The 72089-nt window shown below is 41.3% G+C and overlaps 1 long non-coding RNA gene across 2 annotated transcripts; it reads left to right on the plus strand.

Moving 5' to 3' along the window:
* Positions 1–3844: 3844 nt before the first annotated feature.
* Positions 3845–33095, plus strand: LOC140725917 (uncharacterized). 2 transcript variants are annotated; one of them, XR_012098515.1, is made up of 4 exons: positions 3845–4097; positions 15306–15413; positions 29474–29718; positions 32449–33095. It is a non-coding gene; the product is annotated as an uncharacterized lncRNA (long non-coding RNA). The 2 variants fall into 2 exon arrangements; XR_012098516.1 differs by having other exon boundaries at positions 3845–3964.
* Positions 33096–72089: the final 38994 nt, after the last annotated feature.

Below are 72089 nucleotides of genomic sequence, written 5' to 3' on the forward strand. Positions count from 1 at the left end.
CTACAGCACAATATAGGCCCTTCGGCCCACAATGCTGTGCCGAAAATGTACTTTAGAAATTACCTAGGGTTACCCATAGCCTTCTAATTTTCTAAGCTCCATGTACCTATCCAGGAGTCTCTTAAAAGACCCTATCATATCCACCTCCACCACCGTTGATAGCAGCCCATTCCATGCACTCACTATCCTCTGCATTAAAAAAAACTTACCCCTGACATCACCTCTGTACCTATTTCCAAGCACCTTAAAACTGTGCCCTCTAGTGTTAACCATTTCAGTCCTGGGAAAAAGCCTCTGACTATCCACACAATCAAAGCCTCTCATCATTTTATGCACCTCTATCAGGTCACACCTCATCCTCTGCCACTCCAAGGAGAAAAGCCAAGTTCACTCAACCTATTCTCATAAGGCGTGCTCCCCAATCCAGGCAACATCCTTGTAAAGCTCGTCTGCACCTTTTCTATAGTTTCCACATCCTTCCTGTAGTGAGGTGACCAGTGCTCCAGGTGGGGTCTGACCAGGGTCCTATATAGCTGCAACATTACCTTAGCTCTTAAACCCAATCCCACAGTTGATGAAGGCCAATGCACTTCATGCCTTCTTAAATACAGAGCCAACCTACGCAGCAGGTTTGAGTGTCTGATGGACTTGGACCACAAGATCCCCATGATCCTCCACTCTCCCAAGAGTCTTACCATTAATACTGTATTTTGCTATCATATTTGACCTACCAAAATGAACGACTTCACCCTTATCTGGATTGAACTTTGTCTGCCACTTTTTAGCCCAGTTTTGTATCCTATCGATGTCCCACTGTAACCTCTGACAGCCCTCCACACTATCCACAACATCCCTAAACTTTGTGCATTCAGGAAATTCTTTATCCCACCCCACCACTTCCTCATCCAGGTCATTCATAAAAATCACAAAGAGACAGGGTCCCAGAACAGATCCCTGAGGCACACCACTGGTTACCAAACTCCATGTAGAATATGGCCTAACTACAACCACACTATGCCTTCTGTGGGCAAGCCAGCTCTGGATCCATAAAGCAATATCCTCTTGGATCCCATGCCTCCTTAATTTCTCAATAAACCTTGCATGGGGTTCCTTATCAAATGCCTTGCTGAAATCCATATACACTACATCTACTGCTCAACCTTCATGAATGTTACATCAAAAAATTCAATCAGGCTTGTAAGGCATGACCTCCCTTTGTCAAAGCCATGCTGACTATTCCTAATCATATTATGCCTCTCCAAATGTTCATAAATTCTGCCTCTCGGGATCTTCTCCATCAACTGAAGTAAGACTCACTTTTCTACAGTTCCCTGGGCTAACTGTACTGTTTCTTGAATAAGGGAACAACATCTGCAAACCTCCAATCCTCCAAAACTTCTCCAGTCACCATTGATGATACAAAGTTCATTGCCAGAGGCTCAGCAATCTCCTCCCTCACCAGATCAAGTACAGCCTCTCCTTTTGTAGGCTTATCTACATATTCTGGCTGTAACCCTTCCTGAACACACCTAACAAACATTTAAACCCCTTGCTCTTGGGAGATGCCAATCAGTATTTGGGAAATTAAAATCTCCCACCACAACAACCCTGTTATTATTACACCTTTCTAAAATCTGTCTCCCTATCTGCTTCTTGATGCCCCTGTTACTATTGGGTAGTCTATAAAAAACAGCTAGTAGAGTTATTGACCCCTTTCTGTTTCTAACTTCCACTCAGAGACTTAGTAAACAATCCCTCCATGACTTCCTCCTTTTCTGCAGCTGTGACACTATCTCTAATCAGCAGTGCCATTCTCCCACCTCATTTGTCATTTCTGAAACATCCAAAGCCTGGCACTCTAAGTAACCATTCCTGCCCCTGAGCCATGCCGGTCTCTGTGATGGCTACAACATCATAGCTCCAAGTACTCATCCATGCTTTTTGCTCATCTGCTTTGTTCACGATGCTTCTTGAATTAAAATAGACACATCTCAAACCATCGGTCTGAGTGTATCCCTTCTCTATCATCTGCTCATCCTCCCTCTTGCACTGTCTCCAAGCTTTTTCTATTTGTTCGGTTCCCACTCCCCAGCAGTTCTAGTTTAAACTCTCCCCAATAGTCTTAGCAATCCTCCCTGCTAGGATATTGGCCCCCTCCGATTCAAGTGCAACCTGTCCTTTTTGTACAGGTCACGCTTGTCCCTAAAGAGGTCCCAATGATCCAGAAATCTGAATTCCCTGCCACTTGCTCTAATCCCTCAGCCACACATTTATCCTCCACCTCAGTCTATTCCTGTACTCACTGTCACGTGGCACAGGCAGTAATCCTGAGATTACTACTTTTGAGGTCCTGCTTCTCAACTTCCTTCCAAACTCCCTGTAGTCTGTTTTCAGGACCTCCTCCCTTTTCCTACCCATGTCGTTGGTACCAATATGTACCACAACCTCCGACTGTTCACCTGCCCACTTCAGGATGTTGTGGATGCCATCATAAACTTCTCTGACCCTGGCACCTGGGAGGCAAAATATCATCGGTGTTTCTCTTCTGCGTCCACTAGAAACACCTGTCTGATCCCTTAAGTATGCAGTCCCCTACTACTGCTGCTTTCTTCCTTTCCCTACCCTTCTGAGCCACAGGGCCAGACTGTGTGTTAGAGGCACGGCCACTGTTGCTTTCTCCAGGTAAGCTGGACCCCCCCCCCCCCCCACCGCAACAGTCCTCAAACAGGAGTACTTAGTATTAAGGGGGACAGCCACAGGGTACTCTCTAGTATCTGACTCTTGCCCTTCCCTCTCCTAACTGTTACCTACTCATCTGTCTCCCGAGGCCCCGGTGTGACTACTTGCCTATAGCTCCTCTCTATTACCTCCTCACTTTCCCTGACCAGGCGAAGGTCATTGAGCTGCATCTCCAGTTCCCTCACGTGGTCCCTAAGGAGCTGCAGCTTGACACAACTGGTGCAGATGTGGCTGTCTGGGAGGCTGGGAATCTCCCAGACATCCCACATCTGACACCCAGTACAGAACACCAGCGTCACAGACACCCTTCCTGTTTCCTTTCCTCATAGGTAACTTACCTCGCCTCCACCTGTTATCGCCGAAGCCTGAATGAGCCAAAGCCTTACTACTCTGCTTCAGATCACTCTGTCGATGACCTGTCCTTTGATGACCACTCTGCTAGGCAGTGTCTCCCATTTTAAACAGATCTTAGAACCATTGCATATAATGATACTAGGTCTAACATCTGCTTAAGGGACTTGCTCTGAAGTTAGTCAAAAAGGATGCAGAGCATCTACAAGCTTTGGCTTCATCCATATGACCAGCATTGGCATAGGCAATATTACAAAAATGAAGTAAGTTTATTTCTTTTCATTTGCTTGAATATACATAGCGATAGGATGAACATCAATACTGCTCATGCTCCTATGCCAGTACTAAGGCTCTCGCTGTCCCATGTTCAACTCTTTCCACTTGCCCTCATTCCAGCTCTTTCCAAGACCCACTTGAAGCCCAGTATGTTTATATTATATTTCAGTATTGCTTGATAATTATACTGACTAAGGATACCTGATTACTATCCAGATTTTATGTTGCATGACAATGAACTGAATTTTACTAAACATGGGTTGTTCTCTGGCCTACCTCATTGGCAACACTTCACTACAACCAAATGTAATTAGTATAGATGGCAAAAAGACAGCATGGGCATAGTGGGCTGAAGGGCATGTTTCTGTGTTGTACAACTCTATGACTCTATGATATTTGTGTTAAGACTATTGTGCACTAACTCTTTACTCTTTCACAAAATGGCAATCTGGATTGTGACTTTTTTTTCATAGGACATCTGCTCTCTCGCTTGCACAGCCCAATAAGCAGCTCCCTGACAACAAGAACAGCTGAACTCCACAGCCAAGTAAAGGTTGAATATGATGACTTGATTTAACTTGAAAGCTTTAGAAAAATGGTGAGCACCTGAAAGTGCTTTTGGACAATAATTCAGCAACATGTACCAGTAATTACAGATAAGCTATCAAAGCATCAGGACTGTTTTGAAGGATTGAGACTTCTGCAACCTCTGCCAACCCACAGTCAGAGAAGTGAGTGCTCACAATACTGACAAAATTATAACACTAATCACATTATTATGAGGAACAGATTGTATGCTATATGCTGATCTGTTTTGACAAGAGTTGACTTGCACATCATAAACATTCATCATTCCATAAATAAATTTATTTAAAAAGAATCATTCCCCTCTGAAATTTGTTCATCTGTGACATATCTGCCCAGCTTCTTTACCTTGACACTGCAAATGTTGCCCACAAAGTGAGTACCAGCTTTTTCTGCAGAGTGTGATCATTTACTATTTTAAATGTGTGATATCTATTATAAGTATCAGAAACCTGGAGACTACTCTGCCTGATATCTTCTCAAAAGCTTAATGCATTCTAACAAAAACCTTTGCCACATATTTTTAAAATAGCTATTAACCCATTTAAAACAAATGTATTCCTTAATAAGTTAAAGCTAGCTGATGAGGAATTACAGGCATCAAATGTGAGAAATGTAAAGATATATTGAGACTATCTAGGATTAAAGAGCAATATGACAATATGGTCCAAACATGAGAACATAATTCAGATATGATAGAATCTAGAAGGTAAAAAAAGCCAACAGTCATGGTTTGTATATATTCAAGTATGAAAACTGGACTTGTATGACCTTCATTTATACAAAAAGCCAGCTACAGAATATCATGGAAACTCTAGAACAAGATCATGAGTAAAAAAAAATCTAAAAATAAATAATGCAACCTGACTAATTTGAACAAGAATTGAATTAATTCAGCCTTCATCGAATCTGCTGAATTGACTGACAAGAACTTCATAGCTTTAGGTAGCAGTACATTATGGAGAGATTTTCAATAACCCTATGTACTTTGTATAAGATCCTACCTTACCCAAGCAACCATGCACTTTTTATACCCTGTCAATTGTGGATGAGTATTTAGTTTAAATAAATAAATAAATGACATTTTGAAAGGGATTTAAGGACCAAATTTTTGTTTCCCTCTGACACACCTCACTGGCAACACCTCACCTGAGGAAAATAGCATATATATGCAAGAGTTCAGCAAGGGCCGTGGAAACATTCAGAGAAACATGGGACAAACTGGAGCAATTTGGAAGAGTCCAGTCGAAGGGGCAGTTTTCCATGCTGTATCACACTATGATTCAAAAAACTAAAATACTGTAGTTGCTTGAAGTCTGAAATAAAAAAATGATTTAAAAACCTCACAAATGCTACTGCACTCTGGAGAGAGAACACTGTTTCATATCAATGGACATTGTTTCTCTCTCCTCAGGTGTTCCCTGATGTATTAAGAATTCCATTTATTTTCTGGGTTTAGTTTTAATGTGTATTAAATGCCAGCAGCCACTGCAGCATCAGAGATACTTGGGAGATTAAAGTAATGTGGAAGAATAAAAGATATTGCTGAGATTACCCTTATGCCTGTACGGAGAAGCACTGTTGTAGCAGTTCATCGCTCTACAAAAGACGGTTGCTGTGGCATTAGCACCATCAAGACGATAAATGAAGCAAACACTCTGATCTGTGCCCATTGAAGTGATGATGGTTGTAACAAATGCATCATCAGACAATATAGCAAATCTATTATCATGTAGGAGGGTTATAGCATATTGAACATTTCCCAGTTGTCCAATTAATAAAAAGACAATTGCTTGGATTAGCTGAGTGAAACATATGGTATGCAACAGTACCCATTTTTTTCTGTACATATTTTAGTTAATGAGAAGGTAATTCATAATTGATATTGCAAGTTTTATAAAAAGGTATCTTGCTCTAATGGTCTTGTTATTTAATCATGTTACATTCATTTTTCAGACGTAGAACAGATGCCAGTGTTGTGGATATGGTCAATGTTTTTATTATCCCAGATTGAATCAAGCAGTCCTGTCTAGACCCAAGAAATTAGAAACAGTGCTTGGAGAGAGCAGGTATACTTAAGACAAGTTTAAAGATTTTAGTGTCACATCAAACTTAATTGGTATGCTATGTCAACTTTATTTTGTCACAAGCTAGATAGCAGTTTCAGTTCAGCTAACCATGCTGTGAGAGGAAGAAATCACAAGAGCACAAAGGTGTAGCAAAAATCAGCATGAAGATAAAGGGATGTAGTTAAGCTATTTAGTGGAATGTCTTAGTGGACAGAAGACAAGGCTAACAGTGAAAACCTTTGTGAAGTAGTTAATAAAGATCTCAGCAAAGCTGATGACTTAAGAGTGGACATTATTTTTAAACAGAGATGAATAGCTATTGTTTAAAGATGACCAATTGTCGTTAGCCACGTGCACAGGAAAGAATAAGTACAGGTTAGATGGGTGTAAGTGGTGAGGAAATCTAGTGCTGAGAGCCTAAACCTATCAGACAGAATCCAGGATAGTGAGGACCTGCACTTGGAGGCAGGGTTCTGAGTCAGTAAAAAGGTAAAACAGTGCCATGTTGGGATTCATGTTTCTTTTGAGGGCAATCGACTATCATCAGATTACACTACTTCCTGCTAAATTGGTAAATTGATTTATTATTGTCACATGTAATGAGGTACAGTGAAAATCCTAGTTCGCAATCCATCCCTACATAAAATATCATCATATCAGTACATTGAAAACAACAACAGGATGCAGAATAAAATATTATGTTAACAGAGAAGTGCACAGTACAGGTAAACAATAAGGTGCAAGATCGCGATGAGGTAAAGAAGCCTATCTTGGAACATAGAACAGTACAGCACCAGAACAGGCCCTCAGACCACCATATTGAGCCGAACCAAATAAATCAGTATTCAGGTGACCAACTAATTTTTTCAGTTCTGCCTACACATTGTCCACATCCTTCCACTTGCCTCGCATTCTTGTGAATATCCAAATGTCTCTCAAAGTTCTCTAAAGTATCTGCTTCTACCATTACCCCAGGCAGTGCTTTTCTGGCAAAGCCCCATCTTTGTGTCAACAAGATGCCCCTCACAAATCTTTTGAAATTACCCCTGCTGGTATTAGACATTTCAACCCTGGGAAAAAGACTCTGTCTGCTTACTCTATGTATGTTTCTCATATTCCTATAAACATTTATCGGAACTCCCCTCATTCTCCGCTGCTCCAAAGAAAGCAACCCAAGTTTGTCCAAACTCTCATTACAGAACCTGCTCTCTCATCCAAACAGCATCCTGGTAAACCTCTTCTGCTCATTCACCAAAGCCTCAACTCCCTTCTAATAATGGGGCAACCAGAACTGTATGCTCTACCTCAGATGAGGCCTAACTAGAGTTTTATAGAGTGGCAATATAATATCCTGACATTTGAACTCAATGTCTTGACATAAAGGCAAGCATGCCATATGCTTTCTTAACCACCCGATCAAACTATGTAGCCACTTTCAGGCAGCTATGAATTGTCAGTCATCCATGCTATCTACAGCACCAAAATGTTGATATCATCTGCAAACTTACCAATGATTAGGAGAGCAAACAGGTGTTTACAGGAGGCAAAGAAATAGCTACAAGATTGCTTTGAGACTGTGGACTGGTTGTATTCCAGGAATCATCTGTAGATCTGAATGAATATACCACAGACTTTATTTAAACAGCTGTAGATGAGTGTGTCCCCACAAAATGATTTGGAGTCTTCCCCAAATAGAAGCCCTGGATGAACCATGAGATCTGCAGACTCTGAGGGCCAGATCAGAGGCATTCAAGTCTGGCGACCAAGAAAGTTACAAGAGATCCAGTGATGAATTCTGGAAAGCCAACTCATAAGCAAAGTGGCTATTCTGGACTAAACTTGGAAGGAAGCTCAACTGTTGTGACAGGGCTTGAATGCTATCACCTCCTATAAAGTTAAATAAATCTACATAGGTGACAACAGGGCTTTGCTTCCAGAAAAGCTTAAAGCCTTCTGTTTGCTTTGACCATCAAAACATGGAGGAACTATCACAAATTCTCAAAGCCCCTAATGATCCTTTGATTTCGGACTCTGAGGCTGGCATGTGAGCGGCTTTTGGTGGTGGGGAGGGGGGGGGGGGGGGTGAAGCCACAAAAATCATCCGACCCAGCTGGAGTACCTAAATAAGTACAAAAGAGCTCTGCTGGTCAATGGGCTGGACTGTTCACGTAGATCTTTAACCTCTCACGTCGGCAGTCTGAGGAACTCATCTGCTTCACGCAGGCTTCAATTTTAATGTGCCTAAGAAGAACGTAAACATCTGCCTCAATGACTATCACCCTGACACTCATAGTTTTGTGAGGCTGGTGATGAACCCCTGCCTGAGAAGAAACTCAAATTTGCCGACTGGAGCATCAAATCCACAGATGATGCAATCTCATCGGCTTTTCACTCAGCCATGGAACATCAGAATGCCCTTTATCGACTACAACTCATTTCAAAAGCATCAAACCCTCAAAACTAATCAATAAGGTCCACTACCTTATTTGCTGCTGCCATCACCCCCAGCAATGTGTTCCAAGCACTTATCGCTCCCTTTTCTTATCCCACCTATATTTGACTTCAATCACCTTAAAAGTATGTCCTCTCATATTAGCCAATGCTAAAAAAAAGGCTCTGACTGTCCATTTAATATCTTCTATGCCTCTGTAAAGTCAGATATCATCCTCCCTTGCTCCAAAGAGAAACGTTCTAGTTCTTTAATCCAGACAGCATCCTGGTAAATCCCCTCTTCACCCTCTCAAAAGCTTTCAATTCCTTCTAATAATGAGGCAACCAGAAATGAACACATTACTCCAAGTATGGTATAACCAGAGTTTTACAGAGCTACAGCATTACATCAGAGCACTTTAACTCAGTCCCTCGACAAATGAAGGTCAACACACCATGTGCCTTGTTAATCACCCTGTTGACTTGTATGGCAATTTTGAGCCTTCTATGGATGTGGACCACAAGGTCCCTCCATTCCTCCACACTGCAAAAAATCCTACCATTAAACTTGTAGTCTGACTTCAAGTATGACATTCCAAAGTGTATCACTTCACACTTTTCTGGATTGAACTTATTCTACATCTCAGCGCAGCTCTACATCTTATCATTATCCACAACTCCAGCAACTCACATATCATCTGCAAACTTGCTGAGACACACTTCCACAATCTCATCATTGTCATTTATAAAAAATTACAAAGAGTAAGGGTTTCAGAACAGATCCCTGTGGAACATCACTTGCCTCCCTTATCCCATGCCTCATGACCTTCATGAGCCTACCAGGGCTATTGTTGAACAACTTGATAAAATCTATATTCACCAAATCCACCACCCTACTTTCATCAATTTGCATTGTCTATTTTTTTCTCCCTGCCCTGTTGTATATCTCAGTTAAATCTCTCTTCAGTTTTCTTTGATTCAGAGCAAACAAACTCAGCTAGTCATGCATTCTTCAAAACTGTCATTCTACAACCTTGTAACATCTTCATAAATCTGCTCTTCAACATTTCTGCTGCTTTAATTTGTTTGCAGTGTGTGGCATATACTAGAATAGCTGGGGTATAATGAGAGCTTTCATCAGTTTCAGCCTGAGCAAAAACTTCCTTTATTTGTTATCTTGATTGATAAGGCAAAGACTCTTTTTGTCTCTTATTGACTTATCAATGTGTCAATGCATATGTGTGGGTCCATCAAAATATGCTCACAATCTCTCCGTTCCTCTGCTATTCTGATTGTACAGATCTTGGTAAGACTGATGGAGTAGAAAGGTCAGTTGCTTATTTCAGAATAGATGATTTTTGAATTGAGATAAACAACTGATTGTTTAAAGATAACCTATTGTTAATGACCACATGATTCACAGTGAACAGCATATTGATGATGTCTCCTTGTATGGTGACAAAGCTTTTACAACTGAATTGCCAAGATCAGAGAACCACTAAACTCAACCATCAACCTCCCGTGTTACACATTTTCCAGGTTATGTCCATGAGGAACAGTATAACAGAAGGCAAGATCTTAGCAGATATACTCTCAGTGGCCACTTTATTAGGTACACCTGTACACCTGCTCATTAATGCAAATATTTAATTGCACAATCATGTGGTAGCAACTCAGTGTGTAAAGGCACATGGACATAGTCAAGATGTTCAGTTGTTGCTCAGACCAAACATCAGAATATGGCAGAACTGTGACTTTGAACATGGAATGATTGAAGGTGCTGCATGGGGTGGTTTGAGTATCTCAGAAACTGCTGATCTCCTGGGATTTCCATGTTTAACAGTCTCTACTGTTTGCAGAGAATGGTGTGAAAAACTAAAATTGTCCAGTTCTGTAGGTGAAAATGCTTTGTTAATGAAAGTGGTGAAAGGAGAATGGCCAGACTGGTTCAGGATGACAGGGAGACAACAGTAACTCAAATAACCACACATTACAACAGTAGTGTGCTGAAGAGCATCTCTAATGAATGCACAAGCCATTAATCTTTGAAGTGTATGGACTTCAGCAGCAGAAGATCATGAATATACACTCAATGGCCACTTTATTAGGTACAGGAACTACCTAATAAAGTGGCCACTGGGGGTATATGTTACCATTTGTACACATTCCCTTATCATGTTTAATCATTAAGTGGTTAGGTGTATTGTGGGATTGGTTCAATCCAATGTCTGATTCATTCATTAATTTGTGGGGTAAATAAGTAGAAAGTTGAGTTATTTCCAATCTTAGGGCAACCAGCTCCTAGGAGACAGGTTGAGTCACAGAAGTGTGTCATTAGGAGCACCATGTCTATGCCAATCATCATAAGGTTATACTAATTTTATACTAATCAGTATTTATTCCAACCCCAGTTATCAGCACTTAGGATGTATCCTTTAATGCCTCATAAACTCAAGTGCTTATTATAGGTGCATCTTAAATATTGTGAGGTGTTGGAATCAGGAACATAGACCCATTAAGTATTAACTACCTTCCAAATGAGATGGTTTTCACTCCAATCCCTTTTAAACTTCATACTCATTACTTTAAACATCTGCCTTTGACACCTCTGTCATGAGGAAAAGTTTCCTACTATCTAGTTTATCCATGCCTTTCATAATATTGTTCCAAGAGAACAAGAGAACCTCTGCTCCAACAGAAATGAACCCAGCTTATCCAGTTTCTCTTTGTATTTCACACGGGCATGGAAAAGAGGGATACAAACTGTGTAAGCAGCTGAGCGTCATTTAAAGTGGTTTACACTGGCATGGTTGAGTTTCTGGACTGTTCTATGGAGCAATACTGGGATCATATTAAAAGAACTACATAATTATATGCAAACACGAGGAAATCTGCAGATGCTGGAAATTCAAACAACAACACGTACAAAATGCTGGTGGAACACAGCAGGCCAGGCAGCATCTATAGGGAGAAGCGCTGTCGACGTTTTGGGCCGAGACCCTTCATCAGGACGAAGTGTTCTGACGAAGGGTCTTGGCCCGAAACGTCGACAGCGCTTTTCCCTATAGATGCTGCCTGGCCTGCTGTGTTCCACCAGCATTTTGTGTGTGTTGTTGTTTACATAATTATATGAGCTTCTTGTCTTTTTTATTTAATATGTCCTTTAGTAGAGTACAATGTTGGTAAGTGCGAGGTCATCCACTTTGGAAGGACAAATGGAAGAACAGATAATTACTTAAATGATAGAAAAAAAATTGCAGCATGCTGCTGTGCAGAGTGACTTGGGAGTGCTTGTGCATGATTCACAAAAGGTTGGTTTGCAGGTGCAGCAGGCTATCAAGAAGGTAAATGGAATATTGGCCTAAGGGATTGAATTTTAAGAGCAGGGAGGTTGTGCTGTAATTGTATAGGGTACTGATGACACCACACCTGGAGTTACTGCATGCAGTTCTGGTCTCCTTACTTGAGGAAGGATATACTGGCTTTGAAGGCGTTGCAGAGGAGGTTCACCAGGTTGATTCCAGATATGAGGGGGTTAGACTATGACGAGAGATTGAGTCGGATGTGACTGTACTCACTGGATTTCAGAAGAATAAGAGGAGATCTTATAGAAACATATAAAAATATGAAAGGGATCGATAAGATAGAGTTTGTTTCCACTGATAGGTGAGACTAGAACTAGGGGACATAGCCTCAAGATTCGGGGGAGTAGATTTAGGATGGAGATGAATTGGAACAGCTTTTCCTAGAAGGTGGTGAATCTGTGGAATTCTCTGCCCAGTGAAGCAGCAGAGGCTACCTCAGTAAATATATTTAAGACAAGGTTGGATAGATTTTTGCATAGTATGGGAATTAAGGTTTATGGGGAAAAGGTGGGTAGGTGGAGATGACTCTATGGCCAGATTAGCCATGATCTTATTGACTGGCAGTACAGACTCAACAGGCCAGGTGGCCTACTCCTGCTCCTATTTCTTATGTTCTTACATTCTTAATTAAGTTTATGTAGATTAGTATAACAAAAATTGAATAATTGGAATATCAATTTATCCAATTAATCAAAAACACCAATGTACAATATCAAAGTTATTGGCATATTTTGAAAGCAAATTTACAATGAGTTTGCGATGTTCATCGGAACACAATTTCCTTCTATAATTTTACATCTGATATATTTTTCATTGCTCTTACTTTCAGTCAATGACCTTCCTTGACTAACAGTAGCACAGTTAACATCCTCTGTGTATTGCAAAATAATATACTGCATAGCATATAAAGGGCATTTGGAATGCAGTCACTGTGGAACAACTGAAATTTTTGCTTCAGGAGCTTAACTTTCCAAAGGTTTGATGGAATTCTAAGCCCTCTCAACAGTGATAACACTTCTAATATATTTTTCACAGCATTTAGTTGCTGAGCTGCTCATTCAGTGGGGATTCCTTAGTGGTAACATTGCTGATAGCTCTCCTTTACCGGAGACTTTAGGATATATGTTGCTGATCAGAGAGGGCTGGGATCACAGAAATCTTCATCTGTGAAGGGTCTGTACACATTGTGTCCTCAAAGACCTAGACCTCACTGGTAAGTAATGTCTTCAAAGAAGATGTGTGATATTCTTGTGTTGACATCCAGCAAAGCTTGCATGTCTGGATGACTCTAGCTATAAAAGCAAAGATCACAACTCTGTTTTCTACACTTTAGTTCACTCCAGTTGTTTGCATTAACTCTTTCAAGTTTCACATCCTACTGTACACTATTAGAATGAAGAGATCACCCTGGTTCTGGACTCAATGTGGAACAACTTTATATATTTTGGTATTAGCTCAAAGCAGGCGACATCTCAAAATCCATTTAAAGGCAAGGAGTCTCCTCAATAATTCTGGTTTCTTCATTAGAGCAAGTTTGAAGGTAGGCTAACGAACATAAAAGAAAAAGAAGGAATTAATAGATAATTTTTTAGATTGGAAGCCTGTGGGAATTTTACGGATCAGTGTTTGGGTCCCAAATTCTCTGTCAATGATTTATTAGAGGCAATTAGTTCTACTGTTGATATGGCACTCTGTGGTGTTGTGAGATGAGATGAATTTACATGTGAACAGAAACATGTTACTGAAAATTTGATGCAATATAATGAGGAAACATGCGATATCATACATTTAGGTAGTAAAACTTATATAAGTGAAGTATTTTTCAAACGGTGAAAGATTGAGAAGTGCTGGTGTGCAAACAGACCTGCACGTCTTTCTAAATGAGTCACGAAAGTTCAGTGATTAACAAGGCAGACAGTATGTAGGGTATGAATACTAGAACTTGTACTGAAATTATGGTGAGAACGTCACTGGATTATTGTGGATAAGTCTAGACTGCCTAGTTAAGGAAGAATGTGCACATGATTAGTAAAGAACAATTGTTTGCATGGTAGAATCCTAGAATGATGGAGGGAAAAGATTTGCTTTATTTGTCATATGCACATCAAAACATACAGTGATATGCATAATTTTGCATCAATAACCAACACAGTCCAAGGATTGTGCTGGGGCAGCTCACAAGTGTTGTCACGCTTCTGGCGCCAGCATCATATGCCCACAGCTCACTAACACATACACCTTTGGTATATGGGAGGAAACCAGAGCACCCAGAAGAAATCCACGCAGTAACAGAGAGAATGTATAAACTCCTTACAGACTGCGCCATGAATCGGAGATTGCCAGCGCTGTAAGGCAATTATGCTTACCACCATACCATCCCCAGAGAAAGAAGCTATGGTTGGCCTTTGAGAGAGCTGAAGCAAACATGCCTATTTGCTTTATAAGTTGGAAGAACGAAAGGTGAATTCTTATCTTGGTGTGCTTAAGAAGCAATGTACTGATCTTAGTTCTTCCTGGCTGGTGTGAGTAGAACCAGGAACACAATCTCAGAATTATTGTTCAGCCATTCAGAACTGAGATGAGGTGGAACGTATTCATCAACAAAATTCTCTACCCACAAGTCTATACACAGCCTCCCCCACAGATAGAAAGAAATGGATTTTTGGATGTTAAGGGAATTAGCTGATTTTGTGCAAGGTGATGGTGCTGAGGTAAACGATGAGCAACGATCTTATTGAACAACAGAATAATGAACTGAAGTATCTTCTCCTGTTTCTATACTTATATTCTTTCTGGGAGAAAAGCACACCAAAGTTGTACATGCAGTTTTGAACAACTGCACAACATTTTTCAGGATGGTCCTCATTTCTCACAAAAACTAAATGCAATGTTTTTACACAAAACAAAAAGGTAAAATCTAACTTAATCCACAAGCCATCAGTGAAAGTTCTATCCTTGAGGATTTCTTAAACTTTATTATTGTAACATGAAGTCTTTACACAGATAAAGGCAACTTGCTGAGTAGATATGTTCTGTTCTGTGCCCAGCTGATATCATTCATTTGCAGTTTGTCAGTAGCGAACATCTCAAAGTTGCGTTAATGTCATTGATTTAAATTGACAGCATTAGTGTGATGACAATGAAGGTGTGATAGCTTCCACCTAACAGTTTAAATGCCACAAGAATGATGTCTACACAAATAATATTTTATTTCACTTATTCCAGATTTTCTGACATTCCTGTATCATAATATCATCATATGACATTATGGTACCAATATCAGGCCAGAATAATTAATAAGGGAGTACTGCATTATTAGAGATGCTATATTTTAATGAAATATTAAATAAGATTTACATTATAGTTAGTTTTGTAAACAGCATAAGATTTTTGATGTATTAATATTGTTGAAACAAATGTGCGAGTTACCTGTCACATAGTTATGTATTGTATATCTAAATAATGTTTCATTTTATCTTTTGAAATGTAGTTGAGCTTCGGAAAAAGCTTGAAGAATTATTATACTTGGTTAAATCAAGCGTTTTTGTTCTTGCATCAAATTTGTGAGACTTGTGAGTGAAAGGCACATTTGAAAAAGGTAGAAACCAATTTCATCTAATCCTCCGTCTATGCTTTATATATGCATAAATTCATGTAACAATTTTCCTATGAAGTCTGATCAGCTTTGCCTAATGTTAAAGCAGATGTTCTATTGCTAATTATACAACTCCATAATTGATTGAATTGTAACTGGCTACTTCAGCAAAAACTAAAACTTTGTGCTATGTGTTGTTCAAAACCGCACGTAGTGGAAGGTAATTTTTTTATATGATTTGTAAATTGACTTTGTATGTTGATAGTTTGACAGATACATTAATTTGAAAAAATGCACTCCTCATGCTTGTGACTGATTGGACAGATTCATAACCCTTCATCTGGAATGCTTGGACAGACGAGTGAATATTAATCAAGAAATTTCCTTTTCCCAATAGACTGGTGCGTAAGTGATATGGAGTATCATACAGAATATCAAAAAGATGAATATCAAACAGAAAGTATTGTACTTTTCTACATCGTTATACCACAGAAATTAATTGAAACTACTTTAATTTTAGCTCCAACCATAGATGTCAATTGCTTACTCAATATTCATCACAAGAGCATAAAGGGTAATGAGCAGATATGTAAAGCAGACATATTTATTTGAAGAAATAGGCATGTCAGAACCCAAATGATCACTTTGTGTGTTTAATAAATTAACATATTTACTACTGAGCCAAATTATATTCTCTTGAGCTGTGGAATTTTATTTACATTTCCGTCTTCAATTGCAGAAATAGTTAATAACTGACATTGTGAATAATGCTGTCAAAAGTAGGTTATCAATACAAAAAGCAGTTGTAAATATACCATTATAATCAACAATTTATTAGTTAGATCTGTCATTGACACTGATACATGGGTAAGATTTTCACATTTAAATAAACCAAATTGCTAAACACAAATCACCATCTGTTCTAACAAATGTATTGTAGAGAGTGCATTACAATGGACTTGAACAGGGTAACTCAAATGGAGGCCAAGAATAGGATGTGCACAGTAGCCTAATGTGGCATTATTCACTTTTGATTAATAAACCAATGTGAGATCAAGAGAGAGGCAAATTTCTCATCAGATATTTAACTGCAAGGAGATCTAACAATTTTGGAATGAAGTTCAGTTCTTTGATTTAGGAAAGGTTGTTTCTTTTGAAAATTTTAGTTGCAAGTCCAGTATTTAGATGCTTCACACATACCAATATTTTTTGAATCTAAGGTATACAAGGGCTTTCAAACCCTTGGGAAATCATTGCAAGCATTGAAAATAATATATATGAAATATAATAATAAATCAATGGATATAAATAGAGAGAATAAATAGAGTCAGGGTCAGTTCAGTTTATCAACTGAATTCTGTGTAACATAAGTTTCATCAGTTCATTATTTAACATTGGAGTAGAATCTAATAGAAAAGTATCAGCTTTTAATATTATAATTAGGACTGTCATCTAATTAAAACAATTGTTATTAATCATGCAATTATGAAGATTATTATTGTTTAGTTCAAGTTTAATTGTATGGTAAAGCAATAATGGAATAGGAATCTTTTGACTTTGAGAGATAGTGAAGAAAATAAGAGTAAGGGATGTGTGGAGAGAGGAGAGGAAGTGTGATAGTAGTGAAAGTAGAGTGGAAGATAGATGTAATGGGAATGGGGAGGTGTTAATAGAGAACTTTCTTCATATCTTCATTGGTGAATATATCAAGTTAATAGGGCTAGAGTGAGAAGAATGAGGAAAGTGAAGCCAGGCTAGCTCTTCTGATTGTTCCTGGGGAAATTATTTAACCAAACGATAGTAAGTGCTTTAACCTCAGCTCTTCATAACACAACTTTACCTTACAGTCTGAGGAAGTAAATTTAAGAAGAGCTGAAAGGACAATAGCAAGTAAATATCATTGTTCAATCTAGGTTTTCTGAAAGGCCTCTTCCAGCTGTTCCTATAGTGCAGACAAATGGTATCACCAGGATCTGTGGAGACTATATGATAACAATTAACAGAGATGTAAAGGAAGATAGATGTCCCACACATCATGACTGATGATTTGCTTGCTCTTCTAGAAAGAGGATAGATGTTTATAAATTTCTGATACATCAGGTGTTTATGAGCAAATTGGCTTAGGCAACAGTTCAAATAAATATTTAAAAATGAAAGTTTAGTAAGATTGATTTCCATTTAGAATATCACCAGATTTAAGTATCTCATAGAGGACAAATAATAGTTGTATTCGAGGTCTGCAGGTATCATAACTATGGATGTAACATCAAGAAACTAGAAAATATATTTTGATAATTCCAAGATTTGATGTACAGTTGGGGTTTGACAAATATTGTTTATAGACTTATAAGAAGACTATCCTGTATTGAAGATAATTACTGAAGGAGGCAACCAAGTTACAAAGAAAGTTATAAAAACACAAAATGCTGGCAGAACTCAGCAGACCAGACAGCATCTATGGGAGGAGGTAGTGATGACGTCTCGGGCCAAAACCCTTCATCAGGCACCTGATGAAGGGTTTCGGCCCGAAACATTGTCACTACCTCCTCCCATAGATGCTGTCTGGCCTGCTGAGTTCTGCCAGCATTTTGTGTTTTTATTTATTTCCAGCATCTGCAGATTCACTCGTGTTACAAAGAAAGTTAAATCACTATTGGATACATAAAGTCTGAGTATTTTGACATTAGAAGAAAGTTTACCAATGCTGAAATAAAACAGAAAATAATGCAAGTAATCAGCACATCAAGACATCTGTGGAGAGATTACATCAGAGTTAATGTTTCATGTTGACAATTCTGCATTCAGTCCAATCCTTCAATTCAACATACGATGCCAAAGGTAGCAGGAAGTGGGTGGGATGACGTGTAAGCAGTGAGGATCTCATCAGTAGTAGCGTGGTGTGTGAGCTCACAGTATCTAACTTCAGGAAGAGGAGTGGGCTTTCAGTGGCACTGGAGCTCCAGGTCATGGGGAAGGGGACCCCAGCATTATCTAGACAGATAAAGACAGAATCAAGAGCATGCACTGTGGTGTGATTTCCAATTGTATTTTTTTTTAACTTTCCAGTACTAGTACATGCTGCTAGTCTGAGCAAATGGATGTGCTCCCACATGGCTGCCTTGAGTCAGTAGGTTGGTCCATATTCAAGGGCTCAGCAGCCAATCTAAATGAGCATATCACTGCTGTCCAAACTTCATCAGCAAGTGTACAGAAAACTGTATACCAAAGTGGTCAAATCAGGTGTTCCCCCTTTGGAAACAGTGGATGAACTGAGAGGTACACTCCCTACTAAAGTCCAGGTATGCAGGGTTCAAAACAGGTGGTCCATTGCAACTTTTCTATCACAAAAACAGTGTCATGTTGGACGCTATCTCCCTGGCTCTATACTAATCAATGGAATGTCTGCATAAGAAATAGACCTACAGTACATATAAATCCTCTAGAGTGACAGTTTTGGTACCCTCTTTAATAGTATTGGCTAGCTTACTTTCGCAATCCATCTTTACCTTCTTAATGACTCTTTTAATTGCCTTCTGTTTGTTTTTAAAAACTTCCTTATCCTGTAACATCCCACTAATTTTTGCTCTGTTATATGTCCTCACTTTGGCTTTTATGCTGGCTTTCACATTTTTTGTTAACTGCAGTTGTATCATCTTTCTTTTAGAATACTTCTTTCTCTTTGGGATGTATATATCCTGTGCTTTCCAATTACTTCCAGAAGTCCCAACCATTGCTGCTCTGCTATCGTCCCTGTCAGTGTACTTTTCCAATCAATTCTGGCCAACTTCTCTCTCATACCTCTGTAATTCCCTTTAATTCACTGTAATACTGAAACATCTGACTTTAGCTTCTCCTTCTCAGAGTTTGGGATGAATGCTATCATATTGCGATCACTTATCCCTAAGAGATTTTTTTTACCTTAAAGACTCTAATCGATACTGATTCATTTCACAACACCGAATCCAGAATAGCTGATCTCCTAGTGGGCTCAACCACGAGCTGCTCTAAAAAGCCCTCTCATAGGCACTCTAAAAATTCCCCCCTCCTGGAATCCAACAACTATCTGATTTTCCCAATCTACCTCAATTTTGAAATCCCCCATAACTATTTTGGCATTGCCTTTTTTGCATGCATTTTCTATCTCCCATTGGAATTTGTAAACTGCATACATTCTACTGTTTGGACATCTGTATACAATTCCCATTCGGGTCTTTTTACCTTTGCAGCTTCTTAGCTCTATCCACGATGATTCAACACCTTCCAATCCTATGTCACCTCTTTCTAATGATTTGATTTCACTTTTTACCAACAGAACACTGCCACCCCCTCTGCCTTCCTGCTGGTCCTTTCAAAACCTTGGACATTAAAGCGCCCAGCTATAATCTTCTTTCAGCCATGATTCAGTGATGCCTACAATATCATCCCTACCGATCCGTAACTGTACTAACTATCTCTCTGTATGTCTGATCGATCACCCCCTCAGCTTGCTAAATGATGCTGAGTTTATCCAGTTCCAGCTCCGACTCCATAGCGTGAAGCTGCAGTTGGAAGCATTTCTCGCAGTTGTAGTCATCAGGGACACGGGATATCTCCCTGCCTTCCCACATCCTGCAAGATGAGTATTCAACTATCCTGCCAGGCACCTCTACTGTTCTACCTGAGCAGGCATAAAAAAGAGAATGAAAAGGAAAGATAACCTAGAGCTTTTCTTTTCTTTTGCTTTCTCTGAGTGGAGCCTCTCCTCACCAAAGCCTCGAAGAACTAAAGCCTCAAGATGACCACTCTGACTGACCATTCAGACAATAGCCACATCACTTGCCTCTGCCTTCTTTTGACTTGCTCTTGCTAATCAATGCCAAACACCAACTGGTTGCTGGTCAAGGTTCTTTTCTCAGAAATTGCCGCAAAGCTCTGCCTTTAAAATCTCAATCGCTGTACTGATTAAAAGGTAGCTCTCTAATGCACTCCCTGCCGTGCATTGAATCATAATTCAAAACAAGCTCATGTCCAAATACTTTGGCTTTTGATTCAGCACCTCTCTCTGCAGCTAGATCCTTGATTTCCGGACCACAGAATGCAATTTCTAAGGAAAGGCAGCAACGTCTCTGTCATTGCTATTCTAAACACGGGTACTCCACAATGCTGCACCCTTACCCTTTTACGTTACTCCCTGTATATTCATGACTATGTGGCCAGATTCTGCTCTGACTCCGTCTGCAAATCTGCAGAAGAGAGCATCTTGGAGGGTCAAATTAAAAATAACATATAGAGACAGAATACAAGAAGGAGATGGTGAGCCACAATCAATGCAGGTTGGTGAGAACACCTCCACCTCTAACAATCAATTCAGACAAACCCCAAGGATGCGTGCTTCGGCCACTGCTCTACTCTCTCTACACTCTACTGTATTGCTAAGCACAACTTAAACACCATGTATAAATTAGCGGATGTCACCACTGTTGTTGGTAAAATCTCAGATAGTGAAGTGGATGCATGCAGCAGTGAAATAACATGCAACAACTTTGCACTCAATACCAACAAGAACAGGGTGAATTTCAAGAAGTTGGGAGAACACATACAAATCGTTACTGAGCAGATTTTGGTGGAAAGTTCAAAGTACATTTATTATCAAAGTATTTGAAGTATACAACTGTGAGATTTGTCTTCCATGAGAGAGGCACTAAACAAAGAAATACCATGGAACCTGTTCGAAGTAATCATCAAACACTCGATATGCAGAAAAAAAAACCAAAACACACCAACTGCAAAAAATGGCAAATAATGCAAATAATATTAAACATCAGACCTCAGAGTCCTTGAAACAGTCTGGGAATGTTCAGTTTTAATTCAGTTCAAATCAATTTAGTTCTGTGTTGTTTATTGATTGCAGACCACAAAGCCAGTCCACCCCAATCAAAATGACACAAAATAGCAATTAAAGAAAGGAATAACCAGAAACTAGAAACACGTGTAGCACGAATGGTAGAGTCTCTAAAGCTGAGTCAAATCCACAAAACATGCAATGAAACCTTGCTCAAGACCCAAGATCTGGCATGTTTCTCCAGCAGCAGTGAGTGAGGGGGAGAAGGACACCATTCAAATGCAGGCAAGCAGCGCTGAACACCCGCTTGCCTTCTTCTCTTACCCTCTTTTATTTCAATCTTGCTCAGCGAATTAATCAGCGAGATCGGCACACACTCCACTCCAAACCTCACAGTACTCTCTTGGAGGAAGCAAAAACCCAGATTGCTCAATCAGCTCAAAAACACACCATCAAAATGTAAATCATGGTTTCCAATTGCATGTGGCTTAGTTGTAGAATCATATTTGTAAAAAAGAAAACGTAAAATAAGTAGTTTTATGAGTGGTCTGAAAAGCATCACCGTTGGTTGCTGGAACCATCTTCCATATGTTTGAGCAGTTTTGAGTTCCCGGATATCAACATCACCAAGGATTTGTCCCAGACCCAAGAGGGTGATGTAATTATGAAGAAGGCACACGAGTGGTTCTACCTCATTCAGTGTTTAAGAAGATTTGATATGTCACCATGGACTTTTGCAAATTCTGACTGCTTGCATAAACGCCTGGTATAGAGGCTCCAATGTGCAGGATTGTAAGAGAATGTAAAAGGTTTTAGACTAATGCAGATCCATCCTTGTCCCAATGCCTTTGACTGGCAAATTGAACAAAAGGTAATGGATTCAGCCAAGAACATCACGGGTAAAGCCCTTCCAACCATTGAGCATGTCTGCATGAAACATTGTCGTAGGGAAGCAGCAACCATCATCTAAGATCCTCAACACCCAGGGTATGCTCTTTTCTTGCTGTTGTCATCAGCTAAAAGGTACCAGAGCCTTAGGACTCGCACCACCAGGTTCAAGAACAGTTACTAACCCACAACGATCAGGCTCTTGAACAAACATCTGTTGAGATGTTCCAACACCAATTATCTTACTTTAAAAACTCTTTATCTTGATATTTCATGATCTTGTTATTCATTGCTACATGTTTATCATTGCATTTGCTCAGTTTATTGTCTTCTATGCTCTACTTGATCTTTCATTGATCCTGTTATAGTTACTATTCAATAGATTTGCTGAGTATGCCCTCAGGAAAAAGAATCTTAGAGTTGCATGTGGTGACATGCGTGTGGTCAGATAATAAAATTTACTTTGAACTTTGAAGTTTCCCCACCGAGGAGAAATCTTCAAGAGCACTGCCTCAACAAGGTGTCATCCATCAGAAAGAACTCTCACCTGGTAATGAGAGGGCTCATGTTCATTACTACCATCAGGGAGGAGGGACAGAACCCTGAAAACCCACACTCAATGATCTAGGAACAGCTCCTTTGCTTTCACAATCAGTTTTCTGAATGGAATCGGAAATTATGGACACTGCCTCATCATTCTTTTTAGTTGCACTCTTTATTTAGTACTTTATTGTAAAATTATGTTTTTACATTGTACTGCTCTAGCAAAACATGCAATTTCACAAAATTCTGGGGACCTCAACAGGCCAGGCAGCATCTATGGAGAAGAGTAAACAGTCAATGTTTCAGGCTGAGTCGCTTTATCAGGACTGGAAGAAGTCAAAGTATGAAGGTGGGGGAAGGGAAGAAGATGAACAGGGTGTTAGGTGATATATGAAACCAGGAGAGGAGGAAGGGGTGAAGTAAAGGACTGGGATGTTGGATGCTGAAAGAGATAAAAGGCTACAGAAGGGAGAAACCAACAGGAGAGGACTGAAGACCATGGAAGACAGAAAAGGGGGAGGAGCACCAGAAGGAGGTAAGGCGATAAGGTGAGAGAGGGAGACTGGAAAGGGGAATGACAAGGAGAGGAGCAATTGCTGGAAGTTTGAGAAATCAATGTTTATGCTATAAGGTTGGAGGCTATCCAGATGAAATATAAGGTGTTGCCCTCATCACAGCAGTGGAGGAGGCCATGGACTGACATGTTGGAATGGGACTAGGAAGTAGATTTGAAATGGGTGCCCACCAGGTAATCCTGCTTTTTGTGTCGGACGGAATGAAGGTTCTCAGCAAAGCAGTCTCCCAATCTACGTCGGGCCTCACTGATATGCAGGAACCACACCAGGAACATTGGATACCATAGATGACCCCAACAGACTCAGGGGTGAAGGGTCACCTCAAATGGAAGGACTGTTTGGGGCCCTGAATGGTAGTGAGGGAGGAGGTGTAGTGGAGGTGTGGCACTTGTTCCACTTGTGAGGTTAAGTACCAGGAGGGAGATCAGTGGGAAGGGATGAATGGACAAGGAAGTCAAGTATGGAGTGACACCTGCAGAAAGCAGAAAGTGGGGTGGGGTGGAAATTATGTACTTGGTGGTGGGATCCCATTTGAGATGACAGAAGTTATGGAGAATTATATGCTGGATTCAGAGGCTAGTGAGGTGATAGGTAGGGACAAGAAGAACCTTATCCCTGTTGAGGTTACCGAGCATGGGGTGCAAAATGGAGAGATGCAGATGAGGGCAGCATTAATGGCAGGGGTAGGAAAGCCCCATTCTTTGAAAAAGGAGGACATCTCATTAGCTCTGGAATGAAAATCCTTGTCCTGTCAATGATGCAGTGGAGATGGAGAAACTGCATGAAGGAGATGGCATTTTTACAGGTGACAGGGTGGGGAGAGTTATAGTTCAAGTAGCTGTGAGAACCAGTGGGTTTATAAAAGATATCAGTAGATTAACTGATCAGCTGGTGGCCACCCATTTCAATTCTACCTCGCCGTGTCAGTCCATGTCCACCTTATATTCTATCTGATGGCATGAACGTCAATTTCTTGAACTTCCAGTAATTGCCTTCCCCACCCCCACTTTCACCATTCCCTATTCCTGTTTCCTTCTTTCACCTTATCTCCTTACCTGCCCATCACCTACCTCTGCGGCTCTTTTCCCTTCCCTTTCTTCCATGGTCTTCTGTCCTCTCCTATCACATTTCTCCTTCTCTAGCCCTTTACCTCTTTCACCAATCAACATTCCAGCTCTTCACTTCACCCCCCGCCCCTCTCCCAGTTTCACCTATCAGCTACAACCTTGTACTTCTTCCTCCCCTTGCCCACCTTCTTACTCTGACTTCTCTTCTTCCTTCCCAGTCCAGATAAAGGATCTCATGGCCAAAAAAGCACACTAACTCCAGCCACTTTAATTCTTCATTACACTTCCACTGAGACCTATTGGCCTATAGCCTGTTCTACATTTCACAACTCTTATATTATTTTGAGTATATACAGGCATTTACCCTCTAAACTTCTCCCATTCATTGCATAGCCTGATAATGATTTTTTACAGCTTAATCTCATGACCATTCTGGTTTACCCTCTCAGAGATTTCCACCTCCCTCTTTTTTGTTTATCTTCTTCCCATTTCTGATGAAGAGCCTTTGACCTGAAACATTGACTTTACTTCTCTTCCTGCAGATAAGGGTATCAGTTGTGGACCTCTAGCATGTGCTATTTATTTGATTTTCAGCTACATAGTTTTCATCTTTTCTCCCCTGGTCTAGTTTCTTCTGACTTACATCTGTAACATTTCAGATGTCTCTCACAAATGTGATAATCATCTGTTCTTCTAAACAACTATTTAGTCACACATGAGGATAAACCTACCTGAGAGGCAGGTTTCCCCCTGTAGTAATTGTCGTGGTAGCGTGAAGATGTTCTCCTAAGGGTGCCTGTTGGTGGGCTGTCAGTTGGTTATAGAGGTTGATCTGGGATGCACATATTCCAGTGAAGTGTGGTTAATGGTTATGTCTTTTAGCTGTTCAGTTTTTCCTTTTGTTGCTCCATGAGAAAGGCCTCCATTGTGCCACAGAAAGCAATTGACAGCTGCAAAAGGAGATTCTCCCTGAATGTTAACTGTGGATCAACTGCTTAAAGAAAGGAATAGAGAAGATGACTGCATTTCAACAGGCAGGTGAATAATTTGTCAATTGGTCTTCAACTATTCATAAACATTTTTGAATTCTAAATTATGCATGAAGTCCCATGGAAATTTAAGCTTTCTGGTTTTTGATTCAAAGATCAGAGTGCTGAGAGGCAACTGAGCTGTCACCAGATTGATTATGGACAGCCAAAGTGTTCTCTTACACATAGAATATTATTCCAATAATAAAAAGCAGAGGCAGGGTACTACTAAATTTTTTCTTGATTCCACATCTGTGCTACTGTTTTCTATTAGTTTTATTGCCTTTTCATCTTGTGCTCTCCCATGGTTTCTGTTATGCTTTGTAAGTCCTGAAACAAATCATAATAAAAACAGAGAAGCTGGGAGATGCATGTCTACTTAATTTTACTTTTAGTGAAGTGCTCATATATGACTTTGTGGTGTAATGATCTATCCCATTCACATACTTCTTATGTATAACTGTAATGAGTTATGTAAACAAAGAATACTTAATCAAACAATATATCTACAATATTACACAAATATTACTGGAATATTGTATACACTACAGATTCCACCCTATTAATATTATTTAAAAAGTATATTGTGGAATATGAAGTTAGGTTGGTTTAGATTTCTATTGCTACATTGAGTCTATGGACAGTTTTAACATGGTAACCAAATCAAAACATCTATCAAAGATAAAGAAAGACCCATACTATGCATGTAGTAAAACTACAGGACAAGTTGGGAATTAAATTGAAGAAATTAATTTGAATAAAAATTATTCTTCATTTTTCACTTGGGTTTCTGCATGATCAGGAGAGTGAGAAGAGTAGATGTCTAAAACTGCATTTAAATATTATATTGGAAGAAGAAAGAATAATCTGCATATAATTTCCTATTTTTAGACACAGTCTCTCTGATCTATGCTAGGTCAATCAGTGATGCCACAACTTCCAAGATAGCACCACCACAGTTGAAGATCTGCTCAGTAGTATATAATGAAACATACTGTAAAAGTGAAACAATGTCTGTCGTAGGAGCAGAAGAGCTGTTTTTTGGTACCTATGGCAACCATGTAATAAAGATCTGGCATAGTCTACAAAAGTGCAATTGTTAACAAGAACTTCACCATATTTCCAGTTAAAGGTGATGCTGTTCTGGGAATATGGATCAGAATTGCATCTTTGAAGAGAGAAAGTTTAAACTTAATCAATTAACCAACTCCACATGTTTGTTTAAATGCTAATCACAGTAAACATAGTCATGAAATTGCCAGATTGTCATAAAATACCACTCTGTTCAATAGTGGTCTTCAAGAAACAGAAAAACATCCTTCTGCAGTACCTGCTGCTTGACTAGTAGTGTTCCCTCCAGGAAATTGCTTGTTGCTTCAGACTCCAGCAGCTGTAGCCTCTTGTGTCTTCAACTTACATTGTTACCTAATGTGGCTCAAATATGATTGCAGACCAAAATGTGGTCGATGATTAAGTGGCTCCTGAGTTTTCATGAATATAAATTTGCTGTTCCTGCAAGGCATGAGCATGGAACATGTGACACCGAGGCACCTACCAAGGTCAGAGACAAGTAAGAGTTCATTCCCCAATGGTACATGCTCCCAGCAACAAGACTGCCCTTCCCTACCCTTCTATCCATCTCAACAGATTGTGCCCCCCACCAGGTAATCCACAATCACTCTATGACACCTTCCATAAAACTCTGCATACCATCTCATGCAGTTTAAGTCAAGCTCATGTTCAGTCCCATCCGCGGAAACCCTGCAGTTCACACCCGCTGGTTCCTAACAGATATCATAGTCTGCTGATCATTGCTGATTTTGCTGCTTATGGGATCAGTCCATAGGCTCAGGCAGCTGGCACATGGTCATTTTCTGTCTCTGTGGAATGTTCCCGAAGTGCACCTGTCTGTAAGTACATTCATATCCGTAAGGACATCGTCGTGCCACCATCCTGTCAGGAATATCTTGCTGTACCCCTTGAACAGATGTGATCCACCATCTTCCCCTGCTCTCTTTTAATAATAGGGTGATTACATTCCTGCCTACATGATACATCTGCATTGAAGTTGTCTTCTCTTTAGTAGCAGGAAGTGTACCAAAAGTACCTCTACAAGAGTTGATTAAATACCTCTCAGGTGTTTGTCTGAGTGCTGGAAGCTGCAGGAGATTCAGCAAGAGTTTTCAGTTGCACCCTGCTGCTTTAAAAACAGCATGGTATTTCACAAGGCAGCACTGCAATATTTCTCCTTAACTGCCTCTGTTGAATATCAGGCAAGTTTTAGAGCTTTTTACAATCATTTTGTAAGGACTTGCCATGGTAAATTCACATCAAAAATACGGTAAGCATGAATTTCCAAATCAATAGTTTCACTAGATTTGGACTAAAAAAGGTAAAACACACCATCATAAAAAAAAACTGACTTTATGAAATATCAGTTATTCCAATCATCCTCTATTAGTGAATTGCAAATTAGCAATACTCACTTAAAGAAATTAGGGAAATACATTTATACATCATTTTTAATATTCTCAGTATACCCTGAAATATTTTACTGTCCATGATAGACAGTCAGTGGCTACTTTATTAGATAGACCTGCACACCAGCTCGTTAATGCAAATATCTAATCAGCCAATCATGTGGCAACAACTCAATAACATAAAAACATGCAGATATGGTAAAGAAGTTCAGTTGTTGTTCAGACCAAACATCAGAATGGGGAAGAAATGTAATCAAAGTGAATTTGATTGTGGAATGATTGTTGGTTAGAGTACCTCAGAAACAGTTGATTTCTCAGCCATTTCATGCACAACAGTCTTTGGAATTTACAGAGAAATGGCAAAAAAAAACTAAAGCAAAAACACCCAGTCAGCAGCATATTTGTGGACAAAAAGGCTCTGTTGATGAGAGAGATCGAGGAGAATGGCCAGACTGGTTCAAGCTGACAGGAAGATGGCAATAGCCCAAATAATCATGCGTTACAACAACAGTTTGCAGAATTAGATCTTTGAATGCACAACACGTTGAACCTTGAAGTGGATGGGCTACAGCTGCAGAAAATCACAAACATATACACCATGGCCACTTTATTAGGTACAGGAGATAACTAATAAAGTAGCCACTGTGTGCATTTTTGAAGTATTGCCATTGTTGTAAGAACCAAGCAGAAGGTAGAGTCCAACCAACAGCACCATGATCATGGCCGGATAATTACCTCTGCAGAGAGCAGTTGTGGGGTGAATGGTAACTGAGATCCTGGGCTGACTACCATTTCTTCTTCATAATATTGCCATTGTATCTTGTCCTTGTCCCAAAGAAGTCAAAGGGAACATCAGTTGAATGTCTTATCTGAGCAATTCAATGCTAGAATGGGATGAGGACACCCAGCTTGTGAGGGCTAGGAGAACTAACAGCTGAGGCAGAGCTTTCTCCAGCATCAGAGAATTGTAACCACTGTGAGCACACATTCAATCTGTGCCAAGCCTCCCAGGTTGCTTGGCATTCAGCTTGGAAGAGATGCCTTTTTCCCCGGGGGTGCATCTGTTGGCATGGGAAATGTTCTCTATCATGTTATTGTAATTTAGAAAGAAGATTCAAGTGCAAATGTAACATTATAATTTTCCTTTTCTTTGCAGAGCCATAATCACACGGTGCCTTGATGTCATTTGTTTTACCTTCAGCTGCTCTTGTATCACTCTAGTTTTAAGAGATGCTGAAAGACAGTAGTCCAATGTAAATCCTACGTTTGGACCAGGATTAAATGTGTTAAGATAATAGTGTAATTTTCTGAACTGCCAATGCAACTACACTGGCGTTTCAGGGAGAATATGTTATAAATATAAAAGATTTTTGGTCTCTTAATTCTCTCTGTAATCATCCTGAGCATCTTAAAATGGCCTTTCTAACTAGTTAGGATTGGAAAAAAACAATTTTGTGGATACCAGCATTTTCAATGGTAAAGAATTTGACAGTGATTAAAATCAGTCATTTGTGATTAAAAAAAAAGGATAACTCATTAAGTTTGTGAATGATATTTAAACATATAGTATTAAAATCAGTAAAGAAGGTTATAAAAATAATAAGGATATCTTGATCCGCTTGGTAAGCGGGCCAAGGACTGATGAATGTCTTTCCTTTCAGATAAGTATGGTGTGTTACATTTTGGGAAGTCAACCCAAGGTAAGAATTTTGCAGTTAATAGCCAAGCCCTGGAATATCACAAACAAGTGAAAATATGCAGATGCTGGAAATCCGAGCAACACACACAAAATACTGGAGGAACACAACAGGCCAGGCAGCATCTATAGAAAAAAGGACAGTCGACGTTTCAGGCCAAAACCCTTCAGCATGACTGGAGATAAAAAGGACAACAAGTTCTTTTCAGGGTAAATATGAGGGTTAACAAGTACAGGGAACATTGGTGGGTTGTGCTGCATCGGATGCAGAGTAATAATTATTTTATTCTCCTTTACTCTTTTGTACAGAAAGTGACATTTAACGATCTAGAGAGCATAGATTTAAGATAAGAGATAAAACGACCTGAGGGGCAACTACACCAGAGGGTGTTGAGAATATTGAATGAGCTGCCAAACGGCATGGTTGATGCAGGGATGTTAACAACATTTATAAGACATTTGGATGATTTCGTGGTTGAGGAGTTTAGAAAGATATGGACCAATTGTGGTAAAATTGAATGAGCTTGGTGGGCACCATGCTTGGCATGAATGAGTTGGCTAAGGGATCTGTTTCCATGCTCTTTTGCTCCATGACTGTGACTCTAGTGTGGGTTTATAAATTCATATATTAGAATGAAGATTGTTTTCTCAGATTGTCCTTCAAAAACATGTATTTTAAAACTATTATTTCCATCCACATTTACATCCCAGCCCACTTCATAGACAATAAATTAAAAGAGTAACAATTCACTAAATTAATGAAAATCATTAAAATTTCCCTCTGATTTATTTGCTGCAAACCTTTAACTTGTGTCTTCAATCAATGGAAAGAATTTGTTCCTATTTACTCAAATGGTCAGGGTGTTCCAGCTTGCTTTGTACCTGTACACTGACATAGTGCAAATGTAGAGAGATGCTTAAGTTTTGCAGCTATATATATAAAGAAGTGAATGGTTGCTAGGACACACAGCCTAATAACTGAGACCATATCACAGATCGTACTGAGACAAGGTGGAAGGAGAAAAACATTGCTGTGGATCCACAGCCTTTGTGAATAAGTAAGTACCTATATCACAAAGATTTATTTTTCCTTTCACAAATTTAGTACTTAAAGACAGTTTGAATAGTGAACAGAGAAATGAACGGAACTCAGAGCAGAAACAATCTATATATAGCTTCTAGTGTTACGATATTATTATCAGAATAATATACAATTATTGGGATAATTGTGAGGTATGGAGAAGTAATGCTTTGCAGGGATTAACAAAGAATACACAATGAAATGTAAAGACAGATAATCTCTTGACTGTGATAACATGGTTGTTATATTTTTAATTTCTTTCTATGAACGTTAGTGAACTTCCATGTCTCTATGCTAATTTAATATTTATTGATTGTAAACTTCGAGCGGCCAGGAGGAAAGTCAATGGCGGAGGTGAAGTATCACTTAAAGAGTCTCCACTCAACTTCAAATAAAGAAAACACTGGTTCTTTTAAATGTGGTTCAGATGATCAGGATATTCCAGCATGCTTTTATCCCGAATGAGTGTGAATTTGAAGAAAATGCTAAGGTTTCCAAATTAAAAGTTCCTAGGGAGCACCCAGAGTCAGATGCAAGGGCATAATATCATGAACACAAAGAACCAGACTTGACAGGGAATATTAAATACACCAGGCTGCCCTTTTTTTGAATGTTTTGCTTCCTCAGACGTTTTTGTGGTTATGATACAAATACAAATATATTTTAGACTACTTCTATCATGTTGGAATTTAGAGAAACAAAAAAATCAACTTTTTATTGTGTATAATGTGTTTAATTGTCTAATGGTGCCATCGCATTGCAATAATTTAACTGATCTTAAAATGTTTTGTTGATGATCTTCATTTGTGCTCAGTGTCTGACGCCTCTCACATAAGTGTCTAACAATAATCAGGATCAGAATCAGAATCAGAATCAGACTTTAAGCGCCAAGTACCTATGCACATACAAGGAATTTACTTCCCGCAGATGTTGTCTCTCTGCTCATAACAATAATAATGATAAATATAAATGAAAATATAGATTATACATACAGGTAGTGCCGACAGTTAACCGGCAGTTAACTGTTCAGCAAAGTGACCGCAGTAGGGAAAAAACTTCACCAGTGCCTATTAGTCTTAGTCTGGAGGGATCTGAAGCGCCTACCAGACGGAAGCAGATCAAACAGTCCGTGTGCAGGATGGGAGGAGTCCTTTATGATGTTCCCCGCCCTCTTCTTCAACCTGGAAGAGTACAGGTCCACAATAGAGGGCAGGGAGGCTCCAATGATGCGCTCGGCAGTCCTCACTGTGCGCTGTAGTCTGGTTCTATCCTGCTATAATCAGCCAGAATGGATTTCAGTTGTCCTGATACCATTTCTCCATGACCACAATGTCCTGGTGAAGCCTTTCACTATACTCATCACTGACAGTACCAAGATTTGGAGGGAGGAAGTTTAAATGGGAATGCAGAAACTGAACCTTTAGTGACATGTTACACTTCATGGTTTTGTATGCTTGAAGCATGTTTTTAACCAGCTGCATGCTGTTTGGTGCTCTATAGATGCCCACAAAATTTTCAACAACATCCTTCAATACCTTCCATGTGACTTTCTACAGTCTCACTAGAATGTCTTTGAATTGCCTGTCACTTAGTTGAGTTGTAGACTAACAAAAATGCCTTCCTTAATCTTGGCATCAATTATTCTGGTGAACTGAATAACATCTTTTCCCTTAAAAGACACCTACAAATGAAAGCAGCTCTATATCTTCGAAATCATGAGGGAAACAGATTGCTTTAATGACAGAGTATTTACTCTTATGCTTTTAAACAGTTATAGCTGATACCAATAATTGTTAACCTCTTAAAAGCTTGTTTGTAAAATTAATTGGAACTGAATAACATGGATTTTCTTGTTCCAGGACTAACAATAAAAATGCCAACATGTTCTATCAAAACTTCAAGGATTGAAGATAAAAGAAAACACACTCGTGCAACCAGTACAATTATCTGGCTGACTACTGAATATTAAAATTCAGAAGAGCATGACTATTTAAGACATTGTTTAGATTATATCTGGCATAATATATATTTTGTTAGCTTCATTTTATTGTGCTCGTTCCTCTCAGTTAGCCACAACCTCTCCAGATTTTAAAAAAGTGAGGATTTGAAATTATTTAACATACACTTAAATCATAAATATCCTTTAACAGGAAATCTATGAATACTTCTATATAATGCAGAGAATGATCTGTAGATGGCCTTAATGGAGCATGTACATCAATAACACCAACATGGTGGGGCTGCTGTACAGCAAGCAGCATTTTAATTCTATTTGTACTGTGAATGCACAAATTTGGAGTTGTAAATCTTACTTCAATTAAGAGGAGCTTGTTTTGTTAGCCATTGCTGTTAGAGGACACTGTCAGTGCAATAAACAGCAATATAGGGAAACACGCCAGCAGCTAAATGCATTGTGTCATTAGCATCCAGCAAGTGCCAAGTATTTGAGCAGCTGCCTTTTTTTGCAGTGTATTTTGCAAAATATAAATAAAACATGTAAGCCAGATGTCCATGTAAGTATTGGCATAATTTACAATGACAAGTACGCTGTCAAGACTATGAATTATAGGAGGAAGTAAAGTGCTTTTGAGAAGAATAGTTGGCATAAAATTTAAAGATTCTTATAATGTCACCACTTGATTCAATAAAACTGATGAATTGATATTTTCAATATTTTCCTGCAACAAGATGATGAATGGAATTATCCAATAAAACATAGCAGTCTTCAGCAGCCATATCATCAATATAAGTCAAGTTAATATGAATCTTAAAATTATTTCCAACATTGAAAATAATGTTTAATAACTTTAGGAAAAGTATAAGAATTCAAATTATATTTAATTATCCCTCAGTCTGGTATTTAATCTAGAAGTGCCACTTTCTCTCCATTCCACCTCCACAAGTTTAAAAGGATTACTCAACAGTTGTTAAGGATTTACTTATTCTTCAACTTAGATCTAAATCATTTGTGCCTACTTATCTTTAAATGGAAAGATAACAGTGATATGAAAAATAACTATGGTAAAAAATGGAAGTTTGCAATGTTATATTGGTCGCAAGCCAAATACTTTGAGAACAGGAAATCCCATTGAAAATTAGAATTGTTAGAGCAACATGTATTAAATAGAAAAAATGGGTATCTTTCAAAAGAAAATGCAAATTCATATGATTTTCCTTTGTGAAGCAGAAAATAGGGTACACTATTAAGATTTTCGTTGCTCAATGGGAAGTCAGAAGGGCAATATCACCTTCCTTTCCTGTGGTATTCTGTGTCACTCTGTTTAATAATTTCTTATTTCTATTATATTCACTTAGATATGAATCATAAGATATGAGACATAATCTTGGCTGAGACATAACAGCCAATTGCTGGAGGAGCTCTCCTTCATTTGAGATAGTGGAAATCTCAACTTCATTTGCCTCACAGGTTGGCACTAATGGTTTGACTGAATTATTCAGTGAAGAGCAAGATGGGTAGAATTAATTCACTGTTAAATTCTCACTTGTATGATATAGTAAGTAATGTGAGCTGAACCTCACTGAAGATGAAGAAATTAATTTCAAACATTCTGATATAAAGCATTTTATACACACAATATTTATATCCCAGACGTCATAGCCAATATTTATCCCTCAACTAACCCCCACTAAAGAACAGGTTTATGGTTGACCTCATACTGCTTATTTTGGGAATTTCATCTGTTCCACTGTGACTTAAGTTCATACTTACAATATTGGCTGCAAGGATGTTTGATATCCTGAGGTTATCAAAACACTCCATGAACACAATGTTTTAATTTTTCATTTCTCTAAGTTTCACATGACATTAAAGGAGGATATATGCCAATTAAGTCTATTCCAGCTCTTACAGCAATCCCATCAATTCTGTTACTGACTTATTTTCCATGTAATCCATTCCAATCCATATACCCATTAACTCTATCCTGGTTCATCGATCATTCAGTTACACTAAGGGTAATTTACAACAACCAACTTACCCATCTGCCAGCTTTTATTTGGAATGTGGAAGGAAAGCAGAGAACCTATGGGAAACCCACGTATGCACTGGGTAATCAGGCTTGCTTCAAACAGACACCACCAGAAGTCGGGTTTGAACCCAGAAGCTGGAACTGTGAAAAAACAGTACTACCAGTGCCAAATTCCCTAATACTCTTGACAGCTGGTTTAAAAGTACAATGATACACTCGGTAGCCACTTTATTAGGCACATCTTGTACACCTGCAGATATATAATTAGTGAATCCTGTGTCAGCAACTCAGTGCATAAAAACATGTAGACAAAGTCAAGAGGTTCAGTTGGTGTTCAGACCAAACATCAGAATGGGAAAAGAAATGTGATCTGAGTGACGGATCATGGAATGATTGCTGGTGTTAAATTTCAGTATCTTAGAAACTGCTGATCTGAGATTTTCATGCACAACAGTCTCCAAAACAGAAGTTCCTAAACTGGGTTCCATGGACCTCTTGGTTAATGGTAAGGCTCCATGGAATAAAAAAAAGATTGGGACATCCAGTGAGTGGTAGTTCTGTGGGCTAAAATGCCATGTTAATAAGAGAGGTCATAGGAGAATGGACACTCTGGTGCAAACTGAAAAGAAGGTGACATAACTCAAACAGCCACGTGTTACAACAGTGGCATACAGTAAAGTGTCCTTGAATGCACATCACTTCGAACCCACCATCAAGTCATGCTCTCTTCTCACTGCTGCCATTAAGAAGGAGGGACAAGAGCATCAGGACATGTACCACCAGGTTCAGAATCATTTCTTACCCCTAAACTATCAGGCTCTTGAACCTATGGGTTAAATTTACCTAACTTCACTTGCCCCATCATGAACTGTTCCCACAAAAGAACTCACTTTCAAGGATTTTTCATCTCTTGTTCTCGATATTTATTGCTTATTTATTTATTATTATTGTTTTGATTTTCTTCTGTATTTCCACACTTTGTTGTCTTTTGCACAAAGTTTCTTTGTGTGCCCTATTAGTTACGGATTTTCTATTATTGTTCTTAAATTTAGACCATACGACAATAAACAATAGGAGTAGATTTTGGCCATTTGGCCATCAAATCTGCTCTGCCATTTCATCATGGCTGATCCATTTTTCCTCTCAGCCCCAATCTCCTCAATTCCCCCCATATCCCTTCATGACCTGACCAATCAAGAGCCTATCAACCTCTGCCTTAAATGTACATAAAGACTTGGCCGCCACTGCTGCCTGTGGCAATGAATTCCACAGGTTCATCACTCTCTGTCCAAAATATCCCTCTCTTCTTTGTTCTAAAGAGGACACCCTCCATTCTTAGGCTGTGTTCTCTGGTCCTAGATTCTCACACCATTGGAAACAACCTCTTCACATCTATTCTATAGAGGCTTTTCATTATTCAATAGGTTTTAATTAGGTGACCTAATGCCCTTCCTTTGGACAACATCAGCGGCGTGGAGGGGGGAGACTTGCAGCTTGGGTAACTGCCGGTCTTCCATAAAAAAAAACCTTGCCCAGGCTTGCGCCCTGAAAACCTTTCAAGGCACAAATCCATGGTCTATTGAGACTAATGGAGGCCTACACTACGCAATTAGGTGACCCCTCATTCTTCTGAATTCTAGTGAATACAGGCCCAAAGCCATCAAATGCTTTTCAAATGACAAGCCATTCAATCCTGGAATCATTTTTGTGAAGCTCCTTAGAACCTTCTCTAATGTCAGCAAATTCTTTCCAAGAAAACAGGCCCAAGACTGCTTACAATACTCCAAATGAGGTCTCACCAGTGCTTTATAAAGCCTCAACATTACATCCTTACTCTTATATTCCATTCCTCTTGAAATGAGTGCTACTATCGCATTTAATTGATCAATTTCAAGTTCCTGGATGTCAAGACCTTCTGAGGATCTAAACTGGTCCCAACATATCGATACAGCTATAAATAAGGCAAGACAACTGCTACATTTCATTAGCAGTTTCAGGAGATTTGGTTTGTCAACTAAACATTCAAAAACTTCTTTAGATGTACCATGGAGAGCATTCTAGCATTCTGACAGGCTGTAAAGCTGTCTGGTACTGTGGGGGGTGGCTACTGCACAGGTCCAAAAGGGGCTGTCAGAAAGGTCATAAGGTTAGTCAGCTCTATCTTGTGTACTAGCCTCTGTAATACCCAAGACATCTTCAAGGAGTGGTGGCTCAGAAAGGTGGTGTCCATTATTAAGGACCCCCATCACCCAGGGCATGCCCTCTTCTCATTGTTATGGTCAGTAAGGAGATACACAGAAGCCTTAAGGCACACATTCAGTGATTCAGGAACAGCTTCGTCCACTCTGCCATATGATTCCTAAATGGACATTGAACCCATGGACACTACCTCACTTTTTTAAATATATATTATTTCTACTTTTGTACTATTTTAAATCTATTCAATATACATTTATGTACTTACTGTAATTGATTTACTTATTTTTTTCTTTCTATATTACCATGCATTGCATTGAACTGCTGCTGCTAAATTAACAAATTTCACAAACATGTTTTGAATTGAATTGAATTGTCATTATTTCTTACATGCTTCACATACATGAGGAGTAAAACTCTTTCCATTACATCTCCATCTTAGTGTGCAATGTACAATCATAGTAATTCATAATAAATAGAGCAGTTAATGTAACAAATAAATACACTCAAATCAGTGTGAGTTAAATCATTTTGGTGGAAGAAGCTGTCCCAGAGCCTGTTGGTCCTGGCTTCGATGCTGCAGAATTGTTTCCCAGATGGTAGCAGCTAGAATAGATTGTGGTTGGGGTGACCCAGGTCCCCAATGATCCTTCAAGCCCTTGTCTCAAACCTGTCTTTGTAAATGTCCTGAATCATGGGAAGTGATGCAGGACCATAGATGCCCTGGGCTGTCCGCACCATTCTGCAGAATCCTGCGATTGAGGGAAGTACAGTTCCCATACCAGGCAGTGATGCAGCCAGTCAGGATGCTCTCAATCGTACCCCTGTACAAATTCCTTAGGATTTGCGGGCCTATACCAAACCTCCTCAATTGTCTGAGGTGAAAGCGGTGCTGTTGTGCCTTTATCACCACACGGCTGGTATGTACAGACCATGTGAGGTCCTCGGTGATGTGGATGCTGAGGAACTTAAAGCTGTTCACCCTCTCAACCCCAGATGCATTGATGTCAATAGGAGTTAGCCCATCTCCATTCCTCTTGTAATCCACAACTAGCTCCTTTGTTTTTGCAACATTGCGGGAAAGGTTGTTTACCTGACACCACTGTGTCAGAGAGATGACTTCTTCCCTGTAGACCACCTCATTATTGTTTGAGATAAGGCCAGTCAATGTAGTGTTGTCGGCAAATTTAATTAGCAGATGAGAGCTATGGCTGATGACACAGTCATGGGTATACAGGGAGTAAAGGAGGAGACTTAGTACACATTCCTGAGGGGCTCCTGTGTTGAGAGTCAGAGAGATGGAGGTGAGGGAGTCCACTTTTACCACCTGCCAGCAATCTGACAGGAAGCCCAGGAGCCTGCTACACATTTCAAGGTCAAGGTCTTCTTGATCTTCCTGTCAAGCCCGGAGGGAATTATGGTGTTGAATGCTGAACTGTAGTCCAAGAATAGCATTCTCACATAAGCAGCCTTCTTCTCCAGATGTGTAAGGGCGGTATGTAGAGTAGTGGCTATTGCGTCGTCTGTCGATAGGTTGTGTTGGTAGGTGAATTGTTGGTGGTTTAGTTTGGGTGGCAGCATGCTACAGATGCAGTCCTTATCCAACCTCTCAAAGCATTTGCTTATCATTGAGGTGAGTACAATAGGACACCAGTCATTCAGGCATGTTACCTTGGTCTTTTTTGGTACAGGGACAATGGTGGATAATTTGAAGCAGGAGAGCACTCTACACTGGGAGAGGGAGAGATTAAAAATGTTAGTAAACACACCTGCCAGTTGTGCTGTGCAGGATGCCGTCTGGTCCTGCAGCCTTGCGACTATCAGTAGTAATATAACTGAATCTGATTAGCCGTACTGACCACTGACTCAAATCTGTACAAGGACTCCCATATCCCTTTGCACCTTGGTGTTTCGTACTTTCTCTCCATTTAGAAAGTAGACAATGCTTTCATTTCTTCTACAAAGGTACATGATTATACACTTCTTGACATTGTTTCACTTCTTTAAAATGAAGTTTATCATTATTTAACTACTTATATATAGGTAAAGTATGTAACTATATAATATACATAGAATCAAGACAATGTTTCTCTGAACCAGGGTGTTCAAAGGATCTGGGCCTGTATTCACTGGTATTCAGAAGAAGGAGGGGTGACAATTGAAACCTATCGAATGTTGAAAGACCTCGATAGAGTGGATGTGGAGAGGATGTTTCCTATGAGACTCAAGGACCACAGGACACAGCCTTTGCCCATTCTCCACATCTGTCTGACTCCTTCTGTAGCCTCTCTACTTCATCAAAACTACTTGCCTTGCCACCAATCTTTACATTCTCTGCAAACTTTGCAACAAAGCCATCAATTCTTTCATGCAAGTCATTGACATATAACATAAAAAGAAATAGTCCCAACACAGACCTCTGTGGAACACCTCTAGTCACCAGCAGCCAACCAGAAAAGTCTCCTTTTATTTCCATTCTTTGCCTCCTGCTAATCAGCCACTGCTTTATGTATGCTAGTGTCTTATCTGTAATACAATGGGCTTTTTTTTTAATTTGTTAAGCAGCCTATGTGTGGTACTTTGACAAAGGCCTTCTGAAAATCCAAGTACACAACATCCATTGATTCTATTTTGTCTATCTTGCTTTTCGTTTCTTCAAATAATTCCAAGAAGGAATTCTTTGAATTCTTTGTCAGGCAAGATTTTCCTTTGATGGGCCCATGCTGACCGCAGCCTATTTTATCATATGCCCTCAAGTACCCCTAAACTGCATCCTTAACAATCGACTGAAATATCTTCAAACCACTGAGGTCAGACTAACTGGGGTATAATTTCCATTCTTCTGCCTCTTTCTCTTCTTGAAGAGTGGACTGACATTTGCAATTTTTCAGTCTTCCGGAACCATTCCAGAATCTACCGATTCGTCAAAGATCATCTCTAATGCCTCTGCAATCTCTTCAGCCACCTCTTTCAGAACCCTGAGGTGTACAGCATCTAGGTCCAGGTGACTTCTCTGCCTTCAGATCTTCAGTTTCCCTAGAATTTTCTCAGTAGTAATAGCAACTTTATACACTGACACTCTGGAACTTCCACCATAAAGATAGTATCTTCCACAGTAAAGACAGATGCAAAAATATTTATTTACTCCATCTGCCATTTCCTTGTCCCCCATTACTATCCCTTGAGCATGGTTTTCCAGTGGTCTGATATCCATTTCCGCTCCCCCCACTTTACACTTTATACACCTGAAGAAAATTCTGGTGTCAGCTTTAATATTATTGCTATTCCATCTTTTCCTTATTAATGATTTGTTTAGTTGCCTTCTGTGAGTTTTTAAAAGCTTCCCAATTCTCTAACTTTCCACTAATTTTTGCTGATATATGTCCTCTCTTTGGCTTTTATGTTGGTTTTGACTTCTCTTGTTAGCCACAGTTGTGTCATCTTTCCTTTAAAATACTTCTTCCACTTTGAGATGTACGTATCCTGTACCTTCCAAATTCTTTTCAGAAATTCCAGTCATTCCTGCTCTGCCGTCATCTCTGCCAGTGATCTTTTCTAATCAATTCTGCCAGCTCTTCTTTTATTGCCTCTGTAATTCTCTTTACTCCACTCTAATACTGATACATCTGAGTTAAGCTTCTCCTTATCAAATTTTGTGGTGAATTTGATCATATTATGATCACCTGACCCTAAGGGCTCTATTACTTTAAGTTCCAGAAAAAACATCTCATAGGCTTACTAGAAATTCCTCCTCTAGGGATCTAGCTCCTACCTGATTCCCCAATCTACCTGCATGTTGAAATACCCCATGATTATTGTAACACTGCCCACAACAAGATACTGAGTATGCCCACAATAAAGCAAATGTCAGGATTATATATACTGTAGATTCTTGATTGCTCAGGGCATGAAGGGATATGGGGAGAAAGCAGGAGATGGGGGCTGAGAGGAAAATTGAATCAGCCTTGGCCAAGTGGCCTAATTCTGTTCCTCTATCTTAAGGTTATGGGTTAACATGGTGGCAGATGTATACTTTACTTTACAGCCGCAAAAGAATATGAATGTACACATGGTGGTCACATTATTTCATAGATGAGATAGCTAATAAGCATCCACTGAGTGTACAGCTGTATTTCTAGCTGTATTTAGCAGGACTATGACACGCTCAACTGTTTCACTGAGTAAGAGGAATAAGAAAGAAGCAAAGAAAGGCACCATTAGCGTATACACTTAGTCTTTTACTCATTAAAAGGAAAATTGCTGAGTTTGAATTACAGAAGCACCTCATTTACAAAGCAAATGAAGAACTGCATGGAGACAAGCTGGTTGAAAGACTGCCTACAATAAAGTGCAGATTGAGAAAACAAGGGGAAACACTACAGTGGAGCCTCAATGCTGATAGGGTGCACAATAGAAGCTGTTTAGTTATCTTGTTTTGCATTATGTGCTTTGATACAAGAAGCATGCTTGGCTGCTGGACAAGAGTGAAAGTGCTCTCTACCACAAGTGTTGTAATAATTAACAGTCAAAACGTGACACCACTCTTCATGTGGTTACACTGAAACTACTTGACACAGTTAAAAGCATATTATGTACAGTAGATACAGCTGAAAACGTATGCCTGACAAGCCATGCCTATTGTATTTACTCTGATTGAATAAGAGAGTTTTGATAATTTCATAAGTTTTACTACACTAAGCCTGTACTTAAAAACTGAGGTGCTTAGAATCCCTAGAACTTCAATCTCTTCTGTGTCACGTAACTCTCAGGCAGCTCTGAGTACAAGGACATGTCTGCCATTTTGCTTTTTATACTCTCTCTGGCAAGTTAACATTGGTGGAAAATCATTTGATTCAGCACTGAGAATATGGCTGCTTGCTAATTCTGTGGTTTTGTGGAGTTTCAAAAAGAGTAAAACAAATTGGTGGTTGCTGATCTTGAATGAAAATCTCTGAGGATAGCAAAGCTACTGGATGAAAAATCTGTTGCATCATAATTGATGGCCTGTCAGTTTGGACTGGCAACAACATCTCCTCCACAATCATGATCAGCACAGGTACACTACAATGCTGTGTACTTAGCCTCCTTCTCTACTTACGGCTATGACTGTGAGGCTGCGAGGCTAAATACAGATCCAGAGTGAGGAACTAAAGAAGAGGGAAGAGGGAAAGAAAAGAGGAGTGGTAGGTAGAAATCTATGTTCATGTCATCGGTTTGGAGGCTACCCAGATGGAATATGATGTGTTGCTCCTCAAACCTGAAAGTGGCCTCATTGTGGCAGCAGATGAAGTCATGGACTGTCATATTGGAAAGGGAATGGGAATTCCCATTTCTAATGGAAAGTGGAATTCAAATGCTTGGCCACCTATTGTTTGTAGATGGACCAAAGATGCTTGACAAAGTGGTCCTTCAATCTGCGTCGTGTTTCATCAATGTAGATGAAGCCACATCAGATACGGTAGAAAACACCAAAAAAATGACAGGTGAAGTGTTGCCTCACATGGTAGGACTGTTTTTGGCCCAGAATAGAGATGAGGAAAGAGGTGAATGGATAGGTGTGGCACTTCTTCCACATCAGGGTGAAGAACCAGGTGGGAGATTTGTGGGAAGGGACAACTGGATAAGGGAATCATAGAAGGAGTTATCCCTGCAAAAAGTGAAGAGCTGGGGGGAGGGAGGTAAAGATGTGTTTTTTTGGCAGGATCTCCTTGAAGATGGTGGTGCATCTGGGAAGCCTACAACCGCCAAACTGTATTTAGTTAACTGTGTCTCTTTCTATGGCTCAAGACATATTTTGTGTGATGTCTCACTGAAGTTAAGGAATATTTACCTCTTTTCTTTTGTCTTTGGTACACCTTGCAAAGTATTATTAACCTGTAGTTCTCATTTTCAAAGGAAAACATCACTGACCACAGTAAATGCAAATTCCATGTCTTTCTTTAATTTTAATAATTTTAAAGGCATTTTATAAACCAAAATCAACATTGTTGTTCCATTAGGACCAATCTTTTACTCCCTTTCAACCTGATTTTGCATACACCTGGGAAGGCTGCCATCACTTGATTTTCTACTGAACCAATGCTAATTGAATCCATCATACAAATATTCCACAGGTGGTTTTAAATACTTTTTATGGTGGTCATAAGGCAGCATGTGACTTATCTTACCAGTTAGGCCACACATGAAGTATTCTTTTCAGTTCTGGTCAATATGCTATAAGAAGCATGAAGGTGCAAAGGAGATTCATCAGGATATTTTCTGGATTGCAGAACTTTTTTTCACATATGGGGAGATATTACATAGACTGAGAAACAGTCTGGGCTTGTTTTCCCTAGAATAAAGGAGGATGAGGGCTAATCTGATAGAAGTATTCAAGATTATCAGTGACATAAATTGGGCAAATAGTCAAAATCTTGTTCCTGTGGTAGGGGTATATTAAGAACAAGAAGAATAGTTTTAAGGTAAGGCATAAAAGATTTAAAAGGATACTTGATAGTAAGTTTTTTCACACAAAGTGGTTGATATCTGGACTATCTGCAAAGTTGGTGTGGAGTCATATACATTTACAGCATTTAAGAGGCATTTAGGGAGATACATATAGACAAAGCACAGAGGAATACTGTTCTAATGTGGACGAAAAGGTATAGAAGCAGTGGCCAAGAGGCCTATTTCTTGGATTTACAAATCCACAATTCTCAGATTTTTAGTTCTGTTTGCTCCACATCAATTAGCATAGGAGTTAGGCATTAGACTTTTAGCCACCAACATACAATAGACAATAGACAATGTCTGTAGTGAGATGCTGAAGATGTTCTATAGGTCAGTTGTGGAGAGCGCCCTCTTCTTTGTGGTGGCGTGTTAGGGAGGAAGCATTAAGAAGAGGGACGCCTCATGTCTTAATAAGCTGGTAAGGAAGGCGGGCTCTGTCGTGGGCAAAGTGCTGAAGAGTTTAACATCGGTAGCTGAGCGAAGGGCGCTGAGTAGGCTATGGTCAATTATGGAAAACTCTGAACATCCTCTACATAGCACCATCCAGAGACAGAGAAGCAGGTTCAGTGACAGGTTACTATCGATGTAATGCTCCTCAGACAGGATGAAGAGATCAATACTCCCCAATGCCATTAGGCTTTACAATTCAACCGCCAGGACTTAAGAACTTTTTAAAAGCTATTATTAATGCTTTTTGAGATAGTGATTTAGATGCATATCATATTTTTTACTGAGTTAAGTATTGTATGTAATTAGTTTTGCTACAACAAGTGTATGGGACATTGGAAAAAAAAAGTTGAATTTCCCAATGGGGATGAATAAAGTATCTATCTATCTATCTATCTATCTATCTATCTATCATAGACAGTAGGTGCAGGAGTAGGCCATTTGGCCCTTCTAGCCAACACCGCATGGCTGATCATACACAATCAGTACCCCGTTCCTGCCCTCTCCCCATATCCCTTGACCCCGCTATCTATAAGAGCTCCATCTAACTCTCTCTTGAATGCATCCAGAGACTTAGCCTCCACTGCCTTCTGGGACAGAGCATTCCACATATCCACCACTCTCTGGGTGAAAAAGTTTTTCCGCATCTCTGTTCTAAATGGCCTACCCCTTATTCTTAAATTGTGGCCTCTAGTTCTGGACTTACCCATCAGTGGGAACATGCTTCCTGCCTCCAGTGTGTCAAATCCCTTAATAATCTTATATGTTTCAATCAGATCCCCTCTCATCCTTCTAATTTCCAGTGTATACAAGCCCAGTCGCTCCAATCTTTCAACATATGACAGTCCCGCCATTCTGGAAATTAAACTTGTGAACCTATGCTGCACTCCCTCAATAGCAAGAATGTCCTTCCTCAAATTTGGAGACCAAAACTGCACACAGTACTCCAGGTAGGGTCTCACCAGGGCCCTGTACAACAGCAGAAGGACCTCTTTACTCCTATACTCAATTTCTCTCGTTATAAAAGCCAGAATGCCATTAGCTTTCTTCACTGTCTGCTGTACCTGCATGCTTGCTTTCATTGACTGATGTACAAGAACACCTAGATCTTGTTGTACTTCCCCTTTTCCTAACTTGACTCCATTTAAATAGTAATCTGCCTTCCTGTTCTTGCCAGCAAAGTGGATAACCTCACATTTATCCACATTAAACTGCATCTGCCATACATTTGCCCACTCACCCAACCTGTCCAAGTCACCCTGCATTCTCATAACATCCTCCTGACATTTCACACTGCCACCCAGCTTTGTGTCATCAGCAAATTTGCTAATGTTACTTTTAATCCCTTCATCTAAATCATTAATGTATATTGTAAACAGCTGTGGTCCCAGCACCGAACCTTGCGGTACCCCACTGGTCACAGCCTGCCATTCCAAAAGGGACCCGTTAATCACTACTCTTTGTTTCCTGTCAGCCAGCCAATTTTCAATCCATGTCAGTACTCTGCCCCCAATACCATGTGCCCTAATTTAGCCCACTAATCTCCTATATGGGACTTTATCAAAAGCTTTCTGGAAGTCCAGGTACACTACATTCACTGGCTCTCCCTTGTCCATTTTCATAGATACATCCTCAAAAAACTCCAAAAGATTAGTCAAGCATGATTTTCCCTTCATAAATCCATGCTGACTCCAACTGATCCTTCTACTGCTATCCAAATGTGTCGTAATTTCCTCTTTTATAATTGACTCCAGCATCTTTCCCACCACTGACGTCAGGCTAACCGGTCTATAATTCCCTGTTTTCTCTCTCCCTCCTTTCTTGAAAAGTGGACAACATTAGCCACCCTCCAATCAGCAGGAACTGTTCCTGAATCTATAGAACATTGGAAAATGATTACCAATGCATCCACGATTTCTAGAGCCACCTCTTGAAGTACCCTGGGATGCAGACCATCAGGTCCAGGGGACTTATCAGCCTTCAGACTCAACAGTCTATCCAACACCGTTTCTTGCCTAATATAAATTTCCTTCAGTTCATCCTTTACCCTAGTTCCTTTGGTCATTATTACATCTGGGAGATTGTTTGTGTCTTCCCTAGTGAAGACAGATCCAAAGTACCTGTTCAACTCATCTGCCATTTCCTTGTTCCCCATAATAAATTCACCCGTTTCTGTCTTCAATGGCCCAATTTTGGTCTTAACTATTTTTTTGCTATTCACATACCTAAAGAAGCTTTCACTATCCTCTTTTATATTCTTGGCTAATTTACCTTTGTACCTCATTTTTTCTTGCCGTATTGCCTTTTCTGTTATCTTCTGATGCTCTTTAAAAGCTTCCCAGTCCTCCGGTTTCCCGCTCATCTTTGCTATGTTATACTTCTTCTCTTTTATTTTTATACTGCCCTTTACTTCCCTCGTCAGCCACGGCCGCCCCTTACTCCCCTTAGGATCTTTCTTCCTCTTTGTAATGAATCGATCCTGCACCTTCTGCATTATTCCCAGAAATACCTGCCATTTTTGTTCCACTGTCTTCCCTGCTAGGGTATTGTTCCATTGAACTTTGGCCAGCTCCTCCCTCATAGCTCCATAGTTCCCTTTGTTCAACTGTAATACTGACACATCCGATTTTCCCTTCTCCTTCTCAAATTGTAGATTAAAACATATCATATTATGGTCACTACCTCCTATGATATATATACAGTGGATGTATTTTTCATAAAGTGAATTGTACACAACATTGAATGGGTAGGAAAAGAATATTTGGAGAGTTGTTTATGTCTTTAATCATTCCTAAGGAGTAATAATAATTCAGCTCATATTGGAAAGTTCATGTTCAGAGTAAATGCACATGATTAACCAATGATGAACACAGGAGGAAAAAGCATTGGCCTTTTTATAAAATAAGCATCCACATTGTTACTTTAATTTTGTGTTCATTTTGAAGGTCAAATTTCATCCACCTGCTAAATCAAAATGTGCATTAAATCTAAATTGAATTAACTGTTCAAGCTGCAATGACTCTGTCGAAATTCCTTCCCAGCAAATAAAAACTGCTAGTGATCAAATTGTACTAGAATTTGCTTTCACTTAGAAGGCTCTCCTCAAAACATACCTTGTTAACCAATCTTAGATTATCAACCTTATAATTTTCTTATGTGTCATATTCTGCTCTTTTGAAGCACCCTGGAATTAACTGCACGTTAAATTTTCTATATAAACATATATTTCCTGTTACGTTGTCCAACCATTTATCTCCTTGAACCTAAACAGAACGTTAAAGCATAACCAGCAAATTAACAACTTGACTTTAATGTTAAAAGCAAAATGATGAAGTGACTCCAATCCCATCTTATCACTTTCCAACATGACCTCAATAAAAGTCACTTGCTGACTTTTGTAATGCAAGCTTTCCAGTTAGAAATCAGGAATTTATGGAGCTTTCAAAACTACATAATGCACCTTCAAACTTCATCCTTCTCCCACTTAAATCAGCAGCAGCTGCTCACAGTAGAAGCAACTTCAATGGAATAGACTCTTGGGATTATTCATAAAACATTCTGGTGGGTTTAAGGCCAAGTTCAACATAGATTAGTCAATCTTTATTGCTGGGACTTTACTAAAGATCTATACTGAGCATTAGACCCATAATTTCACGCTATATTTAAAATCTCTATTTCGTGATCAGCTAGCATTATTCCTAATCATTTAAATAGAAGCAAAATGATCAAAATATTGATACTTACCGCTACCAGTAAATCCATCTCACGCCAACACAAAAAAATGGAGATCTTGTGATGGTGGGAAAAATACGTTCCTTGTAATTTTGCCTGCCTTCAATAATTACTTTATATATTTTTCACATCTGTGATAGAAAATACGTCAAAAATATGGGAAACTAGGTACTGATCTTCCCTTGCTTATTGAATCTTATTATTTCAAAAACCAGCTTGGACTGTGTTGTGGTTTCTGGGACAGAGTAAACGTATCTTAATCAGTTTTAGTGGGATATTATGATAAAATTTTTAAAATATATTCAGTGAAAAGAAATAAATACAGTCTATATATCACTATTTGTCCTGACCCCCTTCCTTACTGTTAGTACAAGTGATATTTCAAACACCAGCCACATCTGAACAATTAGATTCCTGTGGCTTTTAATTTTTCTGCAAATGCAGTTGTATTTCAGCCCCTGAATGCAATAGTCAGTTTTCTTTTATCAAAGCTGTCATTTTTGATTATTGTCACATAGCCACAAAGCACCGTCAAATAACAATTGGTTGTCATTTGCATTCATTATGTTGGTAGTCACATGGGGATATATCCAATTGCTTCAAATATCCTTCAGCCAGGAATTAAGGACACATCCACACGAGCCAGTATGAATGGAAATCACTGACTATAATCTAATAAGCAATTAATTTGTATGGGTTGAGATGCAACAAGGCAATAAATACCACAAGCATTTGGATAAAGCTCGATTTTAGTCCCTAGGTATGGAGAATTTAGATCTTTTACATCTGAATGTAGTTCAGAATACTAATAAGTTGGAAACTGATTTTCAGGCTAGCCAAAGTCTTACAGAAACTAATCCTTCAATTACCAGGCACCTATTAGATGAGTATTTAGCTCATATTACATTACTTATGATCCTAACAAACTATACATCCACCACAGAAAAAATATTGCAAACTATTAGTGAAATATAATCAGGCCTAAATTATTTAGCCTGAATACAGGGAAATAAATTCACTTGAATCATGATGAATGCACTACAGCATAACTATAAAGTGTCCAGGAATGCTGCTTTATACTACTTAATATAGATATGTTCTGCTTTATTCAGTAGTTGACAGGAGGAGTGAAATTATTATGGTTTCACTGAACCAGATTCCTCACAGTATTAATATCGCAAATAGGTGTCAAACATTTCAAATTTTGGCACGATAAACGTAAGTGGAGAATCATGCTTAGCTGGTGTATCATATACCATGTTTTAAAATCATGCTTTAGTTTCTCTTTCATATTTTTAGTCTTCTGAAAGTTTAACTGTGTTAGGGCAATACAGAATGTAGACAAATGGATCTAACTTGCTTGGCACCATGGTCTTCATGGACGAATTGGGCCAAAGGCCGGTTTCTATGCAGTTTTATTTTAGGACTCTATTTAATCCCCTTGAAAGTGGACAGCTCTACTTTGCTGCCTTGTTTTGCTTGGAAGCTTCCAGGTTATTGGGTTAAGAACTCTTTCCTAGAAGGCAACTGAAACCATATAGTTTTCCCATGACATCTTGTGCCAGGAGGACCCTGAATAAATTTTATTCTGATTCTGAGTAGGTAAGCAGCTATAGCCTTGAAGGCAGATTTGCTGGTTGCCAGGAGGCTCAGAAGGTTGACCATTTATACATGCCAGAGTGATTTTTTACTCTAAGAAACATCACATGATAAAACACGACAAGCTTTATTCTGTTGTTTCAAGACACTTTGTTGCAAAATCTTTCTAACTCCCCCCTCCCTGAGATTTAAAGGCCTGCCAGAAAACCTGTCCTCATTCCAGATCCTCATCCCAAATTCCAGTCCTGCCAACCAATCAGCTGCTGTCTTCCACATGCTTAGCCAATCAATGGGCAATTGGATGAGGCCGAGGAGGATTAATTTCTTGAGCATTAAACTTACTCTCAACGGCACTTTTTAAAAATCTGTATAGCTTAACAAAATATACTACTAGCTTTATTGAAGTACAGTTATGACCCTGAGATTCATTTTCTAGCGGGCATACTCAGTAAATCCAAGAACTAAAGCAGAATTAATGGACGATCACACCCAACAGGATGGATAAACAACCAACATGCAAAACAAGCCTTTTGGTCTACCACATTAATGCCAACCATCTATCAAAATCCTATTTATTAATATTTAGCCTTCCTTGCCTCGGCAGTTCAAATGCCAGATACTTCTTAATTGTTCTGAGACTACATGCTTCACCATCTTTTCCAGTAGTGCGATATTGATTGTAACCGTATTCTGAGTGAAGTATAGAAGTCCACAAATAATTTCTAATCTTTTTATCATAAATGTTTGCCCTTTGATTTTTAATATTTTCAACATGGGGAAAACTTCCTACAATCTACCCTATCTATGTCCTTCATAATTTTGTACACTTCCATCAGGTATCCCCTTGGCCTTCACAGCTCCAAGGGAAACAAATCCTAAACAGTTTCTCCTCATGACTAAAACTGTCCTTTCCTGGAAAGGTCCTGATAATTGTCCTCTCTATCCTTACAGTTAAATCACATCCTTCCCACCAAACTGGCACACAATACTTTGTGATCTAACAGAACATGTTTAAAGCTGTTTTGAGATCTCCATGTTCTTATACAGTGGCATGCAAAAGTTTGGGCACCCATGGTCAAAATTTCTGTTACTGTGAATAGTTAAGTGCGTAGAAGATAAACTGATCTCCAAAAGTCATAAACTTAAAGATGAAGCATTCTTTTCAACATTTTCAGCAAGATTAGTGTATTATTTTTGTTTTGTACAATTTTAGAGTGAAAACAAAGGAAAGGAGCACCATGCAAAAGCTTGGGCACCCCAAGAGATTTGAGCTCTCAGATAACTTTTACCAAGGTCTCAGAACTTAATTAGCTTGTTAGGGCTATGGCTTGTTCACAGTCATCGTTAGGAAAGGCCAGGTGATGCAAATTTCAAAGCTTGACTCCTCAAACCTTGTCCCAACAATCAGCAGCCATGAGCTCCTCTAAGCAGCTGTCTAACACTCTGAAAATTAAAATAAATGATGCCCGCAAAACAGGAGAAGGCTATAAGAGGATAGCAAAGCGTTTTCAGGTAGCCGTTTCCTCAGTTCGTAATGTCATTAAGAAATGGCAGTTAACAGGAACGGTGGAGGTCAAGCTCAGCCCTGGAAGACCAAGAAAACTTTCTGAAAGAACTGCTCATAGGATTGCTAGAAAGGCAAATCAAAACCCCTGTTTGACTGCAAAAGATCGTCAGGAAGATTTAGCAGACTCTGGAGTGGTGGTGCACTGTTCTACTGTGCAGTGACACCTGCACAAATATGACCTTCCTGGAAAAGTCATCAGAAGAAAATCTTTCCTGCATCCTAACCACAAAATTCAGCATCAGAAGTTTGCAAAGGAACATCTAAACAAGCCTGATGCATTTTGGAAACAAGTCCTGTGGACTGATGAAGTTCAAATAGAACTTTTTGGCCTCAATGAGCAAAGGTATGTTTGGAGAAAAAAGGATGCAGAATTCCATGAAAAGAATGCCTCTCCACTGTTAAGCACAGGGGTGGATCAATCATGCTTTGGGCTTGTGTTGCAGCCAGTGGCACGGGGAACATTTCACAGGTAGAGGGAAGAATGAATTCAATTAAATACCAGCAAATTCTGGAAGCAAACATCACACTGTCTGTAAAAAAAAAAGCTGAAGATGAAAAGAAGACTGCTTCTACAACAGGATAATGATCCTAAACACCTCAAAATCCACCTGAAGAGGCACAGGCTGAAGGTTTTGCCACGACCCTCACAGTCCCCTGACCTAATCATCATCAAAAATCTGTGGATAGACCTCAAAAGAGCAGTGCATGCAAGATGACCCAAGAATCTCACAGAACTAGAAACCTTTTGCAAGGAAGAACGGGCAAAAATCTCCCAAACAAGAATTGAAAGAATCTTAGCTGGCTACAGAAAGCATTTACAAGCTGTGATACTTGCTAAAGGGGGTGATACTTGCTAAGTACTGACCATGCAGGGTGCCCAAACTTTTGCTTTGGGCCGTTTTTCTTTTTTGTTATTTTGAAACTGTGGAAGATGGAAATTAAAAAAGTAATTTTGCTTAAAATATTAAAGAAATGTGTCATCTTTAACTTTATGTCTTTTGGAAATCAGGTCATCTTTTACTCATTTAGCTATTCACAGTAACAGAAATTTTGACCAGGGGTGCCCAATCTTTTGCTTGCCACTGTATTCTATGACTAGGCTCATAAGGCAAAGCATCTTGTCTGCCTTCTTCACTTATTTTTTATGACATTTTTTAGAAATCCTTGGGCTTGTGTAACAATGTTCCTCTGTTTCACAATGCTCTTGAGTGCATTCATGCTGTATACCTTACTCTGTAAGGTTTGCCAAAGTATATTACTTCACACTATTTAGGGTTAAATTCCATCTGCCATTCAGGACAAAAATAAAAGATTTTTTTTTCATGCAAAGGCTTGGAATCTGGAATTCTTGTAAATGGATAGCTGCAACTGATAAGTTGTTAGGTTCTATATGAAATCCTGAGATCTGTTATAAAATAGAAGGAGGATGTTCAGCATCTTGAGTCATTAACACCATGTTAAAGTGCAAATATACTGTATGTAAGTAGTTCTATCTTTTACCTTGCACTGGGTGCGTCATTGCACATAGATCCTTGTTATTGTTTGTGAAATCATTTCTTAGTCAAGTAATTTTTATGTGTAGCATGTAATGTATATGATTGTGCCACAATGGATTTCCAGTTACTTTTCATTTAGAGCTTGTACACTCTCCCTGTGACCATATAATTTCCTTCAGGTGCTCTGGTTTCTTCCCAAAGTGTTGCAGAATGTACGATTGACCACTGTGGATTGCCACTATTGAGCACGGAAGTGGTAGAATCTGAGGAGAGTTCATAGAAATCAGCAGAATAGGCGACAATGAGGAAATGGGATGGGCACATGTGTTGGCATAGACTTAATAATCTGTATGCTCCTCTTCTATATCATAAAGAGACCTGAAAATATGGAAATAACATTTCGGAAACATTTGCTTATTATTTTTTTTGACCAGAGACAAGTTTCAGTACAGTTGACAATTTGATATTGTTTGTCAATGATCAGTGACCTGCTTATGTTCTTGCAGAAATAGTTTGATTGATCTTGTGATTAATAGTTTAGCAGGCTGACTATTTGCAATATTGCATATGAGGTTCCCTTCATTGGACACGCAATCACAAGAGCACCAGAAAACTGGGTCAGGGATGGACCAACCAGCCCTCAAGCCTTTTGGACCATTCAGTATGATCACAGGTGATCTGGTACCAACTACCCCGGCAGAAAAAGGGAGAAGGTCCTGAAAGCATAATACAGGAAGTTAGGAAGGAACTGAAAAGCAGGACCTGTAGAGTAGTAATCTCAGGATTACTGTCTGTGCCACACAACAGTGAGTATAGGAATAGAATGAGGTGACGGATAAATGTGTGGATGAAGGTTTAGAGCAGGAGACAGGGATTCAGAATGGCTGAAGGGCCTGTATTATGCTGTAGGTTTTCTATGTTTCTATGTATGTTCGACTGAGGCAGGGAAAGGATGGTAAGGTTAAAGGACCATGATGTACAAAGGATATAGAAAATCTAGTTAAGAAGAAAAGAAAAGCTTATGAAAGGTTTACAAAGCTAGGTACCATTAGAGCTCAAGAAAATTACAAGGTTGCCAGGAAGGAGCCTAAGAATGAAATTGGGAGAGCTAGAAGGGACCATGAGAAAACATTGGTGAGCAGGATTAAGGAAAACCCCAAAAAATTAAGTTAGGTAAGTTGCTGGGACCGGTTGAGATGTACCCCAGGCTACCCTGGGTAGTGAGCTGGGAGATTGCTTAGCCTGTCATGATGATCTTTGCATCATCAATAGGGATGGGAGAAGTACCAGAGGAGTGGAAGGTTGCAAATGTTTCTCCCTCATCCAGGAAATTATAGACCAGTGAGTCTTACTTCAGTGGTGGGCAGGTTGCTGGAGAAGACCCCGAGAGCTAGGATTTAGGAGCATTTGGAGAGACAGAATCTGATTAGGATAGTTAACATGGCTTTGCCAAGGGCAGGTTGTGCCTTACAAGCTGGATTGAATTCTTTCAGAAAGTAACAAAACATATTGATGAATGTAGAGCAGTGGATGTAATGTATATGGATTTCAGTAAGGCATTTGATCAGGTTCTCCATGTGAGGCTCATTCAGAAAGTGATGAGGCATGGGATCCAAGGAGACCTTGCTTTGTGGATCCAGAATTGGCTTGTCTACAGAAGGCAAATGGTGTTTGTAGATGGCTCGTATTCTGCATGTAAGTTAGTGACCAGTAGTGTTCTGTAGGGATCTGTTCTGGGACCCCTCCTGGTTGTGATTTTTATAAATGACCTAGATGAAGAAGTATAAAGGTGGGTTAGTAAGTCTGCTGATGACACAAATGTTGGGGGTGTTGTGGATAATCAGGGGGGTTGTCAGAGGTTACAAAGGGAAATCGATAGGTTGCAGAATTGGTCTGAGAGGTGGCATATGGAGTTCAACCCAACTAAGTGTGAAGTGGTTCATTTTGGAAGGTAAAATTTGAAGGCAGAATATAATCAGACCTTGATCTTGTGGATAGCCAGAGACTTTTTCCCAGGGCTGAAATAGCTAAAACAAGGAGGCATAGTTTAAGGTGCTTGGAAGTAGGTACAGAGGGGATTTCAGGGGTAAGTTTTTCACACAGGATGTGATAGGTGCATGGAGTACACTGCCGGCGATGGTGGTGGAGGCAGGTACAACGATAGGGTCTTTTAAGAGACTCTTAGATAGGAACATGGAGCTTAGAAAAATGGAGGGCTATGTGGTAGAGAAATTCTAGGCAGTTTCTGGTGTAGATACATGGTCAGCACTACATTGTGGGCCGTATGGCCGGTAATGTGCTGTAGATTTCTATGTTCTATATTCTTCTCACTCATATCACACACTTTCTTGTTGCCTGTACACCAGCCTCCAGCACCCTGTAGCATGTTAAATATCACTTTTCCCTGATGAGTAGTTTCTCATTTCACAGTCCGGCTAACTTCTTCAATTGTCAGATTCCCCATCCCGCCTACAGCTGGATATTTCAGACTCCAAGCACGCACACTATACAAAGAAGCATCACAGAAATGAGCATCTCCTTTTATTTGCTCTTCACCAACTATTTTTTGCAGGATAAAAAGGTTCTTGGAGCAAGAGAAAAGAGTAATGCTGGACTAGCAGGAGGAGCATTCAGTCCTGAACGCAGACTGCCCTGGTGACTAATTATATAGCTGAGATATGGAGATGGTAAAGCTGGCAGCTGTAGAAAGACATTTGAATCAATTGCATAAATCCCCATGTGTATGCATAGTCAGGCCTGCACAGGAGGGCATCTTCCAGTCTCCACCTAACTAACAGCAATCAGCTGACACTCAAAGCTGCTGCCCTGTGCAGGTATACAGTTCATTGGCTTTCTTTAACCATGGATTTGAGTTTAAGAGCCGAGAGGTAACGTTACAGCTATATAGGACCCTAACCAGGCCCCACTTGGAGTACTGTGCTCAGTTCTGGTCACCTCATGACAGGAAAGATGTGGAAACTATAGAAAGGTTGCAGAGGAGATTTTCAAGGTTGTTGCCTGGATTGGAGAGCATGCCCTGTGAGAATAGGTTGCATGAACTCGGCCTTTTCTCCTTGAAACGGTGGAGAATGGGAGGTGACTTGATAGAGGTGTATAAGATGATGAGAGGCATTGATCGTGTGGTTAGTCAGAGGCTTTTTCCCAGGGCTGAAATGGCTAGCATGAGACGGAGAAGTTTTAAGGTGCTAGGAAGTAAGTACAGAGGAGATGTCGGGGGTAAGTTTTTTTACGCAGAGAGTGGTGAGTTTGTAAGTACATGTTCGGCACAGCATTGTGGGCTGAATGGCCAGTATTGTGCTGTAGGTTTTCTATGTTTCCATGACTGCACTGTGTCATCTGCAGCCTATTTAAACCCATCTCTGATCCACAACCCATGTTCACTCACATGAACGAGTCAGCCTCAATCTGTTGCTCTAGCCTTCAATTACCTTGCTTGCTTGTTATTTTAAGTACTTGTTCTCTCTTGTTTTGAAGATGCTTGTGGCTTGTTTTTTTTTGTAGTTTATTAATAAAATATTTTTTTCTGCCGCTCTGTTTTTGTGTCACCTCTTCGATATTTCCTGACAGGATTGTGAAGCAATAATTGACCCAGCAGACTATGCTCATTTGAAAGGAAGTTGTCCATTGACAGAAGCACATGATCTTGAAGAAGCAGGAAACTATTGGTCATCTGTTTGCCCCTCTCAAACAACTCTCTGTCTTGCTGCAGCAATCCCATGCCAGTCAACCTCCTACCTTGGAGCCTCGATTCCAGAGTCTGAACACTGCAAAAGATCTGCAATATGATGCAGCAACTTCCTGTCCCAATGCATCTTACACTTGGAGCTCCAGCTATCTCCATATGCTATGGTCTGAACTAAAACTGCCTTTGTCATTTCTTTCTTCAGTGGGAAGTTCTGACATAGGTTTCCACTAACTAGGACAATACAACTAGCATTAGCAACTAATATGAATATTTTACTGCTGTGATGCACTGGTTTTCGTCCATCTGGGAAGTAGATGGGAGGTGGTGGATCAGGTATATCGTTTGCATTCTGGCTTACACCCGGTGCTGGATTACGCTGTGGAATTCAGGACTCACATGGCAGAGTGCAGCTAGGATACTGAAGCACTGCTGGCTCAAGACCAGTACGGCCTCTCAGAGTGCTTGAAAGACAATCATCTACCTGGGAGATGCCCACAAATCTTGAAAGCCTCATTACTCTGACCCTCCATATTCACAGGAGTCTTATGGAATGATTCTCCAGATGTCAGCCCCAGTCTGATTTCCAGAATTATTTCTGACTGCAGGACTGTGATCATCAATCCAGAACCTATGCAGATAAGGAGAGCTCCCTTAACCCCCATCCCCCACTCACACAAAAGTATGAGGATCATCGGAGAAACAAGCTGTGCGTTTGCTGCAGATTTGCAAATGCCCTCTGCACCTGGGGAAGATAGCACAAGGGGCTTTCTATCTGGTAGGCTGCTCCTGTCCTCTGCTTCCCGCTCCATAGCCCAACTCACTCTCTGTCCTCCACACCCTGACAGCTCTTTGGACGCAGAAGGCTCTGGTGGACTCCTACACAGCAGGCAGCTTTCCAGACCAGACTCTGTATATGCTTAGTAAAATACAGGGCTATAGGTAAGCCTAGTAATTTCTAAGGTAGGGACATGTTCGACACAACTTTGTGGGCAGAAGGGCCTGTATTGTACTGTAGGTTTTCTATGTTTCTATGCAGCTTGGACTCCCCAGAGACCCTTCTGCATCATGGCCTTTGACAGACTTCTCTTCTGGTCTGGGATGGTCAGAGTATCTTAGAGCACTTTGAGTTTGTCCAAATCCGTCTTGAAGCTTGACCCAACACTCTTCTCATCTTAGGTTACCCCTGGTTCTCCATTCATGGCTCTCTCTTCACATGGTAATCCACTTCACTGCTGAGCTGGAGATCTATCGGTCAGACTTCCTGCCTGTAAACTCAGCTGACCTCACCCTGTAAATCCATGGAGATGGAGAAAACTCTCAACCTCGCCAAACTCCCGCGGGAATACCACAACTTAGCCATTGGCTTCAGTAAAAGGGAGCGCAGCACCCTGCTGCCTAACAAAACACACAACTGTATGATTTACCTCTCCTTTGGCACCACTCTTCTCTAAGGTTGTCTGTTCTCCCTCTGTCCTCCTGAGATTCAAGCCATGAATGACAACAAATCAAAGGTGCTACAGCACAGCTTCACTCAATCATCCCATTCCCAAGCCAGTGCAGGATTTGCCTTCATCAAAAAGCAAGATGGGTGGTCTTCATCCTTTCATCGACTACTGTGGACTCAACAAAATCATCATGAAAACCTGCCACCATTCCCTCTTTATAGATAGTGTATTCAAAGCACTCCACAAGGCACAAATCTTCACCAAACTGGATTTACAGAGTGTGTACAACCTGATCTGCATCTGTCAGAAAGATAATGGAAGACAGCCCCCAATGGCCACAACGAATACTTGGTGATGTCTTTCTCACAATCCAGCCATTTTCCAAGCCTTCATCAACAACATCTTCCAAGACAGGCTACACAGATATGTGTTTGTCTATCTCAATGATATCCTCATCTACTCCAGGGACACCAAAGAACATGTCTGTCACATCCGTTCAGTCCGTGAAATCCAACTCTACTGCAAGTTTGAGAAATGCCCATACCATGCCTAATCACTTCCTTCTTGGGGTATGTCCTTTTACCCAAAGGCATTATCAAAGACCCAGAGAAAGTGCAGACTGTCAGGGAATCACCCGGGCTATGCTTCCTCATACAGCTACAGCACTTCCTGGGTTTTTCCAACTTCTACTGCCATTTAATCAGGGACTACAGCCAATTTACCACTCCTCTCACTGCCCTCACCAAATATCCTACCTCACAGATAACCTGGTCTGCTACTGTGGACCACACTTTTGAGGAGCTTAAGAGATGCATCAACATCACTTCCATTCTATGCTATCCAAACCCTTCTCTACCTTCTGTGGTTGAGGTGGATACATCTGATTGGGGGGGCTGATGTCATCCTGTCCTTTGTTATGTTGGCACCAGAGCTCCAAACACACTAGACCACTGCTACATTATGATAAGAAATGTTTATTGTTCCTTTCTTAGACTGCATTTTGGCAAATCAGACCACTTGGCAGTAGTCCTACTACCTGCATACAGACAGAGCCTAAAAAGCAAGACTGCAGAGATCAAGACAACTAAGAGGTGGTCATGGGAGGCAAAAGAATAGTGAAATAAATGTTTTGGGAACGTGGACTAGGCCATATTCAAACACTTATCTGAGAATCTAAATGAATACAGCAGGGTCGTGACATACTTTATCGAAACAGTTGTAGATGAGCGTGACCCAACAACTCATCCAGGGTTTACCCCAATCAGAAGCACCAGGTAAACTATGAAATCTGGAATTCGCTGAGGGACTGATCAGAGGCATTGAAGTCTGGAGATCAAGAATGCTACAAGAGGAGTATGTATAATCTCTTGAAAGCCGTCTGACAGGTGAAGTGGAGATTCTGGACTAGACTGGAATCAATGAGGGATGCTTGACAGGTGTTGCAGTGATCTCCTACAAAGTTAAATCTAGTAACATGGGAGGACTGCAGAGCTTCACTTCCAGATGAGGTTAATGCCTTCTATGCTCACTTTGACCACAAGAACAGGGAGGAACCATCGCGCACACCTATGTCTCCCAATTATTCTTTGATCTCAGTATCTGAAGATGACCTGCCTTCAAGAGAGTGAATCCAAGGAAAGCATCTGGTTTGGACTATATCCACAGTGATGAAATTTCAGAGACTGGTTTTGGAACATATCAGCTGCTGTCTGAATGGTGACTTGGATCCACTCCAATTTGCTTACCGAAGCAACAGGTCCACAGCAGATGCTAACTCATTGGCTCTTTGCACAACCCTGGAACATCCGGACAGCAAAAGTGTATACATCGGGATGCTGTTAATCGATTACAGCTCAGCATTTAATACCATCATCCCCTCAAAACTAAACAGTAAATTTCCAAATCTGGGCCTCAATGCCCCAGTATGCAATTGGATCCTGGATTTCCTCACTTTTAGACCCCAGTCGTTTGGATTGGCAAAAACATCTCCACAATTTCCATCAACACAGGAACACCACAGGGATGTGTGCTTAGCTCCCTGCTCTACTCCCTACACGCTTTTAACTATGTGGCTAAGTACAGCACCAACATGATATACAAGTTCGCTGATGACCCTACTGTTGTGGGCCTTATCAAAGGTGCTGATGACTTATGCAGGAGGGAGACTGAAATTTGCTGAGTGGTGTAGTAACAACAGCCTCTCACTCAATGTCCCCAAGACGAAAGAATGGATTGTAGACTTCAGAAGAGCGAAATCAAATGTCCATAGCCAATACTTACTGCAGGATTAGAAGTGGAGAGGATCTGTAACATTTAACTTCCTGGGTGTCACTATCTCAGAGGACCTGTCCTGGATGCATCAGATAAATGTAATTGCGAAGAAGGCATCAGAGAGTCTCTACTTGCTTAGGAGTCAGCGGAGATTCGGCATGACATCAAAAACCTTGAGAAACTTCTATACTTAGTGGAAAGTAGTAGTGGAAAGTGTGTTGACTGGCTGCATTACAGCCTGGTATGGGAACACCAATGCCTTTGAGAGGTGAATCCTACATAAGGTAGTGGATTCTGCTCAGTACATCATGGGTAAAACCCTCCCAACCATTGACATATCTGCGTGAAACATTACTATGGTGATGCACCATCAATAACTCTCCGAGACGTGAGGCGAGATATAGGCTTTTATTGGCTGGAAGAAAGAACAAGCAGCAATTGACCACCATACTCCATCCTGGAGACTGAGGGCAGGGCCCAGGCTCCAATCGCCTTTATACCGGGGTCTGTGGGAGGAGCCATGGTCAGTGGGAGGAGCCACAGGAGCAGTCAGCGGGGGGGGCGTGTCCAGACAGGTATATGTAGTTCACCACATTCACCCCCCCCCCCTTTGTTTTAAAAGAGAGTCCCCATGGGGTGAAGTTTCTTACAAGTATATTTACAGGTTAAGTCTATCAGGTGGTCGAATCTGTCGCTGCGATCTACGTAGCACCGGCTGTGATTGCACAGGTGCCGGTGGTGATTGCACCGGAGACGGAGGTTGTGCTGGTTCCGGCCTAACTGGAGGTGTCAGCCCACTAGGCGTCAGTGATCCCTCATGCGTGTGCGAGGCGCCTGGTATAGGAGTGTCGTGAGGAGTCTGTGTAGGGCTCACTGTGCCCGGTGTCACCTCCAGTACAGGGTTCATAGTTACCGTGGAGTGTTCGGGGTAGTGGTCTGCTGCTCTTGCGGGTGCCAGGTCGCGGATGGAGACCGTGTCCTCCCGCCTATCAGGTAAGACCACGTAAGCATACTGGGGGTTCGCATGTAGAAGGTGAACCCACTCAACCAACGGGGAGTATTTATTGATCCTCACATGTTTCCAGAGCAGCACTGGCCCTGGGGTTATCAGCCAAGCCGGTAGGGTGGTCCCAGTGGCAGACTTCCTGGGAAAAGAGAATAGGTGCTCGTGAGGGGTGGCGTTGGTGGACGTACATAACAGGGAGCGGATAGAGTGGAGTGCCTCGGGGAGGACCTCCTGCCATCGAGAGACCGGCAACCTTTTTGACTTAAGGGCCCTAATGCCCCTAGCCAGCAGGTACTGGCGCAACTCGTCACTCATAAACGAGGACCCTCTATCACTGTGGATACAGCAGGGATATCCAAACAGAGTGAAGAGCTGGCACAGGGCTTTTATGACGGATGTGGCAGTGGTGTCAGGGCAGGGGATAGCAAAGGGGAACCACGAGTACTCGTCGATAATGTTGAGAAAGTAGACATTGCGGTCGGTGGAGGGAAGGGGGCCCTTAAAGTCAACACTCAGTCGCTCAAAGGGACGGGTGGCCTTGATAAGTTGCACCTTTTCAGGATGGTAGAAGTGCAGTTTGCACTCAGCGCAGACTTGGCAGTCCCTGGTCATCGTCCTGATGTCCTCAAGGGAGTACGGCAGGTTCCGGGCTTTCACGAAATGGTAAAATCGGTTGACCCCCGGGTGGCAAAGATGTGCATGGAGGGTGTATAGCTGGTTGAGCTGTGCGCTGGCACACGCTCCCTGGGATAGGGCATCAGGGGGCTCATTGAGCCTTCCAGGCCGGTACAGGATATCATAGTTTTAGGTGGAGAGTTCTATTCTCCACCGCAAAATTTTATCATTTTTGATTTTGCCCCGCTGTAGGTTGCTGAACATGAACACAACTGAGCGCTGGTCGGTCAGCAAGGTGAACCTTTTCCCGGCGAGATAGTGCCTCCAGTGCCTAATAGCTTCCACTATGGCCTGGGCTTCTTTCTCCACGCAGAGTGCCGAATTTCAGGGCCTTGAAGGGTACGAGAAAAGAATGCTACTGGCCTGCCTGCCTGATTGAGGGTAGCAGCCAGTGCGAAATCGGAGGCATCACTCTCTACTTGGAAGGGAATGGTCTCGTCCACCACATGCATCGTTGCTTTGGCAATGTCCCCTTTAATGCAGCTGAAGGCCGCGCAGGCCTTGGCAGAGAGGGGAAAAGTGGTAGACTTGACCGGGGGCGGGCCTTGTCTGCGTAATGGGGGACCCATTGGGCGTAATAGGAAAAGAAGCCCAGGCACCGTCTGAGGGCTTTGAGGGTGGTGGGAAGAGGGAGTTCTAACAGGGGGCGCATACAGTCGGGATCAGGGCCAATGACCCCATTCTCCACGACATACCAAAGGATAGCGAGTCGGGTGGTTCCGAACACACACTTGTCCCTGTTATAGGTGAGGTTCAGGGCTTTGGCCACTTGGAAAAATTGTTGGAGGTTGGCGTTGTGATCCGACCAGTCGTGACCACAGATGGTGATATTATCCAGATAGGGAAATGTGGCCTTCAGTTGGCACTGGTCCACCATCCGGTCCATTTCCCTCTGGAAGACCGAGACACCATTTGTGACACCGAAGGGGATGCGCAGGAAGTGATAGAGCCTGCCGCCCGCCTTGAAGGCGGCGTAGGGGCGGTCCTCTGGGCGGATGGGAAACTGGTGATAAGCGGATTTCAGATCTATGGTCGAGTACACCTTGTACTGAGCTATCTGGTTGACCATATCCGCGATGCGGGGTAGGGGGTACACGTCAAGCTGCGTGAACCTATTGATGATCTGGCTATAGTCCACGACCATCCTATTTTTCTGCCCGGTCCAAACAACAACCACCTGGGCCCTCCAAGGACTTGTGCTTGGCACAATGATTCCCCTCCCTGAGTAGCCGCTGCACCTCTGACTGAATGAAGGCCCTGTCCCCCGCACTGTACCTCCTACTTTTAGTTGCCACAGGTTTACAGTCGGGGGTCAGGTTGGCGAACAGCGGTGGGGAAGGGATCTTGAGGGTGGAGAGGCTGCAAGTGGTGTCAGTAGCACAGCTGTCGGCGTGGTTTTGGGTGGGATGCGCGGGTTGGTGTGTGTGTGTGGTCAGTAGCAGGGTATATGATGAAGTCCCACTAAACTGAGGATTCCTGACAGTGAGTGGTGGGAGGGGCCCATCATATGCCATAGTCACACTTTCGAGATGGCTCTGGAAGTCCAGCCCCAATAGCACAGGCGCGCACAGTTGAGGCATGACCAGTAGCGCAATGTTCCGATATTCTGTGCCCTGCACCACCAATGTCGCTACACAACCCACCCGGATATCTGTGGAATACGACCCAGAAGCTAAGGTGACCCTCTGGCTTACCGGCCATGTCACGAGTCCGCAGCGTTGCACCGTGTCCGGGTCAATAAAACTCTCAGTGCTGCCCGTGTCAAACAGGCAGCTAGTCCTGTGCCCCTCCACCAGGATGTCCATCATTGACCTTGCAAGCTGGTGTGGGGCGCTTTGGTCGAGGGTTACGGAGGCCAGAGTTGTACTGCCATCATGGTGCCCGGTAAGCACCGGTGGGTCGGGGGCGGGGCGAGGTGGCACCGACAAAGATGACCGCCCCCATCCGGGCAGGCAAGATGGCGGCCCCCATGCCTCGCACGAGACGGGCAGGCAAGATGGCATCCCCCATGCCTCACACGCAGCGCTGACTGACCCCACTCGTGGTTCAGACTTACAGACCTTGGCAAAATGGCCCTTCTTCCCGCAGCTGGATCAGGTCGCTTCTCGGGCCAGCCAGCATTTTTGGGGGTGCTTTTGGAGTCCGCAGAAGTAACACTGCGCGGACTTGCGACTGGCAGCAGCTGTGGTCGGGTTCAGGGAGTTCATGGACTCGCGACTGGCAGCGGCAGTGGTGAATTCGCTCGCGGGAACCGGCAGCGGCAGGGTCCGCAGTGTCCACGGAACCGGCGGGGGATCGCACGGGTGGACAGCATCAGCATTGTGCAGAGAAGCCTCCAGCGTGTCGGCCGTCTCGATCGCCGAGCGTAAGGTAAGATCGGCATTTTCCAGCAGCCGCTGACGCACTTACACTGACCTGATCCCCGTAACGAAGGCGTCTCATACTAGCAGCTCCACATGTTATTCCGCCATCAGTCCTTTGCAGTTGCAAGTTCGCACGAGTGTCTGTAGGGCTCGTAGAAACTCCCCGCTCGACTCGCCAGGTCGCTGTCGCGTGTCGCTAAGCGATGTCTTGCGTAGACGGTGTTCACCGGCCGCAGGTACTGTCTTTTGAGGGCATCCAGTGCCCCTTGGTAGGTCGGTAGGTCCCTGATAAGGGAGAATACTTTCGGACTTACTCTAGATAGTAATATTTTGTACTTCGTGGCAGGCTCAGTCACTGGAATCTGTTCCAAGTATGATTGGAAGCATGCAAGCCAGAGTTCAAAGGCAAGAGCTGCTTCTGAGTCTTGAGGATCAAGGTCTAATTTTTCCGGACGTAAAATGCTGTCCATGTTTTAAACTTCCAGCCAATAAAATTGATGCACCATCAATAACTCTCTGAGATGTGAGGTGAGATATAGGCTTTTATTGGCTGGAAGAAAGAACAAGCAGTAATTGACCACCATACTACATCCTGGAGACTGAGGGCAGGGCCCAGGCTCCAATCGCCTTTATACCGGGGTCTGTGGGAGGAGCCATGGTCAGTGGGAGGAGCCACAGCAGCAGTCAGCAGGGGGGGCGTGTCCAGACAGGTATATGTAGTTCACCACATATGGAAAAGCACAATCCATCATCAAAGATCCTCACCACCCAGGCCATGTTCTTTTCTTGCTACTGCCTTAAGGTAGAAGGTATATGTGCGTCAGGCTTGTACCACCATGTTCCAGAACAGTTACTATTTCTCAACCATTAGGCTTTTGAATCTAAGAGGATAACTCCACTCATTCTACATCTGGTGTTCCCACAGCCAATGGGACTCCTTAAGGATTCTTTATCTTGTTATTTCATGCTGTCTTTTCTGATTGCCATTTATATTTGCATTTGCACAGTTTGTTGTTCGTTGTTCCTGTTTACAGCTACTGTTCTACAGATTTGCAAATTATCCCCACAAGAAAAAGATCTTAGGGTTGTATATGGTGACATGTATGTACTCTGATAATAAATTTTACTTTGAACTTTGAACTTTTTCTCCTCCTGTGTTGACCAGATGAGAAGACACACCCTTGTGCCATCTTCTCATGCAAGCTCAACTCTACACAACACCATAGAGTGGAGTAGGAAATGGAGCTACTTGTCATCAAATGGGCCTGGGAGGAATGGGGACATTGTCTGATGGCAAACGACAAGCCTTTCCTGATCTGAACTGTCGAGCAGAACCTCATCTATTTAACCTCAACCCACAGCAGGCTCGCTGGACTTTTTTTTGTTGAGCAATTCAACTTCATGTCATACCAATCCAGCTCCAAGAACACTAAAGATGATCCTGTCACACATGTTCGAACCAACTAAAATGGAGATCGTCCCTTGGCCTATCATTTCATTCTTCCAGATCCTTGCCCTGATCAACTTGGACCCTGAGAACCATATCCACCAGGCCCTTCAGCACAAGCCTGCTTAGCCAATGCACCTGACAACCACATGTATGGACTGGTGGCTGTTTGCTCTGGAACACTCCAGTGGGCACGTTCCTCACCCTCTCTGGCCATCTATGTGCACGATGGACAACAGAGTTTCTGTGACACCTGTTCTAGTGGCCCACCATGACTGCAGATGTATATCATTTCAATACTGCCTGCCCTCAATGTACCCAGATTAATTCTTCCAACCTGCATCCCCTGCCTGTCATACCACATCACCGTAGATTTTGTCACGGGCTTGCCAATTTCAAATGGGGCCACGGTGATCATGACAGTGGTGGACTGATTCACCAAGTCAGCCCGCTTCTTTGCATGCCCCAAACTTCCATCAGCCACTGAGACAGCAAAACTAGTTTTCCAATAAGTAGATTGGACATAGTGTTGTACTGGGGCCGCCAATTCATCGCTGTTTCTGCCAAACCTTCTGCTCCCTCCTCCGCACCTCACTGAGATTGTCCTCTGGCTATCATCTGCAGACAAATAGTAAGACAGAAAGAGCCAATCCAGAAGTGAAGAAGTTTCTGTGATGCTTTGCCACCTCTAAACCTTCCACATGACATAGGCAGGAGAAGCAAAAAAGTCCTGACAAAGGAATCGAGAGAGCTTGGCAGAAAGAAGAGAAACAGGACATCCACGGTAATCATTTCTGGATTGCTGATTACGCCACACGCCAGTGAGGGTAGAAACGGGATGATTTGACAGATTAATGTGTGGCTGAGAAGCAGGTGAAGGGTTCAAGGCTTCAGGTTCTTGGACCATTGGGATTTCCTCTGGGGGAGGTATGACCTGTACAAAAGTTGGGGAGGGTTTAAACTAATTTGGCAGTGAGGTGGGAACCGGAGTAAAAGGAATCAGGATAAGATGGATGGTTAAAAAAAGCAAAGATAGCATGCAGTCAGACTGTCTGGAAGGCCAGGCAGATGATAGGACAAAATTGCAACCAGCAGAGTGAGTATCAGTGATTAGGGATGCAGAATCGAAAAGGGTAGCATATACAGTACCTTGTCAACTGGGAAGTTTAATGGTGATGATGATGATAATGAGATACTTTATTGATCCCAAAGGAAATTACAGTGTCACAGTAGTTTTACAAGTGCACAGATATAAAAATACTAGAATAGAAGTAAGAAAGATTTTTTTTAAATTACTTGAAATAGTTTAGCAGGAAGTGTTACCACTTCCCAGTTATAGGTCAACTCATTATAGAGCCTAATGGCCGAGAGTAAGAATGACCTCTTATAGCGTTCTCTGGAGCAGCACAGTTGTCTTAGTTCATTACTAAAACTGCTCCTCTGTTCAGGCAAAGTGGCATGCAGGGGTCAGAAGCATTGTCCAGCAATGCCAGGAATTTATCTAGGGGCCTTTGTTCTACCACAGCCTCTGGTATGTCCAGTTGGACTATAACAGAGCTAGCCTTTCTAATCAGCTTATTGACCCTGTTGGCATCACCAGTGTTGATACCATTGCCCCAGCACACCACTGCATAGAAGACTGTACTAGCGACAACGGCCATGTAAAGTAGAGGCCTGCATACTCCAAGGGACCTCAGTCTCCTCAGGAAGTGGAGGCAACTCTGGCTCTTCTTGTACACAGCCTCTGTATTGGTTCTCAACTCGTCTGTCATCCAGATGCACTCCCTGGTACTTGTAGGTCCTCACCATCAATAGTAACAGGCAGCAGTGCAGCCTTCGTCTTCCTAAAGTCTTTCACCGTCTCCTTTGTCTTACTGATGTTGAACTGCAGATGATTCAGCTTGCACCGTTTGACAAAGTCCTCCACCAGGGCCCTGTATTCATTCTCCCATCCTCCCTTTATACACCCAACTATGGCATAGAAGAGAGATCTTGGATGTCATCTAGTTACATCTTGGATCCAACACTATTCATGGAGTTCCACTGGACCAATCTTAATCATCGTGAGCTATCATGTGCAGGTCATGGTGTTCCAGTCAGGTCTACGCAAGTAGATGCCACACAGTCTGCACCAAGCTAAGAATTAACTGCCACTTGTTTCCAACTCATCACCTGCAGCCTATTTAAACCCAGCTCTCATCCACAATCCTGTTCAGCCACATGAACAAGTCAGCCACATCCAGTTTCTTCTAGTCCTGATGAAGGGTCTCAGCCCAAAACGTCGACAGCGCTTCTCCCTATAGATGCTGCCTGGCCTGTTGTGTTCCACCAGTATTTTGTGTGTGTTGTTGTTTGAATTTCCAGCATCTGCAGATTTCCTTGTGTCTTCTAGCCTTTTGTTACCTTGCTGCATTGTTGTGTTAAGTAACTGTTCTCTTTCATTTGTGGCCCTTGTAGCTTGTTACTTTGGAATTTATTAATAGAACACCATCTCCATTGCTTTGTTTTTGGGTTGATCCTCCTCTACATTTCCTGGAGCATGTACCATTCTATCAATCCTAAACAAATTACTCAACTGAGCAGAATTGTTAACTTATATTGCATAATCTTACTAATCATCTGTTACGATCTAGAGAGGCACGAGGCTGCAGATGCTGGAATCAGAAGGAAAAACATACTAGGGGACCTCAGTAGGTTGAGCATCATCTGAGGGTGGGGGGGGGGGGCGGGGAAGGAATAACTGAATGTAGGTTTTAACCTGAAATGTTGACAACTCCTTTCCTCCCACAGATTCATTTGATCCAGGTCCTCCTCCAGCTGATTGTTTGATGCGACCACCTGGCATTTTTTGTCAGTGATATACCAATTCCATTCTTTACACCATTCTGAGGAAGTGTCCCTGACCTGAAGCATTAACTGGTTACTCCTTCCACAGGTACTGATAGAACTCTTCTAGCAATTCGTCATTTCAGATTGTAGCATCTACAGTTTTATTTCTGCTCCTTTTCTAATTCTTGCCTTTATTAGACTCCTTTCAATATCTAAAAGTAATGGAACATGATTCATAGGAATGCAAACTCCTTGCAAGAAGCAGAGGTATTGATTTGTCTTACTCCAGGGTCAGAACAAAAATTAAGGCCCACTACGTGGTGCATGATCAGAGGGAAGATTGTTTTTTGCAGTATGAATGAGTAGAAGCAGGAGAGTTGCTGAGCAACTGACTTCAAAGGATAAAATTAACTTGGGCATAAAAAATAACGGAGTTTTGTAAACACTGAGGAATTTTGAAGTGTGTTTTCCAATTAATGTGGATCTCTGCAAACAGAACAAACACTATTCAAACTATCAGAGCTAATAATGAAACAAGATGGTGGCATACCCAGTTGGAATGACCACTCCAGCTCCAATTCATGGTGAAATTGTTCATCCTTTATGTTTTATGATCACAAGACACTGCTGAATATTAAAGAACTCCAAGGAGTACAAGTCTAGCTCACTTGCAAGTTGTTGGATCGAAGCTGAACTCCACAGCATGGGCTTATTGTGCTCTGTGTCGTCACTTGCTACAGCCACTCGGGGGAAGGTGTCAGAAGTGGTGCACTAGAGAACAAGTGCTGATAGCTCATTGGTATTCATGTTAGATTAAAGGCAAAAGCCGGCCAGCCACCTCTCCCACCATTTCTACTTTCAAATGTTCAATTGCTTGAAAATAAACACTAGATTACCCGTGTCTGTGATTGAATCAGTGTGAAATGAAAGACTGCTGCATGCTCATCCTGATGGAAACGTGACTCCAGGATACTGTCTCCAAAGTGGCCAACCAGCTAAAGGGTTTCATCTCTTTTCAGACTGACCGAAAGATTATGATCTCTGGTAAGACCCACAGAGGAGACATATGTAACTACATCAATACGAACTGGTGTGTGAACATTTCTGTAGTTTGCCACTGTTTGCCTCTGGTAGAGTTTTTGAACTGTGAAGTGCCATCCTTTCTATTTACTGAGGGAGTCCACTGCCATTGTGATTGCAGCTGTACAGATGCCCCCTGAGCTAATGCTGGGGAAGAGCTGGTTATGCTTTACAGTACCACCAATACCTCCTAGCCACACACAATGACAGTTTCTTTATTTTTGCTGGTGATTTCATCCGTGCAAACTTAAAAACGATCCTGTTTAAATTCTAAGCAAAAATTCTGCAGATGCTGAAAATCCAAAGCAATAGACACAAAATACTGGAGGAACTCAGCAGGTCAGGCTGCATCCATGGAAATGAATGAACAGTCGGCATTTCCCCTTCCACTGCCCTGAAGAAGGGTCTTGGCCTGAAATATCAACAGTTCGTTCGTCTCCATGGATGGTGCCTGACCATCACGGTAACGTTGATGAATATGCGAGATCTGTTGCTAGCTACATAGAGAAGCATATTAAGGGCATCACCATTATTAAATATATCTATGTGAGGACAAATCTGAAGCAGAGATTCGAGCATGGCTGAGATATAAGGATGCTGCCTTCAGACTGAGGGAGAAGATAACATTCAAGTCAGCAAAAAATGGGCTTTCCCATGTCACCAAAAAGGAAAAATGGAATTACTCAGAGGATATCCTGCTGATTTCCTGATAACAGAGACATGAGGTAACTATGATAGGGTATTCAGATTATTACAGACTGGAAGTCCATCCTACATATCAATGACAATGATGCTTCTCTTCCTGGTAGGCTTAATGTCTTTTACGCACAGTCTGGTACATGGAACGATGTGCACATGAAGAAAGTGCCGCTCCCACCAACACCCCCCCCCCACCCGGCTTCCCCCTGATGAACAAGCGCTCTGTCTGGCTCAGCTGATATGGGAAAGACCCAAGCTGGAGTCAACCAACATAAAGATGTGGGGTGTGATAACATACCTGGTGGGGTGCTGAAGGATTGTGCAGCCCACTTAACAGGGGTTCTAACAGATTTCTTCAACATCTCTCTGGAACAGTCCAATGTCATCTCAGAGCCCAAGAGGGTGACTGTAACCTGACTTAATGTCTACTGTTCAGTGGCACTGAACTCAACAAGTGGCCAGTAATGGAACATATTAAATCACATCTTCCTGCAGCATTGAACCCTTTACAATTCACTTGTCACTCAAATAGGTTCACTGATGATGCAATATCCTGTGCACTCTACTCTGACCATCCCACAAGGAAGGTGGTGTCTTGTATGCCAGGATGTTGTTTATCAACCTCTGCTTGGAATTTAATATGTTTATCCCTCAGAAGCTAATGGGTAAACTGTTCTCATTGTGTCTCAACACACCTCTCTGTAACTAGTTTATGAACTTCTTGCCAAAGGCCACAGTCATCAACATCCCTAGCTCCAGCGTACTGAGCACTGCTGATGCATGAGTGCCCTGCTAGGTGCAGGTCAAACCAAATAATCAAGTTTTCCGATGATACAACAGTGGATAGCCTCAGCAACAATAGTGACAAGATGGTAAACAGAAGAGGTAAAATAGCTGGTAGAATGGTGAAAACACAAATTAAATCTTAATGTGAAAAAGACCTAAGAAATTATTGTAGACTTTAGGAAGATTCAGCTTGACTACTCCTCACTGCATGTAAATGGCTCCTCTGTGAAGAGAGTTAAGAGCACCAAGTTTCTGGGAGTGCACATAGAAGATGATCTCACCTGGTCACTCAACACCACCTCTTTAGTCAGTAAAGTACAGCAACATTTCCACTTCCTGAGGAGAATTGAGGTGAGCGAGGCTGTCCCACTCTTTTCCTCCCTCATTCTTACCAATTTTTATGGGAGCACCATCGAGAGTGTCCTGACAAGATGCATCACCATCTGGCAAAGGATTTGCAAGGCATCTGACTGCAAGTCCCTACAAACGAATGTGAAGACTGCTGAAAGGATATGGGGTCTTTGTTCAACACATAAGAGAAATTTATCAGGAGAGCTGTGTACACAAAGCCCTTTGCATTGTCAATGATCCCTCTCATCTATCCAGCAGTCTCTTTGATCCCTACCATCAGGCAGGAGGACAAGAATTGTTACAATGGGAAATAGCTTCTTTCCCATGTTGTAAAACTACTGAACTCTGCCACCATTCAAGTCTCATCAAAATAGCATTATATTATTTACTTTTAACTTGTATTATAAATGCACATTATTTGTTAATCAATTTGTGGTAATATTTCTTTATTGTGTGTATGTACAGGAGAGCAAGGATATAATTGATCAAAGTAACAGGGAAGTAATCAACCCGAAGATGCAGAAGGCGAGCAGCCAGGTGACCGTCAGGAGAAATGGAAAGAGGCAGTTAGAGCAGAGCACCACTGTGACCATTCCCCTCAAAAGCAAGTATACCACTTTGGATACTTTTGTGGGGGATGAAGTCCCAGGAGAATACCACGGCAACTGGGATACAGGCACTGAGCATGGGTCCGTGGTGCAGAAGGGAAAGAGAGAGAAGAAGGGAGCGGTAGAGATAGAGGTCTTGATAGTGAGGGGAACCGACAGGAAATTCAGTGGACGTGAACGGGACACCCAGATGGTATGCTGCCTCCCAGGTGCCAGGGTCTGGGATGTCTCAGATCGCGTCCACAACATTTTGGAGAGGGAGGGGGAGCAGCCACACGTCTTGGTCCATATTGGTACCAATGACGTAGGAAGGAAAAGCAATGAGATCCTGAAAAGTGAATTTAGAGAGCTGAGAAACAGGACATCCGGGGTAGTAACTTCTGGATTGCAACCCGTGCCACACACCAGTGATGGTAGAAACAGGATAATTTGACAGATAAATGTGTGGCTGAGAAGCAGGTACAGGGAGCAGGGCTTAAGGTTCTTGTATAATTGGGATATCTTCTGGGGGAGATATGACCTGTTCTAAAGTGACTGGTTGCACCTGAACCCGAGGAGGACCAATATTTTCATGGGCAGGTTTGTTAGAGCCATTGGGGAGGGTTTAAACTAACTTGACAGGGGGCTGGGAACCAGAGTGAAGGGACTCAAGAAAGGATGGATGGTAAAAAAGCAAAGATAGCATGCAGTCAGACTGTCAGGAAGGACAGGCAGGTGAA

Source organism: Hemitrygon akajei, chromosome 4 (assembly GCF_048418815.1).
Source record: "Hemitrygon akajei chromosome 4, sHemAka1.3, whole genome shotgun sequence".
In the NCBI taxonomy this organism is placed as follows: domain Eukaryota; kingdom Metazoa; phylum Chordata; class Chondrichthyes; order Myliobatiformes; family Dasyatidae; genus Hemitrygon; species Hemitrygon akajei.